Genomic DNA, 63,218 nt, shown 5'->3' on the forward strand with positions numbered 1-63,218 from the left:
GTGTGAATGATCATATGTATGTGCATAAGTGTGGTGGAGACCCCCAAGAAAATGATCACATTTAATCCCAAATTAATGGAGTGTGGGAAAGCAGAGCTCCAGAAATCAACAAATTACCCTAGGCAGTTCAGATTAATGGAAGGAATGATAGGGCAGCAGGCTAGAGACCCGGTTTAAAGTCAATCTTTACCACTGATTGTTTGGGCAAGTTATTTAACCTCCCTGGGCTTCAGTTGTATCATCTGTAAAATGTGAAGGTTAGAATAAAGAATCACTGAGAAAAAGTATGTAGCATGTTATGGCTAAAAAATTTTTTTCACTTGTATTATCTCTGAATCCTGTGAGGCAACCAAGGCAGGTAGATAGATATGAGAGAACATGAAACATTTTTGTAGTCTTTGTTAATTGAAATCCCTCTCTGGACCCCAAGGAGGGGGGATCCCATAAATGGAGGACCCTTTGTTTGCTGAATAGACGATGGGGGACAAGTTTGGACTTATGAGAGGGGTAAACTGCTTTAGTAAGAATCAGCTGAAAACAATTTTCTCTTTCTTTTTGTGTCTATATGGGATGATGTATATTCACTAAATGCACTGTGATAATCATTTCATGATGTATGTAAGTCAAATCATTATGCTGTCACCTTAAACTTATACAGTGCTGTATGTCAATTATATCTCAATAAAACTGGAAGAAAAAAAAGAAAAAGAATCAGCTGAGATAGTAAGGACAGAAGCAGAAACCTGGAGAAGCAGAAGAAGAGAGGTGGCAGAGCCCTGCTGCGGGAGATCAGGAAGGGGCGATCTTGTGGCAAGATGAACTAATGGGGCATGGAGGCGAGAAATAGCAAGATGGATTGAATTTGCTCTGCTGGGCATGATGCCGTCCCTTCCTACATCTACCTCAGAAAATCCAAGTCACTTCTGAATGCTTTGGCCCAACTGAATTATCTCAGGAGAACAGAAATTGGTGTGGACCCCATGTGGAGGCTGCCAGAAAGGAGGTGACAACCAACACCTTGGCCACATGATAGCAAAAGGAGAGCTCAGGCTCATCGGATGACTACCATGCTCAAGATGACTACCATGGGCAGCCCCTCCTATTACAAGTCGTTCTTGTAACGACTTCTTAGGGTATGATATTGCCCATTTCCCCCTGAATATCATATAAAGGGCCTGCTATAGATTGAATGTTTGTGTCCTCTCCAAATTCGTATGTTGAAACCTAACCCCCAAGGTGATGGTATTAAGAGGTGGGACCTTTGGGAGGTGATTAGATCATGAGGGTGAAGCCCTCATGAATGGGATTAGTGCCCTTATAAAGAGACCCCAGGGAGCTTCCTGGACCCTTTCACCAAGTGAGGACACAGCGAGAAGATGGCTGCCTATAAATCAGGAAGCGGGTTCTTATCAGATGCTGAATCTGCTGGTGCCTTGATCTTGGACTTTCCAGCCTCCAGAACTGTGAAGAATCAATTTCTGTTGTTTATAAGCCACACAGTCTATGTTATTCTGTGATAGCAGCCGAACAGACTAAGACAGGGTCTTATTTATTATTTTAGTCTCTCATCAGTTTATTATAATGAGACATTCTTTTGCCTTGAGCTTAGTAATTGCTTTAAGCAGTAGAGCCTTCCTTGGCCTGATAAAATAGTCATCATGTTAAGAGTCATTAGGGTTGGACCTGAAGAAATCTAGAGCCTTTGCTTAACACTTTGACTTCGCAATTAGGTTTTTGATTTTGCACACTTAGGTAAATGGAAAAGCACTTTGAACTCACTTTTGGATAATTAGCACAAAGAGAAAATGGCTTTGCAAGTCACAATGTGGCATGGTTCAAACTGAGCAAATGAGAACAAAAATCAACACTTTGATATTCATACAAACCTTCTGCCACAAAGAATTTTCATTTATTTTAAAGTGATAAATCTGGGTACTTATGTGATATGATTATTCATAAAACTGTTAATCAAACTCACATCTATTTTGTAGCATCTCATACATAACTCTGCAATTGGAATATTTTAGGAAAATATATTATCTGAATTTTAAAATATCACTCCATTATAACTATTTATCAGCAAAAATGAAAAAAATGTATCTTGGCTAGTTTGGTTTAGTCAGTTATTGCAATGGAAAGTGTTAGATGTATTCAATAAATACAATTATAAATAATACAGTGTATATCTGCTTCCAATGTATACTCCCTGATAAACATCCAATATAAATAAAGAAATATAAATTGGGTCTGGAATGGACATTAAACATGCTTTAAAAGTGAATGTTTGTCATGGACAGGTAAAAGACAAAAAAGTCCTTTCTCCATTTTCGTTATTTTGTTAAATCCAAACATAAGTACTTCTTGAGTACATTTACTATCCAGTATCTTATTCAGACTTTTCCCAGATGAGATAGGAAGGTATAAATAAAATAAAGATGGAGACTTCGGAGGTAATTTAAAAATCTGATGTGTTCTAAACAGCAGGACATGATTATCTTGTGCTAGTATGTTTGGAAGATCCACAGATTGACTTTTAGACACTAAGCTTTGCTTACGCTCAACTTCATTAAATGAAATTAATTCTCGTGTGATTTGCGGGCGCCTTTCAAAAGAATCTTTTTTCAGTAGCATAGAAGCATTCATTTGCCTCACTTGGATTATCCATATTCTTTTTCAGCTCAGCAGTTTCCAGCTCAGTTTAGAAAGTCATTTCATCCTCGGGTGGAAGTGCATTTCCAGATATATTGGGCACTTTTGATCCCTCTTGGCTCAGAGGCCTTCCTTGAAGATCACAGTCAGTGAAAACATTTTTTCTGTGAATGACAACAATTGAGAGAATCATGGGTAACTCTTAGAACCGGTGAAATAAGCAGTTCATTTTCAACTGGTGTGGTTCTCTCGCAGATTAGCAGATGGGTTGCCAGTCAAGATTAAAGGAGAATACTGAGGATGCAAAGAAATGAAAACTTAATTAACTTCATTCTCGTGTCAATGGACACTTAGGTTGTCTGCACTTTTTCAATATTACAAATAATGGTGGAATACTTGTAGCTGCTTCCTTGAGCCTATGTAGAAGATTTTCTCTAGAATATATTCCCATAAGTAGAATTGCTGGGTCAAAGGGTATATACATCTTTAATTTTACTAGATATTATTACATTGCTCTCCGCAATGCTAGTGCCAATTTACACCCTCATCAGCAGGACATGAGAGCTTCTGTTACCCTACATCCTCACCAGAACTCAGTATTATCTGGATTTTTACCTTTTGTTGGTCCACTGGAGGTAAAATTGCATTTCATTACTGTTTGTATGTCTCTGATGAATAGCCATATTGGACATCTTTTCACATATTTACTGGTTTTTAAGCTTCCTCTTCTGTGAGTTACGAATCCATATGCTGCTGGCTTGTTTCTTGTTTTTCCCTGTAGGAGCTTCTTTTAAAAATACGCTTTGTAATTTTATGTCTTGAAAATAGCATCTAGTCCATGGATTTTTTTTTTAATATTTATTTATTCATTTGGGTGCTCTGGGTCTTAGTTGCGGCACACGGGATCTTTAGTTGCAGCATGTGAACTCTTAGTTGTGGCATGCATGTGGGATCTAGTTCCCCGACCAAGAATCAAACCAGGGCCCCCTGCATTGGGAGTGCAGAGTCTTATCCACTGGACCACCAGGGAAGTCCCTCATGGATTTTCTTTTCACTTTATCTTTTGGTACATTTTATAGTTCAGAAGTATGTCATTTTAATATAGTTGAATTTATTAATCTTGCCTTTTGTATGTTAAGAAATCCTTCCCTGTACTGTGACCACAAATGTATTTTTCTAAATTTTGTTCAAAAATTTGTAAAGTCTTATTTTTCACAACTGGAATTTATTTTTTGGATTGTGTGTTTTAGTTCTCTACTGCCCTGTAACAAATTACTACAAACATAGCAGCTTACGACAGCACAGATTTATCAGCTCACACTTCTGTAGGACAAAAGTCTGGTAGAAAACAGCTGACTTCTCTACTGAGAATCTTATAAGGTTGAAATCTAGTTGTTGACTGTCTGTGTGCTCAGCTGGAACTTGGAGTCTTCTTGAAAGCTAACATGGTTGTGGCAGAATTTTGTCCCTTGCAGCTGTAGGACTGAGGTCTCCATTTCCTTGCTGGCTGTTAGCCAGAGGCTGCTCTCAGCTCCTCTCAAAGCCATCTTCAAAGAATCTCCCTTGTGTGGAATCTCTCTCATGCTTCAAATCTTTCTGACTGAGAATTTCTTCTTCAGGACGAGTCCTACCGGTTTTAAGGTCTCACCTGATTAAGTCAGGCCCACCCAGGATAATTTCTCTTATCTTTTTTTTTTTTTTTTTGGCCGCACAGCACAGCTTGCGGGATCTGAGTTCCCCAACCAGGGATCAAACTCTGGGCCCCGGCAGTGAGAGCGCTGAGTCCTAACCACTGGACCGCCAGGGAATTCCCAATCTATCTTAAGGTCAACTGATTTGGGATCTTAGTTACATCTGCAAAACCCCTAAACAGCACTACCTCAATTTGTGTTTGAATAAATAACTAGGAAAAGGTGTGTGTGTACCATGGGCCTGTAATCTTGGAGGCCATCTTAGAATTCTGCCTGCCACATCATATAAAGTAATGATTCATATTTTTTCCATGTGGATCACTACTTTATTATATTCATATAAACATATACAAAAGAAGAGAAAATAATTTCATGAACCCTGATGTTCCCAGTAACCAGTTTCTGCGATTCCACATGGCTAATCTTGTTCCACCTAGCTCTCGACTTCCTTCTCCCCACTCCCCCAGATTATTTTTCAGCAAATCCATGACATACTAGTTCATCTGTAAATCTTTCCATATGTATCTTTAAAGACAAGGACTTCTTTTCTTTCTAACTGGAACTAGCAAAACTTGAGGTTAAGGGCACCATCCTCCAGACTGCCAAGTCTGCCCAAGACTTCTGACACCAACTGCAAGTTCAGTGGTTTCCCCAAACCCCACAGGTTTGATAATTTGCTAGAGGGACACACAGAACTCACAGAAACCTATTATATTCACATTCACTTTTATTACAGGCAAAGGGTGCAAATTAGAAGATACACATAGGGCAGAATCTTGGATTGGGAGGGTTCCAAATATACAGCTCCCATGTCCCCAGGGATGCATTACTTTCCCGGCATTGCTATGTGGCAATATGTGCATGGAGTATTGCCACCCCAGGAAGTTCACCCAAACTTTGATGTCCAGACTTTTATTGGGGTTTCATTATGTAGGCATGATTGATTGGATCATCACCCATGTAGCTGAACTCGATCTCCGGCCCCCTTCTGCTCCCAGAGGTCAGGCTGATACCCTGAGGCTCACAGCCCCAACCGTCTAATCACGGGGTTGGTCTTTCTGGTGTGGCCAGCCCTTACCCTGAGTCATCTCTTTGACGTACACTATCAGGCTGGGTCTAAAGGACCCACCATGAGTAACGAAGACACTCCACTCCTGTCCCTTAGGAAACGTTAAGGGTTTAGAGGTTACCTCCCAGGAACTGGCAATAAAAGCCAGCCAAATCCATCCTTCTTTCCTTCCTTCCTTCCTCCCTCCCTCCCTCCCTCCCTCCTTCCCAACCACAATACCATTATCACACCTAAAAAATTAAAACAATTCCTCTTTTCATCAAATCTCCAATAAATGTTCTAATTTTTCCCATTGTCTCATTAAAAAAAAAACCAAAACAGTTGATTTCTACAAATCAGTATCCTAACAAGCTTCACACATTGTGCTCAGTTGATATGTATCTTAAGTTTCCTTTAGCTTAGAGGTTTCCTTTCCCTCTTTTTTCCCCCCTTTAATTTATTTGTGGAAGAAAATGAGTCATTTGTTCTATAGAGGCTGCCACATTGTGGATTTTGCATAAATTACATAACCATAAAATTCACCCGGATTCTGTTTACACTTGATGTATTTGAATTCATTTAGCTAGAGCAGCCAGTTCAAATACACCTTGTGATATACATTTCACAGGTACAAGTAAGCACTCTAAAGACTTTTGTGAAACAGTCATTAGTTTAGTGAACAGCTTGGCGGCTCAGGAACTCTGGAATATCTATCTGTCCTTGATCCATCCTCCAAGCTTAATGCATGTTACCCTTATGTTTATATATACTCCAGTGCTTGGAAAACTCCAAGACTTCAAGGCCTATTTCTATATGACAGGTGACTTCATAGAGACCTGTTACTATAGCCCTGCCTAAGAGGATTTCTAAGAATAAAACAAACTGGCATGTCTGTTTGTGACTTGGAACCCCTCATGACCTCTGCCCATAAAGAGATGAAGATTTGACCAACAAGGGCTTTGGAGCTCTGGGGTCCACCTGTATAAACTCTGGGGGAAAAAAAACCCTGGAACTCTGGTTAGATTGGGAATATAGTTTTCTGGGCTCAGATGAACTTTAAGTCAGGATGCCACAAATTTACAGAATTCAACTGTAAAAATCTCAACTAAATAAAACTGGTTCTGTCTCAGAAACAGACATGTCTTTTTAAAAAGGTCTTTGAAAAGTACTCAGAGGGCTGAAATGGAGGATGTGAGTTATCTAATTCTGCTCCACTATAAAGGCACTGGAGTCATGTCTTCCTATAATGTGATATGCCACGAACAGTCCTATTCTATCCAATGCATTTAGTGGTAATGGTAAAAGCTGAACCCAGCATAAGTGCCTTTAAAAGGCTTATCACAATTGTCTCGAGATTGATGATCTACAGGTCTTTAAAAGAGCTTCATTGTCATGTTCAGAGGAGAAATTGGCCCCATATAATGAGTATGTATCAAGTGCCCTGAATATATTTTCAGAGACAAAGCTACTTCTCTCACTTGTGGCTTTAGTCCAGGTTTCTGTCCTGTTGAACACACCATCCAAGGATGAGATGGACACCATGACCATCCCATGGATCCTCATGTGGCCAGAAGGAGCCCTTGGCCTATGGGACTCCATGAGGTATTCTGACCAAATGCCAAGGTGTTTGGCAGATTTAAAATACAGCTGCACCAACTGATCTGCCACAGTGCTGGAATTCAGAACCACATATGCTCCCATATGCTAAATTCAGAACTTTCTCCATCCCAAGATCGGTCTCGCCATTAACTGTCCAACAACAAACACAACTGTGAAGCCCAGAGACCAGGCAAGTTCCTTCTGAGGAGCACGGGCTGCTAACCATGGTGGGTTTCAGGGACAAGGTCAGTACCTTTGTGCCTCCTTGGCTCCCATCACTAGAATCTCCATTTGTACCCCCAAGGCCAGGTTCTGAGGAACAGAGGTTTGTTCACTGTGGGCTTGGGACCTGTCCATTGACAGACTGTCCCATGCAGGGAGGCTGTACACATGGGAGAAAGTTTTGGGGAGGAAGAGAGCTCTGGATCGTTGTTCTTCCAGAGGAGAGCCTCTAGAAGGAATCTCATGTTGGGAGGTAGAGCCAGAAGGGGAGACTACTAAGACAGTCCTGAAGAGTTGGCAGAATGTCGTTTTGCCTTGAGCCATGACTTTCTTCTCGGTCAGAAGGGATGTCAGGGACCCATGGTGTGGTCTGCTCTCCTTACACAGAGACCTGGTGTGCACCCAGCTTTAGGGCCAGAGAGTTTGCGCTTCAGCATCTTGAAGAGCTTCCATGCATTCCCCCTAGACTGGCTCTCATTCCTTTCCAGACCATAGCCCTCTGGTTCCATCTTTACCACCTGAAAGAGCACCTTCTTGATTCCAGCATTCCATTGACATTTATTCTGGGCTCTGCTCCCCTTTTCTTCTTCGTCACCAGAACGAATCTGTTCACTCTGCTCCTTGTCTTTTTCCTCTTCCAGCATCTCTGCAGTCTTTGCTTGTGGTGTACCGGGAATTCATCCTGGTACTGGGCCATCTGCTCTGGCATTGCCCTGCCAATAGCTTCTTTAAGTTTCTGTAGGGGCGCCTTCAGATACACCCCCTGCCCCTAACACACAGAGATGAAGTTTTGGGGCAAGTGTGACCAGGATGTCCTTGCTGCAGAGCAGGGATGAAGTCACACGGCCATGCTCCTCAGAACCGATCTGGCTTTTCAGCTTCCAGGTTTCTACCTCCGTGCCCAGGAGGATCTCATGGATACCCTGGGTGAAGAGCTTCCTTTTGCACTGTCCCTCAGCAGTCCTGGCAGGCTGGAGCGACTCCTCAAGGCACTTCTCCACAGCTACTGGCAGGCCTTTGCGGAGAAAAGAAAACTGTGAATTCCCTGTGCAATACCACCCTGTGGGAATCTCTTTCATCACCCATATCACAGAAGGGGCTTCCTTCTGGAGACTCGCTGAGCAGCTGCTTCAAGTCCAAATCAGTCAGAGAGACAGTAACAGTGACCTCCTAGAGCAAACTGCTCTCAGGAGGCGAGCAGAAGATTGAGAGCGAGGGATGCTACCCCATTCTCACAGGCTTATGATCCTCAGGCCTGTTTTTCCTGGGCCGATTTCTCATTCTGAAATTTCTTTAACATCTCTTTATCACTTCGAGCCTCAAGAACATTTCTTCTTCTTCTTCTTCTCCTTACCAGCGTTGAGAGCTGTGAAGCTCCTTTGGGAAAAGCTGAGCGTTGCTCATTTCTTCTCCCTGTTGAAAGTGTCATCCTTTTTCTTTCTTCCCTTCTCACGAACTCCCTGCAGCTTCTTCTTCTTCTTTGGTGATTTTTTTCCCCCTCTTTTCTTTAGTGGAGTTGTTGTCAGATTCTGATGTTTGTTGTAACTGCAGGGTTCTCGGGTTAATGTAAAATCTTCCGTACTTTGTGGTCAGAGAAGCACCATTTGAAGAAGCTCATCATATATTTCAAGTCCAAATCAGTTGGTGGAAGAATGAGATTCACCATGCTCATCCCCCATGATAATCAAGTCTCGTATATGGTCTTTTCTATGATTCTTTCCAACCTTGTTTCCAGGTTGAAGACCTGCCACTCCATCCTGTGATCTCTTCACCAGCTCTGGGTAGTACTCTGGGCAGCGCTCACTTTCTGGGTCAACAGAACAGTTGCTGCAGCCAGCTTAGGATCTCAATGCTCTTCTGCTCTCCCAACCTCCTCTTGCCCAGATTTCTTTAAAAATGTGAGATTCAGAGGGCCTGGGAGAGAGGTGAACTGGATCCTGTTGGGTCCTGACATGACTACAAACAGTCTTGGCAGGTTTTACCATTTGGTTTCTTTGTCACAAGTGCAGGGGCTGCAAATGATCTCTCGCAGGCAGGATGGGCCAGGTGCACTGGTCACAGCTCTAGTTAGCACCTGGGCCCTGAAGCATGCGTACCAATGGTGGCCCATGCACTTCCACGGTCCACGTCCACAGATCAAAAAGCTCTCGTGAGGGTCAGGAAAGAGAGGCAAAATCCCAACTCAAGGTTTGTACAACATCTCAGCAACAGCGAGGTGGCTCTTTGAAAAGCAGTCATTAAAAAAGAGCGCTTACTGAAAACTCAACAATAAGAAAGTAAACAACCCAATTAAAAAATGAGCAAGAGATCTGAACAGACACCTCACCAAAGAAGATATACAGATGGCAAATAAGCACATGGAAAGATGCTCCACATCATATTTCATTAGAGAAATGCAAAGGAAGACGAGTTACCACTACACATTTATTAGAATGGCCAAATCTGGAACACTGACAAGCTCAAATGCTGACAAGGATGTGGAGCAACAGGAACTCTCATTCGTTGCTGGTGGGAATTTAAAATGGTACAGACACTTTGGAAGACAGTTTCTTACAAAACTAAACATACTCTTACCATAAGATCCTGTAATCCTGTTCCTTGGTATTTACCCAAAGGAGTTGAAAACTTAACTCCACACAAAAGCCTGCACGTGGATGTTTATAGCAGCTTTGTTCATAACTACCAAATTTTGGAAGCAATCAAGATGTCCTTCAGTAGGTGAATGGATAAACTGTGGTACACCCAGACAAGGGAATATTATTCAGTGCTAAAAAGAAATGAGCTATCAAGCCATGATAAAACATGGAGAAAACTTAAACGAATGTTGCTAAGTGAAAGAAGCCAACCTGAAAAGACTACATACTGTGTGATTTCAACTATATGGTCTTCTAGAAAAGGTAAAATTATGGAGACCGTGAAAAGATTGGTGGTTGCTAGGGGTTAGGACGGAGAGAGGGATGAACAGGTAGAGCACAGAGGATTTTTGGGGGGCGGCAAAAGTATCCTGTATGATACAGTAATGGTGGATACATGTTATTATACATTTGTCAAAACCCATAGGATATACGGCCACCAAGAGTGAACCACTGTAATGTAAACTATGGACTTTAGTTAATAACAATGGATCCATCTTCATTCATCAATTGTAACAAACGTACCACACTAATACATGATGTAAATAATAGGGGAAACCGGGTTGGTGGGGAAGAGGGGACATTTGGGAACTCTCTGTACTTTCTGATCAGTTTTTCTGTAAACCTAAAACTGCTCTAAAATAGTCTATTAATTAAAAAAAAAAAAAAAAAGCACTCATACGGTGGGAGAACAGAACAGGCCTTCCACAAGGAGGAATCTACCAGATGAGAGTGGCATCTGGAGCACAGTGGAGAGCGGTCACCGAGCCCAGAACCTGGAGGGGACAAGGGGGTCGGGCTTCCTGAGGTCACACCCAAGCAGAGACCCCAGGAGCGAAGGAACAACCGTGGGCACACTGCATGGGCCTTGTGGCCTTAAGGGAGAGGGGAGTGGGGTCTGAGGGGGTGGGGCAGTGCTGAGTGGCCAGATGCTTGTGGTCAGAAGCCCAGGGAGGGGGAAAGGGGCCTGCCTTCTTTGAATGAGTGTTATGCCTTCACTGATCTCCTGGAACATCCCAAACATAATTATTTTTAAGTACTTTTTTCTGTTCTGCAACATTGACTTCACCTGTATTGGATTCATATCAGATTATTTTGTTAGAAGTTTTTTTCTGTAGCGTGAAATTTCTTCATGTGCTCTAGAATTTTTGTTTGCACATTCATTTGGAGTGTCTTTTCCTTTCCTTTCCTTTTCCTTTGTTTTGTTTTCACTTACATCCTGACTTTGTTGAGTGGTTTGGCAATTGCCTCAACTCGGCATCCCTTTAGCAAGCAGGAAATTGAATACAAGTAGCACCCACACCCTCTGTTTCCTAGGTTTGTCATTCCATATACTATTGAAGAACCACTGTCTGTGGAAAATGAAACCACCACTTCCACACAGCACCTGTGGCACCTCTTGGAATGTGATTCTGCACCAGCTCACCTTCTCTCTTACCAGGTCCTCAGCCATGCCTTCTTTCCAGGCTGAGGCTCCAGCCTCTGTGTACACAGACTGCATTCAAATTTTTGTGAACTTGACCACTGTAGAGGTTTGGTACAGGAGGATGGCCTTCTTTCTATCTCCAGCTGCTTCTTCTGGAGAAACCAATCTAGAATCTTTGCTTCCATTTGCTTGGGAGACAGAGAAAACCTTTCTGAAGTGAAAGGGAAGAACAAAGCAGAAATGCAGAGACAAGCAAAAAAGATGAAGGAAGCAAAAAAGAAAAAAGGAAAAGGAATTCATGAGTTCCCCATTTTCCTCAAGCCCTGTTCTCTGCCTTTCCTGAAGTCTGACTGTCTAACTCTTCCTTTAATTCCAGGACACACCTCAGTATCCTTCTACCCCTCCCTTATATATATGTTTTGCTTAAGCTAGCTCCAGTGGGTTTCTGATACTAGCAATCAAGAGGTGCAGCAAATACATGTCTTTTGGGCATCCCTTACCCAGTGTGTTTGTGATTTCTGTGCCAAGCATCACTGCACTCACACTCTGGGACTTCCTGCTCCCAGAACTCCTGCTTTGGAGTAACGATCTTGGCTCTCTCTATGCAGGGGGAGAGTTTGAACATCTCTCAATACAAGCAAACTTTGTCAGGAAGATGGGATTTGGTGAGGAAAGCAGAGCCACTCTATGGGTTGCGGGAAACCAAGGGCCTGAGGGCTTACACGACATGGGGAAGCTGGGGAAGTGAGGGTCTACGGGCACGAAGCACTGGATGGGGGCAGGTGGTTCTCAGAAGTTCCATAGGAAATTAACCACAATTCTCAAGCAAAACTGGCTGAACCAAAAGATCTCTAGGGTCCTCTCCAGTTTTAAGATATGCTGACTCTTTATCACGGTCCAGAGAGCGTCCCCGGTAGACTGATCAGTAGCAAGGAAAACGTGCAAGGTTGGGGAGCTGGACGACTCTTAGTCAAGTGACAAGAGCCCCTTGCACACCGGCCTGTGATTGGGAAGGCAAAGCCCAGTGTTTCTGCACTTTTTCTCATAATTCTGGCTTTCCTGAACAAACCATCCCTCCCTCCAATCCTTAGCCACCTCCCACTGGTCCTGCCCCCTGATTTTTATGCTGTGACTTGCCAATGAAGATGTGCTCTCCTGCCCCAGCTGACTGCTCAGTGTTGATCTGTGAAAGGTGTCGTTATTCCTCCAGCGTGGCTGGAGGGGACAGAAACACTTTTGCCCCCTGTCTCCTTGACCAATTTGCTTAAACAAACGCACAAAGGATCTGGGACAAAGACCCATACCTTCCTTTTTCAAACCTCTTCTTCAGTCAGCCTGTTTTGCTCACCTCTCTTCACTGAATATATAAAATCTTCCATGTATCAAGAGATTGTGAAAGATTTACTCGCCTTAGCCACATGATTTTCAAAATGTGTTAATTATGCATTACTCACATGCTCTGAGCTTTTGCTGCTAATGTCATTTTATTGGACTGGGGAGAAGTTACTTGTAGTGGTTACATAATCCTCAGACGTGCTGACAGGGTGTTTTACCACCATAATATGCTTAAGTGGGGGTCCTCAATTTTGATTCATTGTCCTGATGAAATAAAATCCTTCTGGTATTTTCTTCCTTTAGTCAGATGGTAGAGGCAGTCAGCATTTTCTTTGATCTAGATGTTCAACTTCAATTCCATAGACAAATACCATTGAAAGATTGAAGTAATAATGATAGTCTAAACAGAGAACTCAAAATTCCGATACTAAAGATTAATGGGTTTTCATATTGTATTTGTCAAAGTAAACCATACAGCATTATTTCATCCCCTCAAATTTTAGTTTCAAAAAGGATGCAAGTTCAGTACTCATAAACATGGTGAAATTTATTGATCAGAAATGCTATCCTTTCTTCATAGTTGCCATAAATGGTATGATTATAAAATAGGCTGACATAGAACACTTGACAGCTCTTTCTTTCTTATACACTGTAATTAATCTTGCAACCTGTCTTATTTGTCAATTTAAAATAATGAGTCAGTGAAACATGCGGTTAACACATGGCATGATTCTATGACAAATAGACATGATTCACGGTCCAGAGCAGGTCCATGCAGAAACCAGCTTTGCCTTTGATTAAATGGCAATACATGTTTATACAGCATCTTCCAAGAACTTAAGGAAACCCTGTATTTGAGGCTGAAATACGTATACTACCATTTTGTCTTTTCAGCAGCATGGGTCAATTGTTTTTGGTCAGATACATTTTTGGGGTCCCATCTGTACAATCAAAGCAATAATGAATTGTGACAGTTTTAAAATATGTCCGCAAATCCTTTGGCACCCTTCCCACGTGGGTTCTATGGCCTCTCCCCCTGAATCTGTACTGACGTTAGAGACTCATTTGTAACCAACAGAGCCAGCAAAATGATTCACATAACTTTTGAGGCAATGCAATGTCTGCCTGGTTCCCTTCGGGCACTTGCTGTGGGGGACCCCAGGTGCCACGTAAGAAATCCAACCACTCTGAGACTCTCATGCTGTTGAGGCCACGTGGAGGTGCTCCAGCCGACAGCCCAACTGAACTCCCAACCAACAACCAAACTGCCAGATGTATGAGTGAGTCATTTTGCACGTCCAGCTCAGTGAGCCTTTAGATGATTTCAGTCATTGAGAGAGTCCAAACAAGAACAGCCCAACTGAGCCCTTCTCCAATTCTGCAGTCAAATAGTTTTAGAGAGAATCTTGCATCTTAGGAGATTGAAAAGGCACCTTGTAATATTAAACGCTCTGATAAGTCCTGCAGTACAGAAATCTAAATAAATTTAGCTTAAATTTATTTAGCCACAGAGCCATTCTGTCTTTAGACATCTATTAGGAACTGATTGATAAAATTAACACTCTGATTAATACGGTTTTCAATTATAAAAATTTTCAGTTATAGCTTCAGACTCTAGCTTGGCTCAGAATTCAGAAAGAGAACTTGTTGCAGTTGCAATAGTTAATTGACTTCATCTTGATAAAGAAATCAAACTTCCTTGGGGAGGTATGAATAATAGGGATGGGTGGAGGATCTGAAATATCGTATTGGAAAATAAGAAGCTACTCGTTAAACCAGAAATTACACACTAGTGCAGGGAATACATCAGCAATCATCAGGAAGGAAATTACGTCTGGATAGGAAAACAATTGAGTTTTATTTATTTAATATTCTTTTTTTTTTCTTTTTTTGGCTGCACCACATGGCATGTGGGATCTTGATTGAACCCGCACCCACTGTACTAGAAGTTTGGCGTCTTAACCACTTGACCACCAGGGAAGTCCCAACAATTGAATTTTAAAATGTCCCTTGGTTCTGCTTGTTTTGGTGGTCAAAGGAGTGGCAGAAACTTCTGGCTGAGTCTCAGAGCAAATCAATGTATCTACCTACCTACCTACCATCCATCTTCATTCATTTCATTTGAATGTGTAATATATTCATGTAGTGTAAAATTCACAAGACACAGAGTGATATAAACTGAAAACTGTCCCTCCCAATCTGTCTTTCAACCACAGTGTTTCCAGTTTCTTGTCTATCCTTCCAGACAACTGGAGCATACAGAAACAAACACATATATATATATTCTTAAAGAAAACATATATAATAGCATTCTATACATATTGTATTCTGTACCTTGCTATTTGTAGATAAAAATATATATTTAAAGTCATTCCATATTCATACATGGAGAGTTTCCTTATTCTTATTTTTTTCCATATCCATTTAATATTCCATTGTACGGATGTACCAGAATGTAATTAACTAGTCACTTACTGGTGGGTCTTTTCCTATTATAAAGAATGTTGCAATGAATAAATTTGCCTGTGTGCAAACGCATCTGAGGATAAATTACTAGATATGGAATTACTGGGTCAAATGCTGGCAGGTGTTATTCGTGCCTGGCCCTGACCTCTTTTCTGGGACTGGTGTCATGCAGGATCTCGGGATCTTAGTTCCCCGACCAGGAATGGAACCCATGCCCCCTAAAGTGGAAGCGCAGAGTCTTAACCACTGGACCACCAAGGAAGTCCCTCACATCTACTTTCTTTTCTGGGGAACTGCTGTTGACTGACAGTTGCTGCCTGGCCCGCAGATGTCTTGGAAGTTACACGCCCTTCTGGGGATAGCCCCTGGCTAATGACTTACAGATGTGCGGGTGTCACAGGCTAGCCTGTGCAGAACAGCCTCTGTGGTGCAGTCTTCACTCAGGAGTTCCTTGTGGGATGAGGCTGAGGCTGAGGCTAGACAGATCTTATGCCACATCTCGCCCTATCTCCTTCCTTCGCCATCTTGCTTCCCTTACTCCCCTGCAGGTTTCTCCTGAGAACATTCCCTCAGTAAGTCATCTGTACAAGAATCCCTGTTTCAGCCCCTGTTTCTGGGGAGCCTAGTCTGAGACAAATGGTATGTGCACATGTAATCTTTTTGTTGTTGTTAAATCACATTTTTTTAAATTAAGGTGAAATTCACATAATGTAAAATTAGTCATTTTAAAGTATACAGTTCAGTGGCATTTAGTGTATTCACAGCTGGCACACAATGCCTCTATTCACTTCTAAATTTTTTTCCATCACCCCCAGAATAAGACTATACCCAGTAAGCCATCATTTCTCTCAGCCCCTGACAACCAACCACTCTGTTTTCTGTCTCTACAGATTTGCCATTCTGGACATTTCAAATAAATAAAATCATATAACATGTGATCTCTTGGTGCATGTGTAATTTTTATAAATTTCATAGGTATTGTTCAATTGCCTCCATAGAGGTTGTACCAATTTAGATCCATCCTAGCAATGTAAGAAAGTGTTAGGGAAAATTGTATCATCTTAATTGCTCATCAAGTATTAGTGAAAGATTGAATATATGCTGTATCTTACTTGGGTGACAGTATATTTGGAGCAGTGTACCCCTACTTTTAAAAATGTGTTTGTTTCCAGAGGAACTGGGACACCTGTCTGCTTAAAAAGTTGTTTCCATCTCAACAGCCATGTGACCAGTGACCCCATGGCTCTTCCACTTGCCATATAGATGGTGGGGAGGGCCATGGCCAAAGGGACTGGGTAGGAAGGGTTAGGATACTTTAGGACATAACAAGTTATAAGGTCTCCAGTTTTTAAATCTTGACTAAGCTCAGACTACCTAGTTGTGAGGAAAATATCTGGGACTCATAGGGAGATTCTGTTTCTGAGCCCAAATTTGACCAGTGCTTTTAGGGGGTAGATGGTTTAAGTGGCAGTGTGGTTTGCATAAGCCAGAGGCAGCCTGCTGTGGGCTTTCAGGTCAGCACACTTGAGATCCAGTCCCAGCTCTGCTGCCTTCTAACTCTATGCCCTTATCTTTCTGAGTCTTGGTTTCATTTTCAGTAAAACAGTAATAATAATACCTATCTTGCAAAGTTATTATGAAGATTCAATGTGTTTGGTCCCTGGTAGGGGTTCTGTAAAGAGTACTGAAAAGGTAGTAGGAATTGTGGTTATTATTATCGGAGAGCTCTCCTTAACTTTGAGGAAAGGTTTCAACACTGGAGAACAACAGCCCCACTTTTCACCAGTTCTTCACGTTGTCCTATTCCAATTCTTTTACACTAACGAAGACCCGCACTCCCCTCTCACTGCCTTGATCTCTCAGTTCATTCAGGGGCTGGCATAGACAGCCAATAAAAGAAAGCCAGAGCATGCGGGTGTCAGGGTTTTCTCTGCTGGTAAATGTTTGGGAACCCCATGACCTGTGTTCAAGAGGAAGGACTGACTGCCTATATGACAAGCGGTTTCAATGGTGGGGAGTTTTCCCATTTCCACTGAGGACAACGTAAAAGGAAATGGAGACGCTGGAGCAGAGGGGGTTAGAATGGACTTAAGCAAGATCTTCCAAGACCCTCAGTGCTAGAAGATTCCATACGGTGAACACACTGCCTCTGGGTTTATTTGAGTGTAGTCCAGCTTTATGGTTCAGCATTGGCTTTGTATTATCTAAGACACCCAAAGGAATCCCCACATATAATGCAAAATGCACACATTATAGAACAAAGCCACGATGATGATGATTTCGGCTGCACTGCACAGCTCGTGGGATCTTAGTTCCCTGACCTGGGATTGAACCCAGGCCACGGCAGTGAAAGCACTGAGTCCTAACTACTGTATTGCCAGGGGATTCCCAAGGATTATTTTTTTTAAACCCTCATTATGTTTAAAATCATTTTGGGGTAAGTCTCAAATGATCCTCTTTCGTTATATTCCCCACTGTTGTCCTGTTCATAAAGGTTGCTCTCGTATAATGAGTAGGGTTGTGAACAACTTTATTGGCTTATTTGTTTTGGTGGAAGAAGGGGTGCTTTCTTGAGAAAAGAAAATTGGAACATTTGTTTAAGAAAAGTTTATGCGGACGGAATTTTCTCTGCTTTGGAAAAAGCGAAAAAGCCAGATCTGTCTTGAGCCTTTCATGTTAGGTAATAGTTTGAGAGTATGTCTTCACATCTTGTAAAATAATTATTGCATAAATTATTTATCCTGTTTTCCAGAATAAAGTACTTCTTGGTACCCACACTTGAGAGAACTTACAGATGCAAATTGGGGTGGAGTGTGCTTTTAGCTTTCTTTTTTTCCTTCTGCAGTAGGGAAGGCAGATTAGGTAAAGGCACATACTCCAAGATCTAGGCTGCCATGTTGTTACACAACTCCAAAAGACACTATTACATTATACCCTATGTGAATGGCGCCCCCTGGAATTCAACAGTGTAAATGGTGAGCCCTGGAATTGTGCATCACTTAGTAATGTCCACATTTTGTTTCCCAATGGCACTTTTGGAGTCTTGCCTCATTTAGTGTCTCTAGAAAGCATCATCTACAGTTCAAGCTACAACAACCTGAGTCAGAAGCTGGCAATCAAATCCAGCTTAAGATACTCTCCTTCCTCTGAACACCGCTGGCATGTGAAAGTGACTAAGGCTTGGTCCCTCGTGGTACACACAGCACAGGGGGTGACCCATCAAAGGGAGGAGATTTTGGTCCCCTGGTCTATGGATATGGTGACCATATTTTTTCAAACAGAAATCAGGACAAATGGTCTGGCAAGGGATTATTTATGGCCTGTGAATATATTTAAAAGGAGCCTTACAAATAGCTTTTAGTGATTTATGTGACAAATCATTGTGTAGAAAAGAATGAAACTGTGAAATGGATGTCATCTCAGGAATTTTAATGTGTACTCGCCACCTATAATATTAATAGCTACCATTTATTGAAGGCTTATTATTGAAGCTTCAAATTAAGTGCTTTACAGAAATTATCTCATTTTCTCCTCAGGAGAACTCTAGTTGGTGGGCACTATCAACCCATTTTATAGAGGGGATAACTGAAATCCCGAGATGAGAAGTAGCTTACCACGATCATGTAGCTAGGAAGTGGTGGAGCTAACATTCTGACCCAGGCTGGCAGAACCCATACTCTTCAATGATACAACACAATACCATCTCTCCTATTTAATGTGGGCTTTTTACTCTTTTATTGGCAAGTTTTACTCCTCTCTTTGGGTCTGGAATGTAGCAAAAGACGGTAGTTCCATCAGGCCAAGAGATTTATAACTCTCTCCTGTCGGTGGAGAATAAGATATTCCTCATTGCCTCAATTTAGTTCAGGACAACAAACATTTATTAAGTATCTACTTGATACCAGCCACAGGGCTAGTAGTTATGCAATATAAAGATTAATGAATATCAATACTGCACTCTTCCTACACTCAAGATGTGTGGATTAGGGGGAAAAAGCAAACACACAAATAACTTTAATATGAGGCCAACTGGAATAAGTGACATATTGGAGAAGCTAGTTGTTCTGAGAGTTTCAGGAAGGTAGAAATTAAATCTGACTAGGGAATCTGACTACAGGAATTGGCATTTAATTAGGGCCCTGGAAGATTGTAGGGCTATCATCGTTACTACGGTTGTGTAACAATTTACGCCAAAACTTCGTGGCATTAAACAATCATTTTACTCTGTTAAAAAATCTCACGTTCAGGAATTCAGGAAGGTCTCAGATGAGCAGTTCTTGCTTGGGGTCTCTTAAGAGGTTACGATCAGATGCGACTGGGGCTGCAGTCATCTGAAGGCTTGAGTGGCTGGACATTCAACATGGGCGCTCAGCTGGGCTGCCACTGGAGTGCCTGCACAGGGCCTCTGTAGCATGGTGGCCTCAGGCAGAACTTGCGCACACTAACCTTGGAAGTCACGCAGCATTACTTCTGCCACGTCCTGTTGGTGATGAGAAAGTCACTAGGGCCAGCCCAGATTCAAGGGAAGGGGTCATGGGCCCCACCTCTCAATGGGAAGAGGATCAAGGTCACATTGTCAAAGAGAATGTACAGTCTGCCACAAGGGTGTGGCAGGTGGAGGTGTGGGCAAAGGGCCTTCTAGGCAGAACCGCAGGAATAGGAAAGGGGGATGTTGAAGGAATGGCAGGTTGCCTGGTGTAGCTGGGGTGGGGAGTGTGATGAATTGGGAGAGAGGAATTTGAAAAATTAGTTTGGGTTCTGTCCACAGAGGGCGTTATAAAGCCAGAATGCTGAGTCTGGATTTATTGAGAGGTAATATAGTGATGAGGCTAAGAGCATAGTTTTGGAGTCAGCTAGAATTCTTTCCAGATCAACCCTTTACTAGCTGTGTGACCTTGGGTGAATTCCTTACCGGTCCAGAGACTCAATGTTCTTACCTGTGAAAGAAGATGATTGTAACTTTGTTGCAGTTTTACTTTACAGGATAAGAAGATGAATGTAAATCACTTAGTATATAATAAAGGGTGGCAATTATTATTACTCTGATAGGAATAAGGCAGCCTATGAGAGTGTTTGAGGGTAAGGTAACATGATCATATACTTGTCATTCAGAAAGATTCCAGCAGGCAGCTAGCAAGCCTGGAGTCAGGAAGACCAGTTAGGAAGCAATGATACTAAGTTGGTTAAGAAGCCGTGAGAGTCTAAACTCGGGTGGTGACTGAGGAGGGCTTAGCATGACGAGGTGTTGAGATGTTGAGGAGATAGAGGTTTTATTTGGTGGCTCATGGGCGACAAGGGTGAGGGAGAGGGAGAATCTGACTTGGGTCAGAGGTCAGAGGTCAGGTCATCCTTGTTGGGGTGCTGATTCTAGAAGCAGAACCCGAGACAGAGAATCTTGGGTGAGGGGTTTATTAGGGGAGTGTTCTCAGAAGAAAGAGTGTGGGAGAAGGATGGAGCAGAGGAAAATGTTAAGAAAAGAGGTGGTCTCACCTGACCACCAGCTTCGGTTGGATCCCACAGGAAGCTCTGCAGCTTGATTGCACCACACAATACTTTGCACCTTGAGGCAAGTGTCCTGCCTTTTGTACTTTGCCTGCAGACAGTCAGTCAGAGCTTTGGGCTGCCTGGGGGTGATGGGGTAAGGTGTAATCTTCCTTGGCAGATGGTTCCATTTGGCCAAGAGCAATTCTCTGGAGAAGGGGGCAGCTGTGAGCTCTCAGCAACCACCATTCCCGGCAGCTGGGGGAACGGGTGTACTGGCCCAGGAAAGGGGATTTGGACGAGGCACCACCAGTGTCCATTATAAGGGTCAGTGTTGCGATCAGTCTGCTCAACACCTTTCCCAAGCCAGGGAACCAGTGCAACTGAACTTCTGCTCTGCACGCCTATCTTCATTATAGAAAATTCCTATAGGTTGCAAGCTGTGATAATAACTAACATCTAGTGTTTGGGAGGTCATCTCTTCTTCTTAAAGGATCCTGGGGTATGGCATTGTGCATGTGTAGAGTGCTGAAATGGGGGCCACAAGGAAGTCCGTAGAGCCTTTGGCCTACAAAGAGAGGGAGAGAGGAAAAGCAAGAGAGGCCGATAGAACAGATAGCACATGGAGATGTGCATTACATCGTATTTACTGAAGAACTTCCCCCCCTCATAATTTATGTACCTCTCAAAAGACCCAGCAGGTGCTATTTATTCCGTCTCTGGCTCTGTGATCTTCTGTTCCACGCACGCTGGATTTGATTGAGATTAGACAAATCACTGTTTTCTTTGAAAAGGGAAACTTCTGAAGCAATTGCTGAATGTAGCACGTGATAAATTTAACTTTTCACGTAGGTACTGTTTACTTCTTTAAAGTCGGTATAAATGGTTAAATGGGAATAACTATATAATTCAAAGCAAACACATACACACATACCAAATCTTCAGATGAATGGCTTGGCTGCCCGCCACCAGAAATCTCCCACTTCTCTTTTATTATTCGAAGCAAACACAAAACCAAATCAACACCATCAAGGGTTTGCCCACTTGGAAAGGATATTGCATTCCAGAGCAGTCCAAAGGTTACACTACTCATGACAATTGTATATTGTTTTCTCTAAAGTTCATGGGAATATAATAGTTGTTATTTTCTTCCTTCATACCAGCTTTCCAGCACTCCTTGTCCTTCTAAAAGGGAGAAGCACATCTTTTGTGCATTGTGCAAAGTGACCCTCTTTGGGAAGTCCTCCTACTGGGCTGAGCCTGTCTATTTACCACCATGGTTCTACCATAATTTGTTATAGCAGCCTGAATGGACTGCTATTTTCAGAAGGAAAGACGACACTCATGAAAACCACTCAGACTATCACCATTCCTGTACTGGATTTATATAGATAACTATATAAGAATGAGCTACTGGAGGTCAGAGGTTATATTTTGACCAGATGACCACAAATAAATGGTTTCCAAATACGTGTTAGATGCCATCACACTGAGCAAGCTAATTACGTCCTAAAGATTAAATGCTAGCGGAGTTTCTCACTTCTATCAAGATTAATACTCAAGACGAGCATGTTCTGTATATATTTAAAATTTTAAAAATCACCTTTTGTTATGTGATGTGTAATGAAAAGATGAAGATTCAGGAAACCCCAACTTGTAGTGACAGGAGATTTTGGACAAGTCTTTGAGCCTCAGTTTCTGAATTTCGAAAGTGGTAATATTTGTTAGGCCTGTCAGCCAGAGTTGCTGGGAGCACCTAAGGAGATATAAATGTAAAGAAATTTTGTAAACTTGAGTGATGTTCAAATATTGGAAACTAGGGGACATTAAAGAATTATACATTTAAAATGTCTTCTTTTATTCCATCATATAGGGAATATATGCTCATAACAAAAATACAGAAAAGTGGGAAGAAAATGGAGAAGGGGAAACATTTATAGGATTTAAGTGGTTATTAGATTAAAAGTGATATCCCTTCAAGTGGGATATTATAGTGGACTGAGTGGTGGCTCCTCAAAAGATACATCTGAGCCCTGGCCCCTGGTTCCTTGAATGTGATCTTATTTGGAAAAAGGGTCTTTGCAGTTATAGTTAAGTAAAGGATCTTAAGATGAGATCATTCTGGATTAACTGGGTGGGTTCTAAATCCAAAGACAAGTGCCTTTATTATAAGAGGAGAAACAGAGTGGGAAAATGTAGGGGAAGGCCATGTGACTATGGAGGCAGAGACTGGAGTGATGGGGCCATAAGCCAAGGGATCCCAGCAGCCACCAGAAGCTGGAAAAGGCAAGGAAGGAGTCTTTCCTAGAAACTTCAGGTGGAGCATGGCCCTACTGACACCTTGATTTCAGACTTCTGGCCTCCGGAACTGTGAGATAATACCCTCCTATTGTTGTAAGCCACTCAGTTTGTGATAATTTGTTATGGCACCCTAGGAAACTAATAGAGATGCTCACCATAAAGAAAGCCCTACGGATTTCATCATGCCAGAGAGTGGACAGAGTATTGAAAGACAAAGTATGTGGTTGGCAATCTGCAACGCATGGCTTTTCTAATGAAAAAGCTTATTTTCTGCCCCTTTTAAAGGAGAATAGTCACTTTAAATGAACCAAAAGAAAACAGCAATAAAAACTATAATAAAGGCAAGTTAGGAGAAGGTTGAGAAGGAAAGTAACCACAGCAAATAAGATTAAGTCAGTTGAGTGGCCTTATCTTGTATTAAGGAAAGACTTGTGGCGTAGAATTAAGTAGGTGACCATTTCCTCTTTAAAGTGGAGCATGGGAATAAAAGAACAAAAGGATTAGGAATGCAAACAGTTAAGGGATAGAGGAAAAAAACCACCCAGTTGATTCAGAATTTATACCACCTTTGGCTCAGACTTTGTCCTTTTCTTGATTTTACATTTAGTTGTGTTTAAACATTTTAATAAAGAAATTGATTTTTATCAAGTTAAGTTGGAAAAAAATTCACTGTTTAATTTGGGAGAGTCTGGGCAAAGGAAGTTCTTGGCTATTTGAGCAACCTTAATGTAGTACCTGGCACATACAACTCAACCAGTTGAAACCCAAATTTATAATATGGATTTTCCATGTTCTGGGACTGACCTCTTGGCCAGAAGAATATTTAAAAGAAGTCCTGCCCAAAGCAAAAGTTACCTTAATTTAAAGTTTGCCTGGTTCCTATTTTGTTAATCCCCAGCCTCCTTAATATCTTCTTTTCTATTCACTTGGTACATCTTATGGTTCTTTTGTTGTTAAAAAGAATAATAAGCACCGATTACCTCTTAGGCACTTATGTTTTCATAGATACCATTTGATTTTCATGATAATCTTGGGAGGTACCTAATATCATCCCTATTTTATACATGAGGAAACCAAGGAACTGTGACATTGGAGGGACAGTGTCTTAAGTGACTCCATGTCCAGAAATAAGCTGTGTGACTTTGAACAGATAAGTTACATAACCTCTCTAAGCCTCAGTGTTTTCATATGTAAAATGGCATCACACTCCATTTTCTTGTGTTCTAAGGAGACTTTTATTTTCACTTCTTTTTTTTTTTTCTGGTTGACTTTTACTTTCATTTTTTACTCTCCCATATTTTCCTAAACACTGACAATGAGCAGGTCAAAAAGGAAACCAATAAATATTTTTACACACAGGAAAGAACAGGAAAGATAATTACATTGTTCAAAAGAGAGATTAGTAACATGGGTGATCTTTCACTTCTTATTTTAATGTTTGAAATTGAAGTGTATCTTATAGCTGCCGTCCTACATTTTTCACCCTATAAAGCGGCTATTACATTGATGATGTCTTAGTGTTGATAGCATTTGATAATTGAGGGATTTGGTAATGCATACCCTCCAGGGTTCTTATAAAGTCTAAAGATTATGTATGTAAAGTGCTTGGTACTGAGTCAGAGCTCAGGAAATGTTGATTTTTATTATTTTTTAAGTAACTTGGCCATAGGTTATACTACTAGTAAGTGGCAAAGCCTAGATTGGAACCAAGTTTGTAACTGTAGTTACGGAGCTCCTTCTTTTCTAGGCCAAAATTCTAGTCCCAAATAGTGAGGGAACCAGCTCATTACATTAGCTGTGAGTCGGTCCCCCATATAATGACCCAGACTCCCTGATTCTCATAACTTTGCCTGTTCTTCCGAGTTCCTAATATCTTCATGAGGCATAAATTATGTTGACCCATCAGCATTTTAAATTTGAAATTGTAATCTTTAAATCAAGGCACACAGGACTTGCGTAATTAGTATTTGTTATATTAAGTTGTCATGTTGTCTTTGGATACCGAGCTTCTAGGGTAACGGGAACTAGGTGAAACATAAAATAAGCTGAAAGGCAAATAGAAAGGTAAATCTTAATTTACAGCCTTTAGCCTGTTCCAGTGTCCCCTTTTTGTGTTTTTGCTTTTCCTCCCAGAGGGAATCAACAATTCATCATTGTACCTGTGATTGGTGTCAATGTTCCTCTACCCACTGAAAGTGACCCTGAGCTGGGGAGGGAAGTATGGCCAAGAATCTCAGGCACGAAGTTGGTGTAGTAGACATTTATTGTTATTATTATTATTATTAATTGCCTGCCTAACATCCAGTCTTTCTTCTTTTCCATTGGAGAAAGTCTGTCCTCCCTCAGTCCTTGTGATTTTGGGCGGTAGGATTCATCCTAGGGGTGAGTGAGAAACCCAAGCCCAGACAATGAGCATATTTTATCCCTTTGCCCACCATATTTGGTTCAGGGATGAGCAAATAAGTTACATTTTTTTACCTAATCTAGTTTGAGTTTTAACTTTCTAACACTTCTGATTGAAAGAAAGTAACTAACATCACTAACATAATTGGAAATCAAGACCAGTTGGCGGTTGGGGACACCCCCAGTAGCCACAGGCCAACATTGGAACTAAATCCTTAATGAGGAGTTGATGAGAATAGTTTTTCAGGGTTCCCTGGCACCATCAAGGAAGAGGCTCGTTCCAGTAGAACGACCCAGGTGTAAAATCAGCCAGGCAGATATTTTTATTAACAGTGAGGTTATCGTGGTCCCACAAATCAATAACCTTTATTTAAACCACACAGTTCCATCTTCTTGAATCCAGTGTTTGTCAACCACTCATTTGAACTTAATTTAGCCTTTCTTTTCTGGGAAGGGAGTCCATATAGCAAGTGAAACTCCTTCTCTGGGAGGTATTTGGTAGGGTAGTGTAAATGAATCAACTCATGGTCTGGTTATAAGTGAACCTCCTGTGAATCTGATTGTCACAAGCCAGTCCAACTGGTGAGCTCAACCTCGGATAATTTAACACATTTGAATTCTGAACCCGCACATTTGAAAATCACATCCAGAACAAAAGTGACTAGTGGCAATTTAAAAAAAAACCCTTACAGTTTACCTAAAAACACCATATTTAAAAATTACCTATTTGTTGTTTTCTGTTGAGGGAGGAGTGGGGTTGGTATTTGTTCTTTGAAATGTCTTTCACTCATCTAAGATCCTGGATGCACTGTATAGAAAGTCAGTGAGGGTTTGGGGCTTGATTGATTTACTTACTTTTTTCTAAGACCTCAGCCACTAAACAGTGATCCTTTGTGTGGTTGCTGAGATGTTAGTTATGAAAAGTAGCCATCACAGCCCTGGTAAGATGTTCTAAGATCTTGCCTGATAAAGTGATTCAGTCTTGCGGAAAGTTTATATCTGTGACTACCCTGATAAGACATGAGGTTCTAGAGAAAGGAGTGGAACGTTGACTGTCCAATGTATTTTACAGTAGAGCTTATTGCAGCATCTTCAAGATAAAGAATGCCATTTAGAGGTTATTTCTCTTCATTAAGAAGACTTGATATTCCTATGTAGTTTGGAAATACTAAACTATTAATAGACTTGCTAGGAGTTTTGCTTATGAAGTACAACAAACACTGACTATCTACTATGTACATGGCATGGGTTAAGTAAATGTTCCCTTTTACACAACCTAAGTGCAAGATACTGTCAAAGTAATTTCATAATCATTTCATAAGTCAGATAAAGGCACTTACCATAAAGGTTGTAATGTTTTTAAATGTCAGAGCAGTAACTGAACAATTATAAGAGGGCACATTTTGTTATTAATTTGTCACTCTTACTATGACATTAACTTCCTTCCTCCAAATTACTCATTTGACATTTTTCCAATCCAGACTGTGTGAAGAGCTTCACAATGGACCTTGCCTTATTTTTTCTTCTTCCTTTTTTCACATTGTTTTAAAAAAACCATACAAAGTAAGCACAAATACCTTCTTGTCATAAAAAGTTTTCAAATGATAAAAAAGCAAATGTCCCCTTTTACTCCTACCCAATCTTATGCCCCCTTTCCAGAAGTTACACTGTTAACTGTTTATTGTATCTACTTTCAGCCCCTTCTCTATGCATTTATGAAAAAATATGCACATATATCAGTGTATGGTTTTATTTTTGGTATGTGTGTTTATAAATTGGATCGTAGTGTATGTATTGCTTTGTAACTTGCCTTTTTCACTTAATGGGCTGTGTTAGGGATCTTTCCATATCAACACACGTGGATTTATTCATACAATCATTCAACAAATATCTATCGAGCACCACTGTGCTCAATACCGATTTTATTGTTGTTCAGCAAATATTCACTCCCCTTTCCCCAGCTCCTCAGGGGAAGAGTATATTTCGCTGCCCCGTTGACGTGGAGTTTGCTCATATGACTTGCTTAGGCCACTGGGATGTGGACGGTAGAATTGACAGCGTGTCAGATCCTAGCAGAAGCTTTCAGAGGCATTGCAAGTTCTGCTAGCCTTCTTGAGCTCCTGCCCTCCATTCAAAGAATAGTATGTTTCCCATGTCCTTCAGCCTGGTCCCTGGCACAGGGAGATGCATGGAGCAGATCTGAACCCAGCCCACAGCCCGGAACAGAGTTACTGCAGTTGACTGTAGAACCATGAGCAAAAAAATAAACATTTGTTGCTGTGAGCCACTGAGATTTTGGAATTTTTGTAACTTGGCCCGATCACAGCAAAATCTGATGGATACAAATAGTTGCTATTTGCCAGACATTGCTCTAGATGCTGGGAAAACAACAACAATCCCTGCCTACATGGAGTTTACATCGAAAAGCTGGTTAGTATTCCATGGAATGGTTGAACCATGGTAAGGTATTGTCTCTTTTTCAGTCTTATAGGCCTTTTGTACAAAGTGCTTAGCACGCAAGGTCTGTGCATCCTCAACACCTCTGCCGCCTCTATCCCCTCCTTCCCCTCACTACTGCCACCCGGTCGTTCCTCTGCTCTTGACCTTCCGCCTTGACTATGGAGGAACCCATTGGCTCTCCTCTAGGTTCTCCCTACTCTCAGATGTCCCATGCATTACGACAAGTGCATTTTCTAGCCATGACCTTGCCTCACGCAAAACTCAGTAACTCTTTTTCCTTCTTTATAAAACACAAAGGCTGGCCTTCAACGTCCACCCCCTCTCAACTTTCCAACTACATTTTTTCTTAGTCTTGCACTCTTGTTTTGCCGGAGCAGCCTGCTTACTGCCCAGGACACGCATCCTGTAGTGAATTTCGTGGTGGGCCACCCAGACAGAATTTCCCTTCGGGACTGAGGTACCCACTCCCCCAGCTGCCAGGAGTGTTCATGGATGATGGCTGCCATGTAGTCTGCTCTCAGATGAAGACACCCACCTCACCCAAGGTTCACATTCCCTTCCCAGGGACAGGCTACATCCAATGACTGGTCAGAAGGGCTGGGGATTCCCTGCTGGTCCTGTGGTTAAGACTCCGCACTTCCACTGCTGGGGGCCCAGGTTCAATCCCTGGTCAGGGAACTAAGATCCCACAAGCTGCGCTGTGCGGCCAAAAAAAAAAAAAAAACAAAGGTGTGTGTGGAGAGGGTGCTATAAAGACCCATCCCCTTTGTCTCAAGGCAAGGCAACTCTGAAAAGTTATTCCAGCTTCAGACCAATCTATGAGATTGGCTCAGGCTTTTTGTTTGGTGTGGCTATATTGCAGCCCAGCACCTTCCTTTGCTTAATATTTCCTTGTCTCCTCCACAGGGGATGATCCCAAGGATACTCCCGAATACGTTTCCGAAATGCTAAACTCCATCCCAGAGTCTGCTTCCTGGGCAACCTGAGATGAAACACACCCTGCAGGTCCTTGGGCCTTTCCCATACTTTGGGACGTTTGATCACGCTATTCTCTCCACCCAGAACACCTTCCCTATAATCCTCAGCTAGTTAAAACTCTACCCAGACTTCGTGACCTCTCCCTAACATCACCTATTCCAGGTAGTTCTTCCTGACTTTTGAACCCAGAAGCCCTTGCTCTCTTGAAAGGCCACCAGCAATGTTCTTTTCACATTTCTGTTACAGTGCTATGGGAGCTGGTAGGTTGTAAGGGGAGAGCTTGGACTTTGGAGTCAAGCAGGCTGGTATTCTTTTACTTACTAGACGTGTGAACACAGACTCTTCAGTTTTTCTCATCAATAAAATAATAAGAAAAAAAAAGGCTACCTCATAAGATTGCTGTTAACGTTAAAGGGAATTACACAGATAAAATGCCTGGTGCATAGCAGGTGCCCAAGTGCGAGATCCTCCCACGCTCTCCTTTCTTCTTCCCTTTATCATATCTTGTATCTTTATTGATTGTGCCCATCATTTATGGACTTGTCTCATCTGCCTACAGGCTTGGTAAGGGCTGGAATGTGCCTTGCTTATCTTTGTATTCACACAGTGCTTTGCACAAAGAGCTTCATAAATGTTGAGCTGAATGCCACCTCTGGGCCAGCATTTCGAGTTTGTTTTTGGAACCAAGAACTTCCCTGTTGTATCCCATAATTCATAAATTGATTGCACAAAAAAGGGAGTCCAGAATGACTATTTATGGGTTCTCAATAGCAACCTTAGCCGCAGAGAGCTCTGCCAGCCCTCCGGCTGGCCTTGTCTCTCACTGCAAGCACCATATGGGAAGCCAAACCTCAAACAAAGGTGCCCTCAGAGAGTCTGGACTCAGAAAACAGCTAAGGAATTTCAAGGCAAACCATACACATCAGCGTTCCTATGACTAAAGTTTCTTTCAGTCTAATTTTTTAATGACCATAGTTGAGAATTCTAAAATAATCTTAAAGATGAGCTCTAGGGTAAGAAGTGACCGAGTTAGCACAGTGCCTAGCATAGGTTCAGGACGTGTTTCTTGAATGAATAAATGAATGGATGGGATGGGCTGTGGCTGGGTCATGGGTGAAGTTCTCTAGAAGGGATACTCCCATCTTCTCAGACACACTCAGGTCACCTTCAAGGCAAACTGGAGGACAGAGTGGGACCTCTCTTACGTAGCCACTCTTAGGCGTGGTTACTGGGGTAAGTGAAAGACTCTTGTGTCTGCCAGCACCGTTTCTGAAGGTGAACACATATGGTGATAATGCTGTAGTGCTGGAAGTGAAATTTCTTTAAAACCCCAGCATAGCTCTGAGTCCAAGTTTCTAAATAGACATTAATGGCCCGTGTCGCAGGTTGGCTTCCCTTCAGAAGCAGACTGAGGATGAGGCTGAGTTTAGCGTGCAGGGTGTTTATTAAGGAGAGCCCTTGAGATCAACACCTGTGGAAAGGAGACGAAGGAAGCAGGGGTGGGCAGAGGGAAATGTCGAGCTGCAGTGCAGGTCCAAAGACAGCTTTAGCCTATACTACAGGGGGCTCTAGATAGCTCTAGATGACCCTTCAAAGTTGTCCCAAGCTGGGCTAAGATGATCAGGCCTTTATACCTTTGCCTCAATCAGTCATTGTATGTGGGTTGTCCCCAGAATAGTGTGATTTTGGGTGAGGTGCTTCTCTGCAGCTGAGGCAGACCCTGAGGGGCTGAGGGCTGTCTGCTCTCTGTACTCGCACAGCTGGGGTATCAAGTCCTTCCTTGTAGGGCAGCTGGGAGGCGCAGCTCCATATTCTCAGCCCTTTATGCCCATCCCTATGCCCCCAACCCCCTCTCCTTCTGCCACCCCTGCCTTCCTTTATACCCCTGCAGCAGTAAAGTGCTTGTAGTCGCCATGCCTTGGCTTACGCTGCCTCTTTTCTTAGAATGTTCCTCCTCTCCTTTCTTGGGTTCACTTCCATTCATTCTTTAAGATGAATCCCTGGACATTATCTCCACTAAGATGTTCTTCTGTTATAAATCAGAAACTAACACACCATTGTAAAGCAATTATACAAAAAAAAAAAAAAAAAGATCCAAGGGGGAAAAACAAAAAAACCAAAAAAAGCAAAAAAAATAAAAGATGTTCTTCTGGGCTCCTGAAAACAAAATGAGATGTTTCTCCACAGTACTTACAAAATATCCTGCACCTCATACTTCTTTACCACGCTGTTGTTGTGTGTCTGCTTGTGTGTCTGTCTCTCGTTCCAGACTGGGAGTCCCATTCAGGGCCCAGCACCTGGGAATGTCTGACTCAGATAACGGGGATTCTATTCATGTTTGTTAAATGAATGATTGGGTGGAAGAATGACAGGGCTTGTTAACAGAACTGTTTTGTGAGTGTGTAGTCCTACTGGCTAAGAAATTACAAAGTAGGTCAATGATAACATCATGTGTGTTTATTCAGACTTTTACACTTGCAAGAAACAGTCTCGCAAACCCCTTGAATCCTTTTGCATTTGGCTGGCTGGCTGTTTTGCAAAACGAACAGCATATATGGTGCTTTCTGAGCTGCTGTCTCCCAACCGGTAGGTTAGGACACTTTGATGGGTTGCAAAGATGTTCTTGGTATGTCACAATCCCCTTGGTTTCCTCATTCTTTGTTATCGATTTCTGACCAGCAGGGTGGGATTAGTGGTAATGTGGCAGAGAGAGGAGGTGGGACAACACAGGCGAATATGTGAGTGTCTAGAGGTCAGGTGTTTGGGGTATGGGTGGCTATAAAGCTGGATCAGCGAAGGGCTGGATGGGATGGGGCAGGATGCGGGAGACAGTACACCCTGCCTCACTCTGTATCCTGTTTTGCACAAGGTTGGTGAACACAGAGATTTCAAATGACTGTAAATGATATCGCAACGGAAGTCTCCTAGTGTGGAATCAAGAACCATCACCAAGTCAGGATGAGCTGAGGTCAGAAAATGAAGCAGAGAGGATTTTACTTAGTAAAAGGGAAAATTCTCTCTGTATATGTCTGTGCAAAGAATGCTCACATGTTAGAACTCTTGTGGTTGCAAATGATAGAAGCTTGCCTGGAACCACCTTAGACAAACAGGAGGATTTATTGGCTCATGCAGAAAACCCTGGAAAAGGCAGAGATGCAGCTGACTTCTGGGAGTAGAGTGACAGAGGCTAGTCCCCCTCTAGGGTGGAGAGTGCCTGTTTCTCTGTGTCAGCTTTCCTCTTTTAGACAGGTTTTCCAGAAGATTGGATCATGGATGACAGCAACTTCCAGCTCTCATCTTCCCAGATTTCATTCATTCAATTCATAAAACAAGTAGCCACGGAGCACCTATTACATGCCAGGTATTGTTCTAGATGCTGGAATAGCAGGGAAAGAAAGATGAGGAAAAACCCTCTTTTTATATTCCAGGAGAGGAAATTCAGACAGCGAACAAGAGTAAAGAGGAACATTTGATAGTATATTAGAAAGGGATAAGTGCTATGGAAAGAGAAAATCAAGCGTAGAAGGGAGATAGGGAGTGCTGGGGCTGGGGGTGGATATTGCAATTTTAAAAAATTTATTTTATTGAAGTATAGTTGATTTACAATGTGTTCATTTCTGCTGTACAGCAAACTGATCCAGTTATATATATATACATTCTTTTTCATATTCTTTTCCAATATAGTTTATCACAGGATATTGAACATAGTTCCCTGTAGGACCTTGTTGTTTATCCGTTCTATACATAATAGTTTGCATCTGCTAATCCCAAACTCCCAGTCCATCCCTCCCCCACCCCCCTTCCTCCCCTCCCCCTTGGCAACCACAAGTCTCTTCTCTATGTCTGTGAGTCTGTTTCTGTTTCGTAGACAAGTTCATTTGTGTCATATTTTAGATTCCACATATAAGTGATATCATGTGGTATTGTCTTTCTCTTTCTGGTATTGTCTTTGTCTTTCTCAGAAAGAGATAATCTCTAGGTTGCATTTTAAATAGGATTTAAATTCCTGCCAGGGAAGCCCTTATGAGGGAAATGACATTTGAGCAAAGACTTGAAGGAAGAGAGGGGTTGAACCATGCAGGTAACTGGAGTTGGAGACAATAGCAAGTGCAAAGGACGTGAGGTGGGCGTGCACTTGGCATGTGTGAGGAACACCAGCAAGACCACTGAGACTCAACTGGAGTGAGCAAGGGGAACGGGAGTGGGAAATGAGGCCAGGGAGCTAAGGCAGGTTCCATGGGGCTTTGTGGGTCATAGTAAAGACTTTGACTTTGAGAGTATGAGGTGGGCAACCACTAGAGTGTTTTGCAAGGAAGAGTAACATTATCTGATCTGCATTCAGCTCTGGCTTCTGTGTTGAGAAGGAACTGTAGAGAGACAAGGGTGGAAGTAGGGAGACCAGTTGCTTATTGTAATAATCCAAGTGAGAAATGATAGGAGCTTGGACCAGGTTTGCTCTCTGAGAGGGACTGCTCCAATTAAAGGGGAAATGGGGGCTGTGAGGTCATCTCTCTGGTCACAAGTATAGCTGGTTGCCCCAGTGAGAGCACCTGGGTGGAGTAGGAGAAGGGGTAGTTTCTCTTAAATGTGGAGAGCTGTTTCTAGAAAAAGGGAAACTGGGAGGCAGACCACAGTAGCTGTCTACTTCAGCCATTGTTTAGTCAAGACTGCTTGAAAGTTTTAGAAGCATTCTCCTGCCTTTGCCTATGTGTTTGACTAGATCTAGGAAACATTCTCTGCCTGTAACTCACAAGTATATTCCACTACACCCATGGACTGGTCTGCAGAAAACAGAGCTAAAGCTTTTGAACTGAGAACTGAGCCATGAGTAGATTTCATCCTGACACAGTGTCTTTCAGAGTCCTTGCTCTCTTTCTTAGAGAAGTCTTCTTTGTTGAAACATAGCTTGCTCAATTTCTTACTTACTGTCACAACGAAGGACTTACATGGTTTCATATGCATGCGCTTGGCTTCCTCAAAAACTACCTCTTTAGAACGCCATACCGATTCTCTGAAAAGGGACAATGTGTGACAAACATTGCATTGCTTCAGAGTGACTCTTCAAAATGCTGGATGGAAATTTAGGACTCTAAAGAGTAAAATGGGCTCTTCCAATATTGCTGTTACAATTACAATGAAAGAGTCTAAATACAGAAATGGTCTCCCTTTCACTTGTCTGGGTGGTCTTTTATATTTAACCATGATACAAACACGAGTGGTCCTTGGACAGTGGGCTCTTTTATCTCATGTTTTTCCACAGAGGTATGATATTATGACATCTGCAACCATTTCAGATGATATTCAGTACAAAACATGTATCTCATAATTTTAATGCCCTCCCACCTCAACTTTTATGATATTTCGTACTGTTGCTTTAGATTGAGTTTACCCTTATCATCTTGAATCTTGGAAGGAGAAGCTGAATATTTCTTCTTTGTTTACAAGCTTACCTATGGCCTTTCTAGAATGAGAAGTTTAGACTTTGTCTCTACTTTGTACTCTCTGGGTACCACAAGGTTCACCCAGATGGGACTAATTCTTGTTAAGGGACCATTCTGTTCACTGCTGACTTTATGGTCTCCATCTTCTGACAGCCACAAACAAAAGAAGATATGCAATCAATGTATAAGGTATGAAGAAAAATGTGACAAATACTCAGCAAGCTAACTTAATAAATACTACTGGATTTCCTGTACATCTTTCTCCTGTCATATCACTTTCCATTATTCCAGAGGCTACTACTATCCTGAATTGATCTCTATTTACTTTTCCTATTTTATTATGTCATTTGCTTTTCTTTCTTGAGTGTGGATTATTTTGTACGTACAAAAGAATGTTATATGGCTAACAAACACTCATGAATCTAATATCTAGCTGAAACAGCACACTATGACCAAGACTACTCAGGTCTTTATAGGCTTACTATATTTTTATGTATCCCGAAATAATATGTTCTTCAGTTTGACATTTTAAACTTCATGTAAATGGTGTAATATTGTATATATTCATCTATGACTTGCTTTTATGATCAACATTAAGTGTGTGAGAGTCTAGCGCTGTGGGGACCAATTATGCTGGTTGTGTACTGTACAACTCTAGGGGGGAGCTATTTACTTTGCAGTCTGGGCAAACGGTAACTTCTGGAGCTATACAGTGTACAACTTGTATCTACTACTAGATACCAGTAGCATCTTCAACCCCCTCCCCCAGATACTATAGTATTTTTCAGTATATCTCTCTGTTTAGATTTTTAATGGCTGCACTAAGTATTACATTACACATAGATAAGTCATCACATCCTACTACTGTCTACATTTTATGAGTTTGAGTGAAGTGTAGAAATCTTACATCCCTGTTCATTGTTTTCCTCTCCCCTGTTTATAACTATCTTAAATATTTCTTCTGCATACACTGAGAACCACATCACATAATGTTATCTATTTTTGCTTCAAAAGTCAAAAGTTAGAAAACTCAAGAGAAAGAAAGTCGATTTTATTTACCTGTGTTTTTACTCTTTCCCTTATTTTTTATTCCTTGCTGATGTTTTCACACTCCTTCTTTTACCATATCTTTTCTTTTTCAAGAATTTCCTTTAGCTATTCTTTTAGGGTGGGTCTGCTGGTGACATTCTTTTAGGTTTCCTTTGCCTGAGAATGTCTTGATTTCCTCTTCATCCCTAAAGAGTGTTTTAACTGGATATGGAATTCTAGTTTGACCGTTCTTTTCTTTTAGCACTTGAAAAATTTCATGTCACTTTCTTATGGCCTGCATGATTTCTGATGAGAAATCCAACTGCCATTTGAATTGTTTTTGCTATAGGTGGGGTATAATTTCTCTTTCATTGATTTCAAGATTTTCACTTGTTTTTAGTTTTCAGAATTTTTATTATCATATATTGTGGCATAGATTTCTTTGACTCCCTATTTTGTGTTTGCTCAGCTTCTTGAACCTGTAGGTTTATGCCTTTTGCCAAATTTGGGAAATTTTTACCCATTATTTTTTCAAATAATTTTTCAGTCCCACACTCTTTCTCCTCTTCTCTTCATGACTCCAAAGACATGAGTATTAGATCTTTCGTTATAGTTGTATACATACCTGAGGCTTTTTTTTTCCCAGTTGTTTTCTTATTCTATCTCTGTTGTTTAGACTGGGTAATTCCTATTGGTCTATTTTCATACTCACTGATTGGCTGTCCTCTCCACTCTGATGTTCAGCCTATCAAGTGAGATATTTTACCTAAGTTATTATATTTTTCAGTCTCAGTTTCCTTTTCATTCTTTTTATCTTCTATTTCTTTACTGAAGATTTCTATTTCTCTGCTTAGACTTTCTATTTTTTCATGTGTTTTTATTGTGTCATAATTGCTCCTTGAAAAGTTTTTCTGATGGCTGTTTCAAAATCCTTGTCAGATGATTCCAGTATCTGTTGACACCTCATTGTTGGTGTCTGACTGTCTTTTCTTATTCAGGTTGAGATTTTCCTAGCTCTTGGTATGATGAATGATTTTAGATTGTATCCTGGACATTTTTAGTATTATGTTATGATACACTGAATCTTACTGAGTTCTTCTGTTTTAGTAGGCTTCCTCTGAGACCGTGCTTTCCGGAGAATATGGATACGACCTCTTTTCTGCCAGGTTGGGGGTGGAAGTCCAGCCTCTGTTGACACCTCGGGGTTGGAAGTGGCACTTTTTTATCACTAGGTGGTGGTGAAAGTCATGACTCTCCACTAGACCTTCTCTGACACCATCTTAGCAGGGGGAAGGAAAGGTTCCTTGTTACCACGGGGTGGGAGTGAAAGTCCTGTTTCCACATGTGATTTCCACTGACTCCATGGAAGGACATTTCATTATTGCCCGACTGGGATGAGAGTCTTGCCTCCTCCACTTGGTCTTTCATTACACCACCCTGGCAGGGGACTTAGGGCACCTTGCTATAGCCTGGCAAAGATGGAAGTCTACTCTCTCCCCTTGTCATTTTCTGATGTGTGCCACAGTTTTTTCCATGATGTTTGGCTGGAATACAGTGGTTATTGTCCAAAAGTTCTCTGTCTTGCTAGGTTTCCCCTTTCCTGGTCCTTTGTCTAGGAAGAGCAAGCTTTTATAGGGACTTTTTTGTCTGTGCCTGCTGGCATTTCTGGGTTGGCAACTTCTGTACCACCCAGTCTGAGATATATAAGGCAAAAAGAATACCCAAGGAACTCACTACTGTGTCATTCTTTGGGTCCTGAGGTTCCTAACTGGCTTGCCTTCTTCTCTCCCCCTTTCAAAATCTTATGTTTGTTTTATGTACAGTATCTAGTGTTTTTAGCTATACTGTGTGGAAGAAATAGGAAGAAGTGTGTCTACTGTTTTCTGTTCAGGACTAGAAGTCTCTATTCAACAATCTTTTTTTAATTTCTCTTAACTTTTGTTTATTTATTTATTTTTATTAGAATATAATTGCTTTACAATGTTGTGTTACTTTGTGCTGTACAACAAAGTGAATCAGCTATATGTATACATATATCCCCTCCCTCTTGAGCCTCCCCCCCCATCCCACCTCTCTAGGTAACAATTTTTAATATGTAACATTTTCATTGTTATTCTGTTTAAGAACTTTATTTTTCTTATGATTTTTTTCTTTTACCAGTCAGTTATTTATATTGTGTTCTAAATTTCCAAATATATAGGATGTATTTTTTTGGTTATTTTACTGAACCTATTTGCCTGTGGGTGAGAAAGTTGCTTAAATAAATTTTTTTTTAAATAAATGCTTCAGTTTTTTACTTGTAAATGGAGATAATAATAGTTTTATTCTCATAGGGTTGTGAAGATTAAATGAATTTGTCCGTGAACTTTCCTAAGAAATCATAGGTATATTCCCTTCACCATTTTTTCTTGATCCTTTTTTTTTTTGGCTGCTCTGTGTGGCATGCAGGATCTTAGTTCCCCTACCAGGGATCGAACCTGTGCTCCCTGCAGTGGAAGCACAGAATCCTAACCACTCAACTGCCAGGGAATTCCCTCATTTTTTTAAATGAAAGTTTATTGAAATATAATTGCTATACCATGTAAATCATTATTTAAAGTGTATAATTCAATAGTTTTTTTAGCATATTTACAAAACTATGCAAACATCACTACAATCAATTTTAGAATACTTTCATCTTCCCTCAGCAAAACCCATTAGCAGACACTCCCCTCCCACCCCCCATCTAGACTTAGGCAGTCATGAATCTATTTTATGTTGCTATATATTTGCCTATTCTAGACATTTTACATAAACAGAACCATACAATATGTAGTCTTTTGTGACTACCTTCTTTTGCTTAGCATGCTGTAGCATGCATGTACCAGTATTTCTTTTTTTATTGCCAAATAATCTTCTATTGTATGACTCTAACATATTTTACTTATCCTTTCATCAGTTGATAGACATTTGGATTGTTTCCACTTGTGGGCTATTATGAATAATATGTGTGGATATATGTTTTCATTTCTCTTGGGTATATTCCTAGGAGTGGAATTACCGAGTCTTTATTAACTTTAATAAAGTTAAATATTTAACTTTTTGAGAAACTGGCAAACTTTTCCATAGCAGCTACACAATTTTACATTCACACCACCTACATATGAGGGTTCCAGTTGCTCCACATCCTCTCCAACACTTATTACTATCTGTCTTTTTTTATTAGAGCCATCCTAGTGGGTGTGAAATGTGATCTCATTTTGGTTTTGATTTGTATTTCTCTAATGGCTAATAATGTTGCATATCTTCATGTGCTTATTGGCCATTTGATATTTTCTTTGGAGGAATGTTTATTGAAATCCTTTACCATTTAAAAATTGGGGCTTTCGCGGAGCGGCTAGGCCCATGAGCCATGGCCGCTGAGCCTGCGCGTCCGGAGCCTGTGCTCCGCAACGGGAGAGGCCACAACAGTGAGAAGCCCGCGTACCAAAAAAAAACAAAACAAAACAACAACAAAAAAATTGGGGCCTTTTTTTGTTGCCATTAAATTATGAGTTCTTTGTCTATCCTGAATACAAATTCCTTATCAGAGGTATGATTTGCAGATGTTGCCTCCCATCCTGTTTCGTTAATTTTTCACTTTGTTGAGAGTGTCCTTTGATGCACAAGTTTTAGATTTTGATGAAGTTTCACTTGTCTATTTTTCCTTTTGGTGTTTTTGTTTTTGATGTCATGTCTAAAACTCTTTTGCCAAATCCAAGGTCATGAGAGACGTATGTTTTCATCTAAGAGTTTTATAGGTTTTAGCTATTAACTTTAGGCCTAAGATCCATTTTGAGTTAATTTTTACATATAGTTAGAGGTAGGGATGCAACATAATTCTTTTGCATGAGTATATTCAGTTGTTTCAGCACCATTTATTGAATAGACTATTATTTCCCATGTCAAAAATCAATTGACTATAAATGTGACTGTTTATTTCTGGACTCTTATTCCATTGATCTATCCTTATACCAGTACCACAGTGTCTTGATTACTGTAGCTTTGTGGTAAGTATTGAATTTGGGAAGTTTCATTCCTCCAACTTTGGTCTTCTTTTGAAGGCTTGTTATGGCTATTTTGCATCTGTTGAGTTCCCATATGAATTTTAGGATCAGTTTGTCAGTTTCTGCAAAGAAGTCAGTTGGAATTTTGATGTGGGTTGCACTGAATCTGTAGATCAATTTGCAGGACTATTTTGATCTTAACAATATTAAGTCTTCTGATCCATGAACACAGGATGTCTTTTAATTTATTTAAATAATCTTTAATTTCTTTCAATGATGTTTTGTAGTTTTCAGTGTACAAGCTATGCCCTTCCTTTGTTAGATATATTCCTAAGTATTTTGTTCTTTTTGATGCTATTGTGTAAGATGTGCTCTTGAACCAGAAGGATGAGGGCCGTAGCCTAAGAATGGCAGACCAAGAAGGAGTCAAGGTACGCTACACAGTTGAGTACCCAAAGAGCTTTGTTTCATCTACCCAGACAATTATGTAAGAGAAAAATTATGTAAGAGAAAAATAAACTTTTATCTTGTGCAAATATATGTTATTTTTGGGTGATCTATCACTCACAGATGAACTCATTTTAATAAATCTAACCCATGATGTTAATCATTTATTTATTCACTCATTCAACAGTTACCTGTTGAACATATAAAATGTCATAACATTGTACTAGGCCCTGAATGAGATGAAAAAGACATGTAAATCCCAGCTATTTAAGAACCTCTCAATGATACATACACTCCAATAAAATGTTTTGGGTAATGACAAAGTGCCGTTTGTCCACTGAAGTGAATAACACAGACCATGCTTGCCTCAAGTCAGAAAAGACAGGGGCGAGAGGGTGGGAAAAGAAGAGATCCCCTAGGACTGGAGTCTTAGAGGAACATTTGAGGGAGGAGTCTTGAGCTGGAAGAGGCAGTGGAATTTCAACAAACAGAAGAGGCAGATGACTGAGCATTTCAGATGGAATGTTGGGTGAGAGGGAGCAATGTTAACAAAGCCCGGAAATGGGAGTGAGGATGGCAGAAAAACTGAAGGGACAGTGGGGAAAGGGGGCAAGGACCCAATGAGAGAACCATGAACACCCAACTGAGCAGTCTGTGGGCAAGGTGAGGATCCTCCAGTGGTTTGAACTAAACAGGTTTGACTGAGTGGCGTATCAAGGGTAGAGTAGAGGGGGCATCGGGCCCTGAGTGCAAGCAATAGGAGGGTGCGTTGTCTATAGGAAACTTAAAAACAGTATTAAAGTGGCCTAGAATTTGGTCTGCTTTCTATTTTTCGCCTTGTACTGACAATTCTAAATAATGTCAGTGTTAAAATACTCCTCCTTTCCACAATCTTTTGTCAGTCTAGGGCAGTACTGTCCAAAAGAAATATAATGCAAGCCACATATGTTATTTAAAATTTCCCCGTATTTACATTAAAAAGTAAAAATAAGTAGGTGAAGTTAATGTTAATAATATACTTTATTTAACACAATATGTCCAAAGTATTAAATATTATATATCCAAAATATTCTACATGTAATCAATATAAAAATTATTAAATATTTTGTATAACTTTTTTCACGCTAAGTGTGTATTTTCCACTTACAGCGCATCTCAGTTTGGACTAACTACATTGCAAATGTTCAGTAGTCCCATGTGGCTAATGGCTAGTATTGGACATGTTCAAGGTCTAAACAAAAGCTTTGCATTGTAATAATAAGTTAAAAGCTCCAAATTAGCACAATGTCATGATTTATCATTTCATAAACATTGTGTTCTACATGTAAGTCAGCTTGGAGGACTCCCAGTTATATAGTCAGTCCCTAAAACATGTGGATTCAGATATATGTGTTTGTTTGGAAAGTAAGTTTTTGTTTTAGGTTTTTTTCCCTACTTAATAACATTTTTTAGAAAAAATAAAGTTACATGAGGAGAAATACAAACTTTAACAATAATTATCGGTTAACAGAACAATTAACTTTATGAGACTAAGCCTATCCAGGTGTATCTAGCATGTATAATTGTCATCTTTATATTCATATAAAGAACTAGTGTTTTAATTTGTTGTTCCTTTTGATCTGGCTTGGTATTCTATTTTATTGATTTCTGTTCTTCTTTTTAAAATTCTTTCCTTCTACTTGTGTCATTTCTAACTTCTTATGTTACTTTTTAGCCTTTCACCTTGTCTTTTTTTCCCCCAGCTTTATTGAGATATAATTGACATATTGCGTAAGTTTAAGGTATATAATGTGTTGATTTGATACACTTATATATTGTAAAATGATTAGCAGCAGAGCATTAGCTAACACCTCCATCCTGTCACATAATTACCATTTCCTTTTTGTGGTGAGAACATTTAAATTTTAGTCTCTTAGCCACATTCAAGTATATGATACAGTATCATTAGCTATAATCACCATGCTGTTCCTTAGATCCTCAGAATTTGTTAATCTAATAACTGGAAGTTTGTACTCTTTGACCAATAGCTCTTCATTCCTCTCACCCCCCAACCCCTGACAACAACCATTCTACTCTCTGGTTATATAAGCTTGGCCTTTTTGAATTCCACATATAAGTGATATCATACAGTATTTGTTTTTCTTCTGTCTGACGGGAGAATAAGTTTGTAATGGTTCATAATTATTAGAGCTCTTTATAAAATTCACCATCACAAGTGTAGGTTACTGATTTTACCAGAGAACATTTCTTTATACATTCCTCCTCTCCACCCCGCACATATCCCACATAAACAATACTGTGACCTCAACCCACATACTTTAAAGTCACTCAAATCACAGGCGGTGTCCAAGTTAGCACAGAAAAGTTTTCGTTATTGCCCTCTAAAACAAAATGTCCACAGTCTCTGAGAACATTACTCTTGGTGAACTCACCCTATCCACTGCAACTGTGACAACACTCACTCGTACCTAAGGAGAAGACTTAATCAGAGCAAAGGAATGCACTACAGAAAAAGTACAGTGTCAACTCAAATGTCTTCAAGTAAATAATTCTAGCCTAGAGAATGCTTGTACTGAAGCTAAGAAAATGAGAAATAAATTAGGCCATTTGTCAATTCTGTGACTTGGAAAACAAATACCATTTTGTGAATCAGAAGTTTGATACAAGGCATTCTAATTATGTGAGCTTGGATATTTTAAAGGACAAATCTTTTGGCTTAAAACCAAAGTGTATATAATAAAAACCTGCTATAACATGGTTAGTTTATGGGATGGATGTCAGTCTTATCCAGTATCTATATTAATATGGAGAGGGTCTTGCTGTATGACTGAATAAGCATACATACCCTCTGGAGCATACAGAGTGAAGCCCATATGCTTCCCTGGGGAATTTCCTTTCCATCCATGAACTGTTTCTTGGCTCTCAATAGAGTCTTCATTTTGTTCATGTATGTATATGACTTTATTAGTTTCACTTTTTTCCATTTAGTTATCTTGCATCATCATTTATTGTAGTATTGTATGTCTATCTCGCGTGGCATTTATTACAGTCTCTAACTTACTGACCTTTGTATACATCCTTCTTCCTCAAAATTGCTGAAACCATAAAAAGCATCAAAATGTAGATACTCAACATCACACCATAAATCTTTATTTTTTAATTCCTAGGCAGATAGAATTCCAAATTATTTTAGATGACAGTTTGGTATCTGAAATGATTAATCTACCCATTCTTTACACGTAGCTATTTGTATGAAACATTGTCTTTGAATAGACAAGTTATCAGTAGGTGCAAACCTTAACGCATGAAGAACTCATTGCAACAGGACTCCCTTCTTTGGATCTATGATCTTATGATCTTTCAGATACCACTCTCCTCATCCAGAAAAAAATTGTTCACTTGCAATAGGCCCTTGGGCATAACACAGCATTTACAATGTATAGAGTGTGCATTTCATGTTTTTTTTCATGTATTTCCTTTGGTTAAAAACTAATATGCAATCTACAACATCCAAATAAATGATTTAACATATTTTATACAACACATGTTCAAGTAATTGATTTTCTCATGGAAATGTCATACCATTTAACTCATAGTTACGAGCCAAATATTTGTGCAGTAGTTTGTAATGAATATATGCATCATCACAGATTGCCTGATTTTCTTTGTACTCAAATATAATTTAAAGGGGCAGAAGGACTTGACATTTTTTAATGCTTGATGCATATTGGCTCTCAATTACTCCTTGTTGGATGAATAAACACATGACTGACCAATTTGGCAGATCTGATCAAATCCTGTGAGTTTAGGGTTTTGGTTAGTCTTATTGGAGCCTTATTATTATATTACTAACACAATTGACTGTGTATGATATGTTTTGAAAATACTTGGTTGCCCGAGTGCAGCAAAAATAATTATGGATATATGTGAACAAAAGCTGATGTAAAAACCAATTTATATGGACCAAGTAGGGAACACCTATATCAGTCAGATTATTTCAGTGGCAGGTAACAAAAATAAGGCTCAAACTGGCTTAAAAATACAGAAATCTATTAGCATGCCCAAAGGTAATGCAAGCTTCAGGCACTGTTCTTTCAATTCTCTTGGCTCTGCTTTCCTTCATGTGTTTCTTTTGTCTTCAATCTAACTTCCCTCATGGTTGCAAAGTGGCTGCCAGTGCCAGCAGCACCTGGGACAATGTGCTTTCTTGCTCACATTCAGTGGGAGAGTGCAAGAAAGCATCTTCCTCAACCATGTCCTAAAAGTCCTTTCCTATAGTGTGATTGGGTGGGCTAAAGTCATGTGACCACAGTTGCTTGGGGAATGCCATGCACTGATTACCCTTAAGGCTGAGTTTCTGAACCAATCACTGGTAAGAATGATGGGATTACCTTGAATAGCTGAGACTAATCAAGACCTATTCCTGGAGCTGAGGAAAGAGTCAGTTTATCCTGTGTCAACTGGGCTTTGGGGAAGCGAGGAGGATGCTTGAACAGAATTGGGTTCTGTTAGGAAGGAAGAAGAGGGAAATGGATACTGTGTATGCAAATAACTGTTTATTCCAGCACCACTCTTCTTTAAAAATTTTGTCATTATTATTTTTTTCTTTCTTTAAAGTTTCTTTATTAAACACTTGATTTTTCTACAGCAGTTTTAGGATCAGAGCAAAACTGAGAGGAAGGTAGAGAGATTTCCCTTATACCAAATGCCCCCACTTGTGTATAGTCTCCTCCATTATCAACATCCCCCACCAGAGTGGTGCATTTGTTACAACTGATGAGCCTACACTGACACATCATTATCACCCAAAGTCCATAGTTTACATTAGAGTTCATTCTTGTTGTACATTCTATGCCTTTGGACAAGTGTATAATATAATGACATGTATCCATCATTATAGTATCATACAGAATAGTTTCACTGCCCTAATAGTACTCTGTGCTCCACCTATTCATCTCTCCTTCCATCTTAACCCCTGCAACACCACTCTTCCTCAAAAGAGGAATTGAACTAGTCAATCAAGGAGAAGTATTCCCATATCGCCACAAAAATGAGAATTGATTCTCTCCTAAAGATACATTCATCAGTGAATTAAGAAAATGAGGACAGAATGGGAAAATGTAGTCTGTCCTTCCCAAGTTTTTATTCTTTATTTTAAAGGAGTTTTGCCTTTTTTTAAAATTAAATTAAATTAATTAATTTATTTATTTATGGCCGTGTTGGGTCTTCGTTTCTGTGCGAGGGCTTTCTCTAGTTGCGGCAAGCGGGGCCACTCCTCATTGCGGTGCGCGGGCCTCTCACTATCGCGGTCTCCCTTGTTGTGGAGCACAAGCTCCAGACGCGCAGGCTCAGTAGTTGTGGCTCACGGGCCCAGTTGCTCCGCGGCATGTGGGATCCTCCCAGACCAGGGCTGGAACTCGTGTCCCCTGCACTGGCGGGCAGACTCTCAACCACTGCGCCACCAGGGAAGCCCTATTCTTTTTTTTTTTAATTCACTTTCCCCTCGATTGGTACCTATCAAGACCCCATCATGCTTTAGTTCTTTTTACCTGCTGCTTATTCTCTTACTTTCTCTTTTCAAGAGTGATCAGCTTCTTTGTATCATCTCTGAAAAAAATAAGTCTAAGAATCACCAAGATAATCTCATTATCACTTCTTAAAGATTTTTCACTTTCTTCATTTAAACTGATCTGCAAAAAAAAAGACCTACCATCCCCGTCAGTGCTTATTGAAAATCATGTGGATTATCACTTGCATTCTGTAAGGATCTCAGCTTTCTCACAGTCATTTAACTTTTTCTGAAATTACTTGGATAGAAAACCCTGTGGCGACAGCTTGGATATCATGATTGCCCATATCTGGTTTAAGAGGCAAAGAAGTGGGTCATCAGCCCACAGAAGAGCAAGCTTACAGGGCTCTGGCCACTTGGAAAAACGGACAAAAACCAAATGAGAGGTTTGCTGAACCAAACACAGGGACCTTGCGAAGAAAACAAAGCAGACTTCCAGGATCCATTCACTTTCTGTGCAACCCAGTGTAAACTTTGAGGTGACCATACTAAAGAAACAGGTACAGCCTTTAGTTTTCTGGAAGAATTATTGCCTTTTCTTTAAAGCACCACTTTACATAAACATCAGAATCAAACATTAGGGAAAGCAAAATCTCTTATATGGAAAGTAGGGGAGTGCTAGTGACTTAAAAAAATTTTTTTAAACTGCTCCATCATATTCCATGCATATGCTGTATAAAACATTTCCTATGAGAAATGGGGCCATTCTTACGTATGATTTCACTTCTTGTCTTTTTTTTTTTTTTTTCTGGAGTGGGCGGGGTGGGGGGGCTGGCATGCCATTCAGCCTGCAGGATTTCAGTTCCCTGACCAGGGACTGAACCCAGGACACAGCAGTGAAAGCCCGGAATCCTAACTACTATGCCACAAGGGAGCTCCCTTAGGATTTATTTTCTTAACTTTTGTATGTAACATACAACAGTGTTCATTATATTTATCATGTGGTACATTATATCCCAAGTACTTACTTATCTTATAACTGGAAGTTTGTACTTTTTGACTACCTTCATCCAGTTCCCCCTCCCCGCAGCCTCCACCTCTGGTAACCACAAATCTGAACTCTTTTTCTGCGAGTTTGTTTGTTTGTTTGAAGTATAATTGACCTTCAACACTGTGATAGTTCCTGGCACACAACATAGTGATTCAATATTTTTATACATTTCAAGATGATCACCATGATAAGTCTAGTTACCATCCATCACCACACAAAGATATTACATTGTAATTGACTATACTCCCTATGCTATACATTTCATCCCCATGACTCATTTACTTTGTATTGGAAGTTTGTACTTCTTTTTTTTTTTTTTTTAACATCTTTATTGGGGTATAATTGCTTTACAATGGTGCATTAGTTTCTGCTTTATAACAAAGTGAATCAGTTATACATATACATATGTTCCCATATCTCTTCCCTCTTGCGTCTCCCTCCCTCCCACCTTCCCTATCCCACCCCTCCAGGCAGTCACAAAGCACTGAGCTGATCTCCCTGTGCTATGCGGCTGCTTCCCACTAGCTATCTACCTTACGTTTGATAGTGTATATATGTCCATGCCTCTCTCTCACTTCATGCCAGCTTACACTTCCCCCTCCCCATATCCTCAAGTCTGTTCTCTAGTAGGTCTGTGTCTTTATTCCTGTCTTACCCCTAGGTTCTTCATGACATTTTTTTCCTTAAATTCCATATATATGTGTTAGCATACGGTATTTGTCTTTCTCTTTCTGACTTACTTCACTCTGTATGACAGACTCTAGGTCTATCCACCTCATTACAAATAGCTCAATTTCGTTTCTTTTTATGGCTGAGTAATATCCCATTGTATATATGTGCCACATCTTCTTTATCCATTCATCCGATGATGGACACTTAGGTTGTTTCCATCTCCGGGCTATTGTAAATAGAGCTGCAATGAACATTTTGGTACATGACTCTTTTTGAATTATGGTTTTCTCAGGGTATATGCCCAGTAGTGGGATTGCTGGGTCATATGGTAGTTCTATTTGTAGCTTTTTAAGGAACCTCCATACTGTTCTCCATAGTGTCTGTATCAGTTTACATTCCCACCAGCAGTGCAAGAGTGTGCCCTTTTCTCCACACCCTCTCCAGCATTTATTGTTTCTAGATTTTTTGATGATGGCCATTCTGACTGGTGTGAGATGATATCTCATTGTAGTTTTGATTTGCATTTCTCTAATGATTAGTGATGTTGAGCATTCTTTCATGTGTTTGTTGGCAGTCTGTATACCTTCTTTGGAGAAATGTCTATTTAGGTCTTCTGCCCATTTTTGGATTGGGTTGTTTGTTTTTTTGTTATTGAGCTGCATGAGCTGCTTGTAAATTTTGGAAATAGAAGTTTGTACTTCTTAATAGCTCTCGTTTATTTCACTCAGCCCCAACTTTCTCCCTTTTGGCAACCACCTGTTCTCTGTATCTATTACTCTGTTTCTGTTTTGTTATGTTTGTTCCCTTGTTTTGTTCTTTAGATTCCATGTATAAGTGAGATCCTATAGTATTTGTATTTCTCTGTCTGACTTATTTCACTTAGCATAATACCCTCTAGGTCCATCCAAGTTGTTGCAAATGGCAAGATTTCATTCTTTTTTTATGGCTGAATAACATTCCATTGTACATATACACACCTTATCTTCTTTCCTATTCATCTATTGATGATCTCTTAAGTTTGAATGCATTCTAACAACCCTGCATTTTTACTTCCTCCCCCCAACAATGAATGTTTTTGGTGTCCTATTTCACATTGCTTTGTTTTGAGTATCCCTTAACTACTTATTGTGGATATAGATGATTTTACTACTTTTGTCTTTTAACCTTCCTACTAGCTTTATATGTGGTTGATCTACCAACTTTACTGTATATTGCCTCTACCAATGAGACTTTTCCTTTCATAATTTTCATATTTCTAGTTGTGACCTTTTCTGCTTAGAGAAGTTCCTTTAACATTTCTTGTAAAGCTGGTTTAGTGCTCCTGAACTTTTTAGCTTTTTCTTTTCTGTAAAACTCTTTATCTGTCCTTCAAATCTGAATGAAAGCCTTGCCAGGTAGAGTATTCTTGGTGGTAGCTTTTTTCCTTTCATTACTTTAAATATATTGTTCAACTCCCTTCTGGAATGCAGAGTTTCAGCTGACAATCTTATGGGGGTTCCCTTTTACATAACTAGTTGCTTTTCCCTTGCTGCTTTTAAGAGTCTCTCTTTAATTTTTGCCATTTTAATTATAATGTGTCTTGGTGTGAACCTCTTTGGGTTGATCTTGTTTGGGACTCTCTGTGCTTCCTGGATCTAGATTTCTTTCTTTCTTTCTTTCTTTCTTTCTTTCTTTCTTTCTTCTTTTTTTTCTTTTTTTGGCTGCACTGTACTGCTTGTGGAATCTCAGTTCCCCAACCAGGGACTGAACCCAGACCACGGCAGTGAAAGCCTGGAATCCTAACCATGAGGCCACCAGGGAACTCCCTGTATCTGGATTTTTATTCATTTCCCAGGTTAGGGAAATTTTCAGCTATTATCTCTTCAAACAACCTCTCTGCCCCATTATCTCTCTTTTCTCCTTCTGGGACCCCTGTAATATGAATGTTAGTATGCTTCATGTTGTACTAGAGTCTCTTAAACTGTTCTCATTTTTAAAAATTCTTTTTTCTCTTTTCTGCTCAGCTTGGGTGATTTCCACTACTCTGTCTTCCACTTCACCAATCTGTTACTTTGTATCATCTAATCTACTGTTGATTCCTTCTAGAGTATTTTTTATTTCAGATATTGCACTCTTCAGCTCCATTTGGTTCTTCTTTATATTTTATAACTGTTAAACTTCTCACTGTGTTCATCCATTTTTTTTTCCTGAATTCACTGAGCACTTTTATAATTATTACCTTGAACTCGTTATAAGGTAGATTGATTATCTCCATTGTGCTTTGATTTTCTTTTGGGGTTTTATCTTGTTCCTTTGGAACATATTCCTTTGTCCCTTCATTTTGCCTAATTCTCTGTTTCTTTGTATGTATTAGGTTGGTCAGTTACTTTTCCTGATCTTGGAGAAGAGGCCTTATGCAGGACATATCCTATGGGGCCCAGCAGCACACCAGAGCTATATGATCTAGCAGTGCCTCCTATGTGGGCTAAGGGGCCCTTCCTGTTGATGTGGGACTGAATACTGTGTATGTGCTGGTATGTGGGGCTGGGTGGCTGCCAGGCTCTGCCTTGTGCAGAGGCTGCCATCTGCTGGTGGGTGGGGCTGGGGCCTGGGCAGCTGGTTGCAGGCCTGGGAGGGGTCCCAGACTGGTGTTAACTGGTTAGCCCTGGTGGAACTAAGCTAGAGGGAGGATTCCAAAATGGCACTTGTAAGCACCAGTGTCTTCATGGTAGAATGAGCTCCCAAAATGGCTGCCACCAGTGTCTGCATCTCCAGGGGGAGTCCCAGTTGCCTTCTGCCTCTCTGAGAGGCTGTCCAAGATCAGGAAGTGGGTCTGACCCAGGCTTCTTTAAAATTACTGCCTCTGCACTGGGTCTCAGAGCGTGTGAGATTTTGCAGGTGCCCTTTAAGAGCAGAGTCTCTGATTCCTACAGCCCTCCAGCTCTCCCACAGGCAAATCCCACTGGCTTTCAAAGCCAGACGTCCTGGAGGACTTGTCTTCCTTGTGTGGGACCCCCCCAGGCTGGGGAGCCTGATGTGGGACTTGGACCCCACTCCTTGGGGAGAACCTCTGCAATTGTGATTATCCTCCTGTTTGTGGGTCACTTGGAGGTATGTATCTTGACTACACTGCATCTCTGCTCCTCTTACCCATCTCGTTGTTGTTCTTTCTTTATATCTTTAGTTGTGGAAAATACTCTCTGCTAGTCTTCATGTTATTCTCATAGATAGTTGTTCTGCAAATAGTTGTAATTTCGGTGTGACCGTGGAAGCATGTGAGCTCAGGGTCTCCATACGCTCACATTTTGGCCACTCTTTGGGTATGGGATCATAAAAATCACTTTTGAATAGTCACGTTATAAGTCATACTATGTAAGTACCACAATTAATCATCTCCTTTTTTAATTCTTTAAAACATTTCTTTTAAAATTGAGATATAATTTGCAGACTGTAAAATGCACAGATCTAAAGCATACAGTTTGATGAGTTTTGACAAATGCGAACACACTCTAATCAAGATAAAGAATATTTCTATCAGCTGCAAAAGTGCCCTCTTGTCTCCTCCTATTCAATTCCCTATCTCTCCACAACGACTGCTCTGATTTCTATCACCATAGCTTCATTTTGCCTATTCTTGAACTTCATATAAGTGGAATTATACAGTATATACTTCGTTATGCCTGACTTCTTTTTTGCTCAACAGTTACCTTTTTAAAATTTATTTTTAATAGAAGTATACTTGATTTACAATGTTGTGCTAGTTTCTGGTATGTAGCAAAGTGATTCAGTTATATATATATATATATTTTTTTTCATATTCTTTTGCATTATGGTTTATTACAGGATATTGACTATAGTTCCCTGTGCTACACAAGGAACTCGTTGTTTATCCATTATATATGTAATAGTTTGCATCTGCTAGTCCCAAATTCCCAATCCATCCCTCTCCCACCCCCTTCCCCCTTGGCAACCACAAGTCTGTTCTCTGTGCCTGTGAGTCTGCTTCTGTTTCCTAAGTAGGATCATTTGTGTCATAATTTAGATTCCACATGTAAGTGATATCATATGGTATTTGTCTTTCACTTTCTCACTTACTTTACTTAGTATGATAATCTCCAGGTCTATCCATGTTGCTGCAGATGGCATTATTTCATTCTTTTTCATGGCTGAGTAGTATTCCATTGTATATATGTACCACATCTTCTTTATCCACTCATCTGTTGATGGACATTTAGGTTGTTTCTATGTCTTAGCTACTGTAAATAGTGCGGCTGTGAACATAGGGGTGCATGTATCTTTCTGAATTACAGTTTTGTGTGGATATATCACCAGGAGTGAGATTGCTAGGTCATAGGGCAACTTTATTTTTAGTTTTTTGAGGAACCGTCATACTGTTTTCCTTAGTGGCTGCACCAATTTACATTTCCACCAACAGTGTAGGAGGGTTCCCTTTTCTCCACATTTGTTATTTGTAGACGTTTTAATCATGGCCATTGTGACCAACATGAGGTGGTGCCTCATTATAGTTTTGATTTGCATTTCTCTAAAGTTAACGATGTTGAGCATCTTTTCATGTACCTATTGGCCATCTGTATGTCTTATTGAAGAAATGTCTATTTAGGTCTTCTGGCCACTTTTTGATTGGGCTGGGTTTTTTTGTTTGTTTTTGTTTTTTGGCTCAACAATTATTTTGAAATTCACCCAAGATATTGTGTTTATCAGTAGTTCATTCTTTATTATTGTTAGTAATATTTCTTTGTATGGATATGTAACAATTTGTTTATTTGCCAGTTGATAGATATTTGGGCTGTTTCCCGTTTGGGTCTATTATGAATCATACTGCTTCGAACATCTTTTTTCAAGTCAATTTTAGAGGGGGTGAAAAGTGATAAGAAATGATAGCTAGGTCAATGATTCTTTTTTTTTTTTTCTTTTTGTAGAGAAGGTACAGAGAAGCAGGGGATGCAGTTGAAAGACTGGGGATGGAAGGGTGGTAAAAATGAAGCAAATAGGGCTTTTGAGAAGGAAAATCCAAGGGGGAAATTAATTTAAAAAGAAAAAAGAGAAGAATGAAAATGAGCAAGGATAAGAAGAAGCAATCAATCAAACACTAAATGAGAAACAAAAAAAGCCTATAAAAATTAAAATAAGTAAAAAGAATTAGAACCACAAAACATATTTTTAATCATGTTCTTTGAGAACTCCTGGAATGAAGAGAAACAAACTTTTGAGTTTTCTCCGCATGGACTTCCACCCCTCACATATTCCTGATGCTCTAATGCTTTCTTTACATGAACATTTTCTACAAGCAACACTCTTTCCCTTGCTTGCCAGAGCAGAAGAGTGTGTTCAAAGTGGCTTTGATCAGGGCAGGGAGGAAGCCAGGAGGCTTTTAATTTAAAAATAAGTGCTGCCTTGTCTCCCATGTTTCCTTAATTGAGGCAGAAGCTGAATCTAGGACACAGCCTGGTGGGAGATTGGCTATGGCCCAGTCACGTGGGGATTGGATTCTGAGCGAGAATGGGATGGTGAGCAGTGGAAAGGCAGAATGGCGCAGATGTGTGTGAATGTGTGTGTGTGTGTGTGTGCGTGTGTGTATATGTGTGTGTGTGTGAGAACAGTTACAGGGAAGTGTTCTCAACTGTTAGGCCTGTCAGATTAAGATGTCTGAATGGGCTATAAGGGAAAGAAGTAACTGAATCTGCATTAGCTGTATTATTTCATTTTGTAGCCGTGGTGCAGAAGGATTTAAATGCCTTCACCTAGAGATGGAGGAAAACAAAGAAAGGCAAGAAGATCCAAGATGGCTGGAATTGTTTTTGTCTGAAAGAGACTCTGCAGGCCTGAGAGTTGAAAATTTCTTTTCTACTGTGATGTTGCTGACATTTTGACCTAGGATATTTCTTTTCTCCTGAAACCAGAAAATAGGCACAAAAATAATTATAAGAAATGACAGGCAAGAAGGATGAGGAAATATATAAGGTATATTGAAGACATTGCTGGCGGAGTTTTATGGTGCTTTATGGCCCTCTTACCCCTGGCCCCAACTTTCAAATGGGTTTGGAGTGAATTTGATGGATAAAAGCATGAAAGGAGGGAGAGAAATGGGCTATGGCTGTGATCTACAGCTATTGAAAGTTGTTAATGCAGAGGAGGATTTATTTGGTCTATAAATCCCAAAGGGACATAACCATGAGAAATATTGTGTGGTTTACAAAAACTCTGATTGAAAAAGAGGAACAATTTCTTGATTGTGAGAACTACTGGAATACAAAATAAAACAAAATATTATATATTAACACACTTAAAGGAGTAAAAGTGCTATGCAAATTCAAAGCATGATTATTATTTAGCCCTTAAGGGAGCCGGTGGTAACTCCACCATTAAAATACACCAGAGCAATCCCAAAATACAGTCTCCAAAAACCCTGGGGACCAGATGAGACCACAGCATATGCTGGGGTCCCTTGGGAAAGTGAAATATTCTGTGTGCTTCCCCAAATTCCCAGAAGGTTACCCCTTCCATATGATGGGCTTTGTTGCTCCCCTGATATAAATGGCTGCTTCTGTTGAAAAATCTCAAGTGATGTATGTGGCTGAGGACCATCTGCTTGGTTTCAGGCAATGAGTTAGGGCAGACATCAACCTTTAAAGAAACTCGGTGAATTTTCATCTCTTAGGTGTTAAAGCATATTTCTTGCCCAAATCAGGCTGGAGGAGGGGGCATTTCCACATTCGGTGTTTGAGAGTAATTGGAACTGGGCATATGAGCGTGAAAAAGAGTTCTCTTTGGGAAGCCACTTTAAAACAGAAAGTACAGTTTTCTGTTGCATAGTATAGCCTGGCGATGGGAGTTGGGAGGCTCTCAGTGATAATAATCTCATCCACTTTCAAGTTCATCCTACATTCTGGGCCCTTTACACCTATTATCTTGTTCAGTACAACAACCCTACGAGGAAGGATATTACAAGTGAGTAAACTGAGACTCCAAGATAGTATATAACTTGGCCAGAGTTACAGAATTAGGATATAGACAGCTCAGGATTAGAATCCAGTCCTATCTGACCCTGAAGCCTGTTCTTGCTTCACCTCATCATAAGGCTGTGTGGGATAGTTGTTCCTTTCCTCCCTGCACTCGGTTTCAATGTCTGTGTTTTCATTTGGATTCTCCCAGAAGGAATTCTGAAACAAGGATTTGGAGCAGGTAGTTTATTCTGAGGGTGATCCCAGGAGACACTGGGAGGGAAGTGGAGAAGGGAGACCGGGAAGAGAAGGCAGCCAATAAATGGTCCATTATTGAGCAAGTTGCCACTGCAGGTGACTGGGGCTCAGTCCTGCAGGAGAACTTTGGAAAATGAGTTATCCTGCCTAGAAGGCAAGGAAGCTGGTGCATTTACATATCCTCCACCCCTGAGCATGAATTCCTGGCAGGCAAAGCTGGCTCTGGAGGCCAGAGAATGCCTTCAGCCCAAGAAATGAAGTGAAAAATGTGAGGGCAAGTGAGGTATAGACACCTGGGACTTCTCCAGTGCCCAGGGTGCTGGCTAACTTGGTGTTAGGCACTGAGCCTTAAATGGTGCTGATCTCCTGGCTCTGCAAGGGCTCAAGTATCCCCCTCTGCACCCCTATATGAGAGCGGCAGGGAATCCAGACACCATCTTGCCCAGGGGGAAGGCCAGTGTGTTGGACAAAGAGGGAACAATGGGGTTATTTTTCTTACCAGAGGAGTCTCTCTTAGCCTCATGACTGCCCAGAAACCCAGCGATGTGCTCACCATCTGTAGACAGATACCAAAGCAAAATATATAACAGTTACTGGAGAGGATGGGGATATAACAGAGGATCTGCTGATTCTTCTAGATGCTGTGTTCCAGCTGTTTTGTTCTGGATGTTTCCCAACACTCTGCAAGGCTCTCCCAGGTCTCTTAGCAATTAGCATGTGTCATTAAAATCTTCTCTACAATTGTACTCTCCAATCTAAATTCTAGCTTCGAGTTTTGCCTGCTCTTTTCTTCCCTGAGCACATGAGTAGTTCAGAGGCCTGTGAAATAGACAAACCCCACAGAGAATTTGGTATTCCAAATCACACTGAATATTTTACCAAGAGGGTAAAACTTGAAAATGAATTCCTGAAAGGTTGTGCTCCTTTACATTGAAGTTCAAGCTTAGAGGTTGATAAACTGTTACTGTTAAATAGTTTGGTCAACACTTCTACTTTAGTAACAGAAAATTTGCCCTGAAAGGAGCCAAAGACGTGATGGGGCTCAATGGCAGGTGAGAACATCTGCCTGAAGCCATCAGAGCCACCTTTGAGACATAGACATAAGGGTACTTTCAGAGTAAACAAATTGCCTACATTTCTTGGACTGTTTAAAAAAAAAAAATCTGAGGATTCTGCTATCTGAATATGCAAATTAAAATTAGCATTCTTTATGAATAACATTGCATGACTTCTCAAAAATGAGAAGTTAAGGTGTGCCACTCAAAGATCGGATTTTCTTCCTAATAAAAATCCAAATTCTTGAGCATGTAGGGCATACTTGTTGAGTCAAACACTATCTGGGACTAAGTTATACAACTGTAAATGAGGTGTCTTGGTGATTTCTTAAATTCTTCCAGAAGTTTTCAGTCATTTCCTCAGTGTATAATTTTATATAACAGAGATCATATTTTATGTATTGTCCTATAACTTGTATTCACTGAACAATACGTGGTAGATCTTACAACGTCAATCATGATCAACTGACATCTTGATGGCTACATAGTATTCCAGTTGGATCAGTGGAATGCTATAGACCGAATGTGTCTGTTGAAATCTAATCCCCAATGTGATAGTATTTGGAGGTGGGTTTTGGGGGAGATGATTAGGTCATGAGGGTAAAGTCCTCATGAATGAGATTAGTGCCCTTATAAAGAAACCCCAGAGAGCTCCCTGGTCCCTTCTGCAATGTAAGGACAAAGGGAGAACATGGCCATCTATAAACCAGGAAGGGGGTTCTCACTAGACACAATCTGCCAGCACCTTGATCTTGGACTTCCCACCTCTGGAACTGTGAGAAATAAATTTCTCTTATTTATAAGCCACCCATTCTATGGTATTCTCTTATATCAGCTCAACACAGACATTTATTTACATAACTGATCCTGTTGTGATAAACATTTTGGTTATGTTTGATTTTCCTGTATGATAAATAATATCTCCCATAATTAAGGACTTACTACGTTCCAGGCATTGTTCTAAACATGCGTATATAATAACTGATTTAATCCTCACAGCAAAACTTAGAAAGTAAATTTTATTATTATACCCATTATTGATGAGAAAACTGAGGTGAGAGAGGGAAGTATTGGGTTGGCCAAAAAGTTCATTCGGGGTTTTCCATAAGATGTTATGTTACTTTGCCCAAGATTGTCCAGGTAGTCAACAGCTATAGCGTCTACACTGGTTAGCAAACTGGACACCCATTCCCAATACTTTCTCCTTTGTCCACCTCCATCATTAGACAATAAAAGCCCAATTCTGCTTTCCCAGCCTTCTTTGCAGCTAGGAGAGGCCAATGAGACATAAGCATAGGTTTGCTGGTTACTTCTAGCAAAGACCTTGTATGTCTTACCATCTCAAATACAGAAGAAATGATTTAAGGTTATGCAGCCATCTCACCATCTTTCAAGTGTAAGTGAAAGGTCAAGAGAATTGCCGAGATGCCAGATCTGACACTGTGAAGCCTGCAAACCAATGCCAGGAACTGCCTGTTTTTAGATTGTATATAATGTGAGAAAAATGAACTATTTCTTTAAAACCCTGCTTGTCTGCTTTTCTGTAACTTGCAGCCTAAAGCACTGCTAGCTGATACACTACTGGGGCAGGGATTTGGGCCCTGCAGGCTGGGTCCAGAGCCCATATTCTTAATCTCTACACTATTGTGCACATTTGTGTATCTAAATCAGCTGGGGCAAACATCTTTGCATGTACATATTACTTCTGCTGTTGTATTAAGGAAGAAAAGTTGACAGAGTTACTTGTCTGATTTTCTGTTTGTGTCTAAAATCCAACAGATAAAGGTTGGGGGAGGTGAGGCTCAACAGCAGCATGCATGAGAATGATTGAAGTAATTTAGTATAAAGTACATCATTCCCTTGGGTCAGCTATGGGAAATGCTGGAAATGCTGACCCGACCTGAGATGTATTTAGAGAATTGTGATGTCTCCATGGAAGTGCAGTGTTTAGTTCTGACAACTCCAATTAAGAAATATCGTGATGACAATATGCTGAGTGAAAGAAACCTGACACAAAACAATGCTGTCTTGGAGCAGATCCTCTGAGAAGCAGATACCCAGGCAAGAGTAAATGTGCGAGGACTTTATTAGGGGAAATGACTATGAGAGAAACGGAGAGACATCGGCAAGGCTGGGAGATCTGCCAATGGGCTGTAATGTTGGTTTGACCCAAGGGAAGGCGAGAGGGCAGGGAAGTGGGCGTGAGCATCCTAGACTGTCATGCAGTCTCTGGAAGGTTCAGCGAGGCTGGCAGGCTGTCCTCAAGCCAAAGTCAGCTGTCAGAAGTCTTGTTTCTTTCAGGAACCGACCTGCCTTAGTGCCACGCCTGGATCAGTCATTGGCTGGGGCAGCCAGTGGGAGGCATGGCATCAGTGCAAATACCACGATGGATTTTGGAGCCCAGTAGCTGTGGCCCTTGGTCTGTGATGCTCCCTGGAGTTGGATGTCTGCAAGGCACATTCTTCCTCTTGCCTGCCATAAGTACATAATGTATGATCACATTTATGCCAAGTTCTACAACAAGCAGAACTAATCTATGGTAGAAGAAAATCAGAGTGGTTGTTTATTCTGGGGGCAAGGACTAAATGGGGAAGGGTATAAAGAAATTTTGTTTTATATCTTGTTAGGGATTGGGGTTACACTGGTCAAAACTCAGTAAATGTATGCTAAAGTTTTGAGCATTTCATTGTATACAAACTTTATATCAAAAGAGAAAAGCTTGTAAATAAATTTTAAACTCCAGCTAATGATATGCTCTCTGAAGTATTTTTTGAGGGGGGGAGGTATGCAATTTACTTTGGAATGCATCAAAAAGTAAAATGGTACTTCATACCCATTAGGATGGCTACTACAAGAAAATAAAAAATAACAAGGGTTGACAAGGATGTGGAGAAATTGGAGCCATCGTACACTGTTGGTGGGAATGTAAAATGGTGCAGCCGCTATGGAAAACATTACATATGGCAGTTCCTCAAAAAAATTAAAAATAGAATTACCATATGATCCAGCAATCCCACTTCTGGGTATATACCCCAAAGAACTGAAAGCAGTATCTTGAAGAGATATTTGTACATCCATGTTCATAGCACCATTATTCACAATAGCCAAGAGGTGGAAGCAACCCAAATGTCCATGGATGGATGAATAGATAAACAAGATGTGGTATATACATACAGTCGAATACTATTCAGCCTTAAAAGGGAAGGAATTAATGGGTGTTGAACTCCATGGTTGGTTGAATTCGCAGATGTTGAACTATAGATATGGAGCATCAACTATAAGTTATACTCGGATTTTCAATGGCATGGAGGGTCGGTTCCCTAACCCCTGTGTTATTCAAGGGTCAACTGTACTTATTAAGTAAAAGAGGTAGTTCGATAGTAATTCTGCTTAAATATGGAATCAGGTAGTTCCTAGTCTTTGGCAGAGTTCAAGTATGTGTTGGTGAGGAGAGACAAATAGGACAATTGTCTGCTAGAAATCCGCAAAGCTAACTGGGACAGTGGCTCCCCCATCTCCCAAAGGAAGGTGATGTCACAACGGTATGCAAGGTCCCTAGTCAGCTGGCAGCCAGTTGCGGGGGGCTGTCTCTGTTAGGAAGGCCTTTCTTATGATCATAAGGGTGTCATAGTCACATGCTTGGTTAGATGCTCCCTGGGAGAGCAGCCGGAGCGTGGGTCCCTCCCTAGAGCACAACCTGTGATGTATTTAGCAGTTTCTAGCCCAAATACACCACTTCATGGGATGGCAGGAGACAGAGGCACTGTGTGCTTTCTGTGGCTGATGTTCTGCTTGCGAGTTCTAGCCTGAATCACATAATGCTTGTGATGTTTGCCCAAGTCCTTTACTCAACACTTAGACAATCACCTTGTAAAAAATATCAGAGGGAATTTAGGCTCTGCTGGTCAGATAGTTGCATTAACGCACTTTTATTTCACTATGGTTCCCGTGGCTTTAAATACCACCACAAACTGGTGTCTACCAAAATTATATCTTCAGTCCAGACCACTCTCCTTATCTCCAGGTTTATATCCCAAATTATATGTCTAATAGGCATCTTTTTAAAAATTGAAGTATAGTTGATTTACAATGTTGTGTTAGTTTCAGGTGTACAGCCAAGTGATTCAGTTATACATATATGCATATATATCTCTATCTATCTACCTACCTCTATCATGGATTATTTTTCAGATTCTTTTCCATTATAGGTTCTAATAGGCATCTTAAATGTTAAAGTGTCCATAACCGAGGTCCTGCTTCCATCTCCAACACCCCTCTTTCTGCTTCTCTTGTAGTTTTCCCCATCTCAGTTATTGGCTACTTTATCCTTTTGCATATCCATAATCTGAACATCTCACAAACCCACTGCCACCGTCATCTGTTGACTGGTTGATTTAATATTTCTAACCTCTTCCCTTTTTTCCTCAGCCCTAACAAGGGTAGCTACTTCCTTCAGTTGCTACTCCGTGATAATTTAGAGTCCCTTTTTAACTTATCGGTTACTGACTTATAATATTATATTAGTCTTCAATGTTCAACATAGTGGTTTGATTTTTTTACATTATGAAATGATCTCCACAATAAGTCTAATTACCATCTGTTACAATACAAAGTTATTACAATATTATTGACTATATTCCCTATGCTGTACATTACATCCCTGTGACTTTTTATTTTATAACTGGAAGTTTGTACCTCTTAATTCCCTTTACCTCTTTTGCCCATTCCCCTACCCCGACCCCCTCTGGCCACCACAAGTTTGTTCTTTGTATTTATGAATTTGTTTCTGTTTTGTTTGTTCATTTGTTTTGTTTTTTAGATTCCACATAAAGTGATATCATACAGTATATGTCTTTTTTTGTCTGACATTTCACTTAGCATATACCCTCTAGGTCCATCCATATTGTCACAAATGGCCAAATTTCATCCTTTTTAAAGGCTGAGTAATATTCCACTGCGTGTGCGTGTGTGCGTGTGTGTGTGTGTATCTCAGTGTTCTTTATCCATTCGTCTTTTGATGGACACTTAGGTTGCTTCAATACTGTATATGGGTTATTGTAAATAATGTCACAATGAACGCTGGGGTGTGTACATGTTTTGAATTAGTGTTTTCATTTTGTTTGGACAAATACCCAGAAGTGTAGTTGCTGGATCATATGGTAGTTCTATTATTAATTTTCTGAGGACTCTCCATATTATTCTCCACAGTGGCTGCACCAGTTTACACTCCCACCAACAGTGCACAAGGGTTCCCTTTCCTCTGCATCCTCACCAACACTTGATATTTGTTGTGTTTTTGAAGACAGCCATTCTGACAGGTGTGAGGTGGTAGCTTGTTGTGGTTTTGATTTGTGCATTCTCAAAGCACTACGTTTTAGCTTCTTCCCACGCATGTTTTGTGGTTTTCATGTCATATTTTACATATTTCAATTTTGTGTATCCCTTATATTATTATTGTAGCTATAGTTTAATACTTTTGTCCTTTAACCTTCATACCAGCTTTTTAAGTGGCTGATCTACTGCCTTTACTATATTTTTGCCTTTACCAGTGAGATTTTTTTCTTTCATATATTTTCTTATTTCTATTTTTGGCCTTTTTTTCCCCTTTTTTGCAGGGGTGGGAGGGATCTTAGTTCCTCGACCACGGATCATACCTGGGCCCCAGCAGTGAAAGCGTGGAGTCCTAACCACTGGACTTCAGGGAATTCCCATGGCCTTTTCTTTTCCACTTAAAGAAGATCCTTTAACATTTTTTGTAAGGTCAGCGTAGTGGTGACAAACTCTTTTAGTTTTTGCTTGTCTGGGGACTCTACGTCTCCTTCAACTCTGAATAATAATCTTGCCAGATACAGTATTCTTGGTTGTAAGATTTTTCTTTTCAGCACCTTAAATATATCATGCCACTTCCTATTGGCCTGCAAAGTTTCTGCTGAAAAATTAGCTGATAGTCTTATGGGGGTTCTCTTGTATGTGACATTGTTTTTCTCTTGCTGCCTTAAAATTCTCTTTTTAACTTTTCCATTTTAATTATGATATCTCTTGCTGTGTATCTCTTTGGGTTCGTCTTGTTTGGGACTCTCTCTGCTTCCTGGACCTGGATGTCTGTTTTCTTCCCCAGGTTATCAGCTCAGGTTGATCCTTTCTTATATTTTTAAACTCTTTGTTGAAGTTCTCATTGTGTTCCTCCATACTTCTCCCGAGTTTAGTGAGCATCTTTAAGACCATTATTTTGAACTCTTTATCAGGTAAATTACTTATAAGTTTCATTAGGGTTGTTTCCTTGGGTGTAATTCTTTCATTTGAAACATATTTCTCTGCCTCCTCATTTTGTTTGGCTTTATGTATTTGTTTCCATGAGTTAGGTGAAACAGCTACTTCTCCCAGTCTTGAAGGCATGGTCTTGTGTAGAAGCATCCCCTGTGTAGACTGCATGTGGGTGGCTTTGGCTGTCTGGTTGGACATGGAACAGGCATAGGCTGAGGGATCCTGGGGAATGCTGTGCTGGGGCCACCTTGGTGGAACAGCTGGAGCTGGAGTGGGCATGGGCAGAGGGGCCCAGGGTGTGCCACACCAGGGCTTCACTGGGGTGACAGATGTAACTGGTGAGGGCCAGGGTCCTGGGGCATGCTGTGGCGGCCTTGGCAGGCTGGCTAGTGCCTGGACTGTGTTCCCACCTGTGCTATCCAAGTGGAGGGGGGAATGCAAAAATTGGTACTCTCTGGTACCTCCAGCCCAGGAGAGAATTCCAGCAGTCTTTCTGTCCATTTGGAGATGCTCTAGGGTTAGTAAATTGATTTCCTTCTTGTATAGTCTAAGTGTCCTTTAAATCACTATTTTTTTGCTGTGCCCCAGGGTGGGCAGGTCTGCATGTGGGGCTCTCAGTGATATCTCTCTCTACTGCAGGTTGCTATGTTGGAGGTATCCCATAGATACTGTGTCTCCATCTCTCTCCTGTTTGTCTTTATGTGGTCCCTCTATTTCTTGTTGTGCTGAAGCTGTTCAATCAGCCCTCATTTCTTCCTCAGGAGGAATTGCTCTTCCTCTATATAGGTTTAGATTCATTGTGTCTGTGGGAGGAGGTCAGTCTTCCTATGCCATCATCTTGGACTGGAAGCTAGTGCTCCATTTTCTGATTTGATGATGCCTCCATCCCCCAGTGAAGGATGAGACTAGGACAGAAAAATAATCCAGAAGAGGGATAAGCATCTAGAGGAAACTCACCTCAGAAGAGGGCTGGAGGGAGGAGAAAAATCTACTTATTCTTTAGATTAAATTCTATCTGTTCACTTAACTAGTGGGGTTTCTGTTTCCTGTCTAGACCCTAAATAATATAGCCAACATATTTAAAATTGCAGTACACTTATAGTACTCCATATTCCCCCGGTTAATTGTCCTCCTCTGGAGGCAGGAGATAGATGGGCCCCAGGTCGAGCAGCTGGAGTTTGTCCCCTGGAGTTCATGGACAGATACTCCAAAGTAGCAGGAGTGAGAGAGGCGCTGGGCCCTGCCCAGATAAAAGATAGAGACCATGTATTTTTCATTCTCAAGGTCAAGGAGACTTTCCCGACTACACGTGTGCAGAGAGGCTCCTTGGAGGTCAAAAAGGGAGTGATGTCAACCTACCCATAGGCTCTTAGATAGAATCCATCTTGGCTAAGAGATGCACGCACACACATGGGAGGACCCTGAGATAAACCAAATACGGACTCAGAACCAGGCAAAGCAAGATGATTGGCCAAAGGAAAGCTGGAAGAAACGCACCGTATAAGTGATTCAAACTACCACGAGGACGTGACTCTCTCTCTGAGTCCACCCATATGTCTATCCACACTTACTCTTTTTCCTCCTAATAAACACTTTCCTTGTTTCACTACTTTCTGTCTTTGAGGGAATTCATTTCTACATAGCCGACGGGCCAGGGCCTTGTCACTGGCCACTGGTCCCTGGTGGTCTAGTGGCTAGGATTCACTGCCGTGGCCTGACTTCAGTCTCTGGTCGGGAACTGAAATCCTGCTTCAAGCAGCTGCAGGCTGAGGCCACCCGAGATCACTCCCACCAGAAGGTAAGCTCCATGAGGGCAGGTATTTTCCATTTTCTT

At 40.7% G+C, this 63,218-nt stretch overlaps 1 long non-coding RNA gene and 1 pseudogene across 1 annotated transcript; one reads left to right on the forward strand and one right to left on the reverse strand.

Annotated features, from left to right (window-relative positions):
* Positions 1-7,233: 7,233 nt before the first annotated feature.
* Positions 7,234-9,163, reverse strand: LOC149744336 (ubinuclein-1 pseudogene; annotated as a pseudogene).
* A 22,240-nt stretch (positions 9,164-31,403) lies between these two features.
* On the forward strand, positions 31,404-60,039 carry LOC111165571 (uncharacterized). Its single transcript, XR_002642400.2, has 3 exons — positions 31,404-31,660; positions 31,942-32,053; positions 57,422-60,039. It is a non-coding gene; the product is annotated as an uncharacterized LOC111165571 (long non-coding RNA).
* The last annotated feature ends 3,179 nt before the right edge of the window (positions 60,040-63,218 follow it).

The sequence above is a fragment of the Delphinapterus leucas genome, chromosome X (assembly GCF_059928025.1).
Source record: "Delphinapterus leucas isolate spDelLeu-1000000601 "Yukka" chromosome X, BTC_Dleu_Yukka2, whole genome shotgun sequence".
Lineage (NCBI taxonomy): Eukaryota > Metazoa > Chordata > Mammalia > Artiodactyla > Monodontidae > Delphinapterus > Delphinapterus leucas.